Here is a 71,270-nt window from a genome sequence, read left to right as displayed (position 1 = left end):
TCATTTGGTTAATTAGACTACAGATAGATGCCACAGCTAATGCTCAGAGATTTGGTTCATTGTAAGAGTTAACCTTAAAATGTAGGTGTTATCCTTGTCCCCTGGCACTGGTTTTATAACAGAGGTATATTAAATTTATTGCTTATAATGTTCTACTCTTATCAAAGCAGCTTTCCAAGTAATTTGCTTTGAGTGTTATTCAATGAAAATGGTTATAGCTCTCATAAAACTAAGTAAAGAAAAAACTACATAGTTCTGAGCTTATTTTAACACATATATAGGCTATATCATTTCATTCAACTTCAACCAAAAAAGTCACAGGGGAGAAACTGACCTTTGGAGATTATTAACTAATTCTGTTTTTTACTGTTTAAATAAGACTTCAGGAATCCTTTCCCCATAAAAGCTTATTTACCTACAGGTATTTACCTACAGGGGTGGATGGTGACTAGAGAGAGGCAAGCACAGGTCATAAGGAAATAAAAAATTATCTTTTATTCAATTTTACTCTTATTTTTTTAAGATTATGGGGTAATAAAATTGCATGCTTTGCATATTATAGAACTTAAAATTTTACTGGGTGAATGCAAACAATAATGTGGAATAGAACTGTTTCATTACTAGTACCAACTAAGAATGACAATTAGATTAAGTTTTGGAGATGGACTTCCCTGGTGGCTCAGACATTAAAGCATCTGTCTACAATGCAGGAGATTTGGGTTCAATCCCTGGGTCCAGAAGATTCCCTGGAAAAGGAAATGGCAACCCACTCCAGTACTCTTGCCTAGAAAATCCCACGGACAGAGGAGCCTGGTGCAGGCTACTGCCCATGCGGTCGCAAAGAGTCAGACATGACTGAGCAACTTCACTTTCACTTTGGAGGTGGAGAGGGAATAGTGGGGAGCTGGAACAAGAATGCAAAGGGACAAAGATGGGGTGGGTGAGTTTTCAAATGTTTTCCTCAATTTAAAAATAGGGAAATGAAGGGTTAAGGGAGGAATCTAAAGCACTGTGCTGGCTAATGGCAGAGCAAACAGGAGTCAAGTTGCCGTCATGCTCCTTCACTCCTGTCTATTTCTTTAATTCATTTATTTATTTGTTTTGGCAGTGTTGGTCTTTGTTGCTGTGTGGGCTTTCTCTAGTTGCAGCAAGCAGGAGCTACTCTTTGTTGTGTGTGAAGGCTCCTCATTGTTATGGCTTCTCTTGTTGCAGAGCATGAGCTCTAGGCAGGCAGGCTTTGGCAGTTGCAGCACCCAGGTTCTAGAGCTTCAGGGCTTCAGTAACCATGGCACATGGACCCAGGTGCTCCTTGGCATGTGGGATCTTCCCAGACCAGGGATCGAACCTGTGTCCCCTGCACCGGCAAGTATAATCTCAACCACTGGACCACCAGGGAAGTCTACTCCTGTCTATTTAAGAAAATGTGGAAAGATGCCAGGGATTATGCCTAGAAATATTTAAATCTTCAAGGTTAATAAGCAAGAAAACAGGGTTAGGCTGAAGGTACAGGGTTTTTTTTTTGTTTTAGTTTTGTGGGTATAGTATGAACACATGGGTTTAAATCCACAAATCACTGAACTGAGAGAGATAGAACTGAAACAGTATTAATGATGTTGAAGTAGTAAACTGAAATATAGCAGAGTTGAAAGAGTGATCTCATCAAAGGTATAGGATAAACGAGCTTCAGTGATTCTGAGGGAGTGAAAAACAGTTTGTTGGCTTATCTTTTACTCATTGCAAGAAAGTTTGCTTAAATGAGTGAGTTCTTTGAAAGAAACATGGTGCTTGCAACTGCTTGCTAGGAGCTCATCTCCTACCTAGTACACCTAGGCTTATCCAGGTGTACATTAGACAATAAGAAAGATGTGGTAAATGTGGGATGATACTGATTTAGAGACCCCAGTGATCATCAACAGAACAGAGCCATAGGAAAGGAGGTGACACTGAGCCTGAACAAATAATAAGGAATATAAATATATGAGAGCTGGGCCAGAGAGAATGAGGAACTGTGAAGTATTGGTCACTAGTGTTACCACATGAATAGTGACATCACTGATGATTTGATCAAAGATCACAAGAAGAGGAAAAAATTTTGAGCCAATTGTTCAATTATTTGGGAGAGGAAAGAGAAGTTTAGGAACTGAAGGTGACATAAGCTGCCCTGCAGCTTAGTCATGTCCGATTGTCAGCAACCTCCTGGATAGTGCACCAGACTCTTCTGTTCGTACAATTCTCCAGGCAAGAATACTGGAGTGGGTTGCTGTCCCCTTCTCCAGGGGATCTTCCCAACCCAGGGATCAAACCCAGCTCTCCTGCATTGCAGGCAGATTCTTTACCATCTGAGCCACCAGGGAAGCCCAAAGATGGATAAGCTGCCTGGGAGGTAATATAGGCAAGTATTACTATTATTATATTCATATGCTAGAATGGTTAGTTATGTAAATCTGTTCCTGATATTGAGGACAATATCCTTTTCCTTTTTACACTATTCTTTTGAGGGATAGTAAAAAGTTAAATTTCAATGGGAGAGAGAGAGATTTTTAGGAGATGAATTCATGTAGCCTATGTGCTGAGCAGATTGCTGTTATAGGTGCAATGTTGTCTGTTCCAAAAGTGCTTTTGCACCTGCATATTATTAGAAAGTCTACTAAAAATTATTTTGTTTGCTTTAGGTTTTGCCTTCTGCCATAATGTAATTATTTCAGAAGAATTGATCCCTGCCTATATCGTTTATTTAAAACAATTCAATTGCACTAATGGCAGATTTGTTCATATCAAACCAATCATCTTGCTGATAATATTTATAACCCTGGAAAAAAAATATAAATCACAACCCTTTGAAGGCACTGGAAACCAAGAAAAACAGGTGAAAACTGGAGGGGATATGATCCTTGAAAAAAGGAACACAGTCTAGGTGATATCCACATTTAACCAGCATTTCCCCCAGAAGGCATTTCCAGTTTGCTCAAACTATCTGGATAGGGCTCAAGCAGAGAGCAGCAGTCTTACTGAGCTGATAAACCAAAAGTAAGAGTTCTGGGTTGCTAAAGCAGTTGGCAACTGAGGGAGGAAATTCCAGAAAGGAAGCAACTCTAAGCACCTTGTGTTTCCACTGAAACTCTAGAAGGGCCACACAGTGGTAAGGATCACACGCACAGACTAAGAATTAGGCCCTAGAACCAAGGGCAAAACTAAAATAGATCTGTTCTGACCAAGTTTAAAACCAATACTCTATAGAATGAAGATTATATTCACCAACAATTCAATTATGCTAGAACATAACTCAGAGAAAAATGACATAACACAGTCTTTACAATTTACCATCCAGTATATAATAAAACATTAATATACACGGCAACAAGCAAGAAATGTGTTCTATAATTAATAAGAATAAAATTTTGTCAATAAAAGACAATCCAAAAATGATCCAGATTTGGAACTGGTAGATAATTAGTTTATAATAACACTATAAATAAGATAAATTGTAGGAAAAGATAGATATAAGTGATTAATTGAGGAAGAATTTCAGGAAAGATGTGAAAGTCTTTAAAAACAAACAAGTCAGAATCCTAAAATTGAAAAATGAAATGTATGGGAAAAGTCTGTAATGGATTAACAACAGTTTGGCACTACAGAAGAAAGGATCATATGACTTAAAGAAAGGAAATTAGAAAGCATCTAAACTGAAGCATTTCAGTAAAAAAGAAAAAAAACAACCAAATGACTTGTGTGACATTATCAGGTAGTCTAATGTACAAGTAAATAAGTACCAGAATTAGAGGGAGGGAAATAGACCATAAAATATTCAAAGAAATATGAAAATTTTCCAAATTTGATTCACACTACCAACCCAAGGTCTAACATGCTCAGTGAATCTAAAATTGGTATCTATATAAAGAAAATAACACCTACATATATTATAGGAAAGGCGACTACTCATCAGAAATAGTTGAGGCCAGAAAAAAACAAAATGATATCTTAGAGTGCTAAAAAATATCTGCCAATGAGGAGCTTTATATTGAGCAAAGATATATTTTAAAATCTAGGCAGCCAAAAATGTCAATAGTGCCATGATTGAGAAACCTGGCTTCATAGGGAGGAAGAGAAAGGCACCATTCATATGGATATTTGACACATGAATGTAAGAAAAGTGAAAAGTGGAAGTGAAAGTTGCTCAGTCCTGTCCAACTCTTTGCGAGTCCATGAACTGTACAGTCCATGGAATTCTCCAGGCCAGAATACTGGAGTGGAGAACCTTTCCCTTCTCCAGGGGATCCTCCCAACCCAGGGATTGAACCCAGGTCTCCCACACTGCTGGCAGATTCTTTACCAGCTGAGCCAAAGGGAAAAATGAGAGCAAAACTGAACCAGATCTAAATGAAATAGAAAAGACAAAATGAATAGAAGCAAATAGTTCAAATAAAGTGAAGACAGTCCATGTTAGAAGATTTAACTCATATGAGGCTGGTAGAAAATCTAGCTGATGAAAAATTAAAAAGGGAAATGGATATAAAGTTGGGTGGATGCTGCTTTATGTGCTAAGATCTGTGTTATTATCTGTGAATGTAAAATACAGGGAAACAAGGAATAGAAGCAGAGGGGAAGTCAGATAAATAGTGGGCTCTGAAGAAATGAGAATCCGATTTATTTGGTATGTATGGTATTTATTTGGTATGGTCCTATGTATCATAGGACTTTATTTTCTTGGACTCCAAAATCACTGTAGATGGTGACTGAAGCCTTGAAATTAAAAGATGCTTGCTTCTTGGAAGGAAAGCTATGACATATCTAGACAGAATATTAAAAAGTAGAGACATTACTTTGCCAACAAAGGTCCGTATAGTCAAAGCTATGTTTTTTCCAGTAGTAGTGTACGGATGTGGGGCTTCCCTTATGGTTCAGCTGATAAAGAATCCTCCTGCAATGCAGGAGTTCTGGGTTCAATCCCTGGGTTGGGAAGATCCCCTGGAGAAAGGAAAGGTTACCCATTCCAATATTTTGGCCTGGAGAATTCCATGGACTATACAGAATATATAGTTGGATCACAAAGAGTTGGACACTTGCAAAGAGTTGGACGCGGGTTCCATGGACTATACAGTCGGGTCGCAAAGAGTTGGACACAACTGAGTGACTTTCACTTTCACATATACGGATGTGAGAGTTGGACCATAAAGAAGGCTGAGCACCAAAGAATTGATGTTTTTAAACTGTGGTGTTGTAGAAGACTCTTAAGAGTCCCTTGTACTGCAAAGAGATTAAACCAGTCAATCCTAAAGGAAATCAATCCTGAATATCCATTGGAAGGACTGATGCTGACCCTGAAGCTCCAATAATTTGGCCACCTGATGCAAAGAGCCAACTTATTGGAAAAGACCCTGATGCTGAGAAAGATTGAAGGCAGGAGAAGAAGGGGAGGACAGAGGACAAGATGGTTGGATGGCATCACTGACTCAATGGACATGAGTTTGAGCAGGCTTTAGGAGATGGTGAAGGACAGGGAAGCCTGGCATTCTGCAGTCCATGGGCTCGCAAAGAGTCATACACGACTGAGCAACTGAACAACAAATCATAGGAAGTAGAAAAAGCACAGCTCAGGCACAAAGATAGAGACAAAATAAAATATGAAAGCTAGGGATACAGTTATAGAACACATGATGATAGACAGAGAAGTACTCAAAGGCACAGAAATATATGCTCATATGCATGGAGGTAATTAGAGCTTGTCCCCAAAGGTCAAAAGAGATGCCTCCCTCCATAAATTCCTTCTGCACTTAGACTATAAAGCTCTTATCAGCAAGATGATTCCATGGGTGGGTGGACAGCAACCCAGATGGGGGCCAATTTTATCTCCTCTCAGCTACAGGTTTCTGTGCTTAGTCGCTCAGTCGTGTCTGATTCTTTGTGACCCCATGGACTGTAACTCACTAGGTTCTCTAAGGCCACCTTTTCTTACATTCATGTGTCCATGGGGATTTTCCAGGCAGGAATACTGGAGTGGGTTTCCGTGCCCTCCTCCAGGGGACCTTTCCAACCCAGGGATCAAACACAGGTCTCCCGCATTGCAGACAGATTCTTTACCATCTGAGCCACTAGGAAGGCTGCTGCTAAGCTGCTGCTAAGTCACTTCAGTCGTGTCCGACTCTGTGCGACCCAATAGACCACAGCCCACCAGGCTCCCCACTCCCTGGGATTCTCCAAGCACTAACAAAAGGGTTGCCATTTCCTTCTCCAATGCATGAAAGTGAAAAGTGAAAGTGAAAAGTAAAATTGCAGTCGCTCTGTCGTGTCCGACCCTCAGCGACCCCATAGACTGCAGCCTTCCAGGCTCCTCCATCCATGGGATTTTCCAGGCAAGAGTACTGGAGTGGGGTGCCATTGCCTTCTCCAGGGAGGCTGCTAAGCCTTATCAAAAAGCTGCTTTCTGAGAACACTTGTCTCAAGGGCACAAGAAGGAGGAATTCATTCAGAACAATAGACAATAGCTTTCAACAGAAAGATATCCTGGCCTGTGGAACAGAAGCAACATAAGTTAGCAAACATTCAAAAGAACATTTATAAAACTGGCATAATCTTACTTCACACTAATATAGGAAAGAAGAAGCAAGAGCATGAAGATAAAAGAAAATGGAGAGTGTTAAATGGAAGAATGAAGAAAAATAGGTTAGAAATTAAGAATAGAGAAAACAGAACTATCAGTTCTATGCTAACATTTTAGGATTTCCTAATGATAGTATTTAGTCTAGTATTTTAGTTTTATATAGTAATTTAGTTCACTTATAAAAGTAATACATGCTATTATTAAAACTACAGATGTTTAAGATGTGATAAAATAGATAATAAATAAGCTTACTTATTAATTCTACTTCTTGCTATTATAAAGTATATTTTGAGGGACAAATTATATTATACTTGTACATATACTCTTGTACACCTGTATGAGTCTATTGGTAAATTCCTAGGATGGAATTGCTATGTTGAAAGATAAACACACTTAAACTATAATGCATATGTCCTTCCAAAACATTTGTACCAATTTTTCTGTCATCAATCATGTATGAATACCTTGCAGTCTTATTACCATTACTAAAGGATGTCATGAAGTAGGGGGTGGAAGCAGGAGTCATATTGAGGTGCTATATGGCAAACAGCTTAAAACTACCTATTAAACACACCAGTGTCCTACATACATATATTGGTCATTCTTACTTGACGCCATCTAATGCAAAGCCCCAGCTTTTTCATGTTGTTGACTTCTCTCCAATCTTCCCCTTCAAGGCTACAGGTTGGGTAAGTGGAATGAAGAAGAAGTGTAAAGATACTTTATTGAATAAATTCCATATGCCAAGAACTGTGCTGTGTTTTTTTAACTTTTCAATATTCAAAATACCAGTGTACCATAATTAATATCATTAAAAGTAGATTTTATGCAAGAGGTATTATTAGAGATAGAAAAGACATTTTGTGATGGTAATTATATAACAATCCTAAATTTGCCTACACCAAAACCATAGCTGTAAAATATACAAAGCAAAAGTTGATAGAACTGAATAGAAAGAAAAATAAATAGAAAAGTCCACAATTATAATTGGAGATTTTAACATAACTCTCAGTAAAAAGACAAAAATTGGTAACAAATGAGAAAATTTGGATAACATGATCAATTAACTTGGTTGAACATGTATAGAACACTGTAAGTTAATAACTACAGAGAAAATATTTTTCTCAAAAGCACATGAAATGTTTTACCAAATAGACCATAAGCTGAGGCAAAAAGTAAGACTCAACCAATATCAAATAATTTAAATCTTAGAGTATGCTTTCTGGCTCCAGTAGAATTAAACTAGAAATTAATAATAGATTATCTAGAGACTCCCCAAATGTCTGCAAATTAAGCAATAGCCTTCTTTTTATACAGCGCATATACTAATAAAAGAACCCAAAATAAAAGTTAGAAAATATTTGGAACTGAATAATAATAAAAATATGTCATAGCAAAACTTACACAATGAAGCTAAAACAATGGTCAGAGGGAAATTTAAAGAAGAAATAATATGTTTTAAACAAATAGTTTGTTTAAAACTATTCAAGAGAATAGAAAAATAGGAAACATTTTCCAACTTTTTTGAGACCAGATAGCCTTGATACTAATACCTGGCATGATCATTACAAGAAAGGAAAAGTTAACACCAATCTCTCTCATGAACATAGATGCAAAAAATCCTAACCAAATATAAGTACACCAAAAAGTATAGTCCATCATGATCAAGAATTTATTCTAAGAATGTAAGGGAGATTTAATATTGAAAACTCAAACCCATGTAAGCCCCCATAATACCAGCATAAAAAATGAAAGTCAATAGATGCCTAAAAAGCACTTGGGAAAATTAAAAACCTATTTATGATTTTTAAAAAGAAAACTGTTAGCAAACTAGGAATAGATGCAGACTTTCTTTGTCTGATGAAGATATCTACAAAATATCTCTAGGTAATATCATACTTAATGGTAAAATATAGGATGTTTTTTCATTTGGGATTGGGAACAAGAATAAAAGTATTCATTCTTTCCACTGGTATTCAATGCTGTACTGTGGAGAAATACAAGTGTAATAAGAGAAGGAAACAAAATAAAAATATTGTAATATAAGATTGAAAAGGAAGAATATTATTATTCATAGATGACATAAGCATACAAAATCTGAAAGAATCTATAAACTACTAGAAATAAATGTATTTAGTAAGTTCTGTGGAGGAAAAGTCAATACACAAAAATCTAATATATTTCTATATATCAGCAATAAACAATTAGAAAATGAAAATTTCTAAAAATACCATTTATAATAACACCCCCCCAATTTTAAAAAACCATGGAAATAACTTTAACCAAAGGTACATAAGACTTTTACCCTTAAAACTATAAAACATAATTGAGCTCAAATAAATAAAACTTAAAATGAAAAGATATTCCAGGACTGTGGATTGAAAGACTCAAAAACTCAATATTATAAAAATGTCAATTCTTTCCAAACTGATGTATAAATATGTATATACTTATTTATTTTAAGTAAGAAGTGGATTTATTTAGAGAGATACACATTCCATAGACAGAATGTGATCTGTCTCAAAAGGAAAAAAAGGCTTTGGGAGAAATACAGTCCACCCACAGAGTGTGGGCCATCTCGGAAGGTGAGAGTCCCTGAAATATGAGGTGGAGGATTTTTATAGGCTGGGTAATTTCACAAGCTAATGAGTGGTAGGATTATTCCAATCATTTTGGAGAAGGGGTGGAGATTTCCAGGAATTGGGTAGCCATCACGTTTTGACCTTCTATGGCTGACCTAAGAACGGTCATGGCACTGGTGGTTGTATCATTTAGCTAACATATTACGATGAGCATATAAATTTAATATGATCCTGTCAAATCCAGCAATTTTCTTCTGGTAGAATTCCCAAGCTGATACTTTTATAGTTAAATGCAAAGGACCAAAAATAGTCAACATAATTTTGAAGAAAAATAAAGCTAGTGTTTATACTACTAAATATTAAGACTTATAAACCAGCAGTAACTAAGACAAAACAGGACTGAGACAATAAGCCTAGTCATATAGAGTCTGGAAACAGATCTGCACACTTGCAGTCACCTCATTCATAAAAAAAGCTCAACTGCAACTCAGTGGGGGGAAAGGAATGCGTGCTCAGTTGCTCAGTCGTGTCGGACTCTTGGTGACCCCGTGGACTGTAGCACACCAGGCTCCTCTGTCCATGAGATTTTCCAGGCAAGAATACTGGAGTGGGTTCCCATTCCCTTCTCCAGAGAATCTTCCTGACCCAGGGATCAAACTCAAGTCTCCTGCGTCTCCTGCCTTGGCAAGTGGATTCTTTACCACTGAGACCCTTAGGAAGCCCTAGGGGGTAAAGGATGATCCTGTCAATAAATGATCTGCATGTACTGCTACCTAAAGAGCAAAACAAAACAAAAATCTTGACTCCTACCCCATACTATATATACAAAACATAATATGTGATAGATCACAGAACTAAATGTGAAAGATAAAATGACAAAGCTCTAGAATAGAATATTGTATAACATCTTCATGAACTTGGAAATGCTGTCTCCAACATGACCCCGAAAACATTATCCATAAAATAAAACATTAAATTGAATTCCATTAAAATTAAGAACCTCTGTTTATCCGCTAAGACAAGCCACAAACTGGGAAAAGATATTTGCAATGTATACATCCACAGCTCAATACCCAGAACATCAAAAGAATTCTTAAAAATCAACAAGAAAAAAACTAACCTGATAAAAACTGGGCAAAGACTTGTAAAGGCACTTCATAAGAGGACATCCAAATGACTAGCAATTAAATGGAAAGGTGTATAGTAACATCAGTCATCAGGAAACATGCAAATTAAAACCACAGTACATGATTATACCCCATCCACTGTGGATAAAATTGTAAAGACCAGTCGCACTGTGTACTCGTAGAAGTGTAGATCAATCAGTACACCATTTTGAAAAGTGTTTGGGAGATCGACTATGGCTAGACATACACATATTCTGTGTCTTAGCTATTCCACTCTTGGTACATACCCAACTGAAGTCAATGCTTATGTCTATGGCACTGTTCTTTAAAATAGCCCCAAGCAGGAAATAATCCAAACATTCATCAAAAGCAATCAGTAAGTAAATTGTGGCATATTTTTACAATGGAATACAAAGGAAAAAGAGCACGATTACTGCTACATAAAACAACATAGCTGAAATTCATGCTGAAAATATTAGGTGAAAGCAGCCAAACACAGGAAAGCATACTTAGATTTCTGTTTATATAAAATACACAAATAATCTGGGCTGCCTCTGACAAAGCCAGATCCCAGGTGCCATGGTGCGAGATGCTATGTGAGCCAAAGCCCCTGTGAGTCTGTTCAGGCTGCACCTGGGTACCAGAGAGGGTGGAGCTGCCACGACAGCCTGCCCAGTGGGTCCATGCTAACTCCGCCCTCTGCCCTGGGACACAAACAGCCTGTGGTGTTAGGAGATGAGGCAGCGTCAAGCACTCTCCACTGAACAAGCAGTCAAGGCCCAGCCAGCAGGGAAGGCCAAGCAAAATATAAGCAGGCACCTAAACTGCTCTGTCATGCCAGGCGACACCTGTCACCGGCATCTGCTCCAGCCATAACCTAACAAGGGCAGAGTGACCCAAGGCTCAGACGCCTCAGGAATGAAGGGCTGGGTCACTCCATCAGGCAAACAAATACCACAGAGCAGCCAAAATGCTGGCTAAAAATTAGGGAAACTGCTGATGAAGAAAGGAGATAATACATAGCTGTATTGGTCTTGAGACCAGCTGTAGCAGCAGGCATCACAACTTATTTCAACAGCTCTCTTGCTTTGGGTATTTTAGGAGATTGCCCATGACCAGCACTTCAGAGGAGATTCTATGAATGACTGGTCTTGAACCTTCTCTCAGTGAAAATGTGAACTAGCTCATGCCTCTACCCCCAATTCCAGCCTTACCTTGTAATAATGGAGCTAGATATGATGAAAGGACATGAGTGGGTCTGAGCAGTTCAAGAAGTAAATTGTATTGGACTCACCTTATTGAACCTCTTTAGGTTTGTTTGGCCCCAGCTGACCCAATGGGCACCTCAATCACTCCTTGTAGGCCCAAGTGGATCTACTGCCAGAGGTCAATCAGGCACCACTTGGAATCTTTGCCTGTTTATATACCATGAGGTATAGCAATTTTCTTTCTTTTTTTTTTTTTGCAATCAGCTGCTGAAGGTTTGGGTGACACAAGAAAGTTCAGGGGAAGTGATCACATGTAGTTGAGAAGGATCCAAACAAACATTTTCCCTTCCTCCGATTGCCCATTAGGAGCCATCCCAGATGGCAGGGCAGCTCAATCTGCAGGGTGGCCTGCTGATCTCTATGACACCACAGTGGTGTAATAAGCACTTGTATTGCCTCCCAGGCTTCCTTGGATTATTTCCCCTTTCTCTCACTCCCACTGTTCTGGAATTAGGCTTGCAAATCACTAGTACATAAGCTTGCCTAGGCTCTCTTTTCTAGGGAACCCAGGGGAAGACATGTATAATGTGTGTGTGTGGGGGGGTGTCTGACATATTTTAAAATATAAAACTTTTAATGATGTATGCATATTAAATGCATATATTTAGTCAATCAGTTCAATTCAGTTCAGTTGCTCAGTCGTCTCTGACTCTGTGTGACCCCATAGACGGCAGCCCAACAGGCTCCCCCATCCCTGGGATTCTCCAGGCAAGAACACTGGAGTGGGTTGCCATTTCCTTCTCCAATGCATGAAAGTGAAAAGTGAAAGTGAAGTCGCTTAGTCGTGTCCAACTCTTCACAACCCCATGGATGGCAGCCTACCAGGCTCCTCCACCCATGTGATTTTCCAGGCAAGAGTACTGGAGTGGGGTGCCATTGCCTTCTCTGCCAGGCCTCCCTATCCATCACCAACTCCTAGAGTTCACTCAGATTAGTCAATCAGATCAAATCAGATCAGTTGCTCAGTTGTGTCCGACTCTTTGTGACCCCATGAATCGCAGCACGCCAGGCCTCCCTGTCCATCACCAACTCCCGGAGTTCACTCAGACTCACGTCCATCGAGTCAGTGATACCATCCAGCCATCTCATCCTCTGTCGTCCCCTTCTCCTCTTGCCCCCAATCCCTTCCAGCATCAGAGTCTTTTTCAATGAGTCAACTCTTCGCATGAGGTGGCCAAAGTACTAGAGTTTCAGCTTTAGCATCATTCCTTCCAAAGAAATCCCAGGGCTGATCTCCTTCAGAATGGACTGGTTGGATCTCCTTGCAGTCCAAGGGACTCTCAAGAGCTTCTCCAACACCACAGTTCAAAAGCATCAATTCTTCAGCGCTCAGCCTTCTTCACAGTCCAACTCTCACATCCATACCTGACCACAGGAAAAACCATAGCCTTGACTAGACAAACCTTTGTTGGCAAAGTAATGTCTCTGCTTTTGAATATGCTATCTAGGTTGGTCATAACTTTCCTTCCAAGGAGTAAGTGTCTTTTAATTTCATGGCTGCAGTCACCATCTGCAGTGATTTGGGGGCCCAAAAAAATAAAGTCTGACACTGTTTCCACTGTTTCCCCATCTATTTCCCATGCAGTGATGGGACCAGATGCCATGATCTTTGTTTCCTGAATGTTGGGCTTTAAGCCAACTTTTTCACTCTCCACTTTCACACTCATCAAGAGGCTTTTTAGTTCCTCTTCACTTTCTGCCATAAGGGTGGTGTCATCTGCATATCTGAGGTTACTGATATTTCTCCCGGCAATCTTGATTCCAGCTTGTGCTTCTTCCAGCCCAGCATTTCTCATGATGTACTCTGCATAGAAGTTAAATAAGCAGGGTGACAATATACAGCCTTGACGTACTCCTTTTCCTATTTGGAACCAGTCTGTTGTTCCATGTCCAGTTCTAACTGTTGCTTCCCGATCTACATACAGGTTTCTGAAGAGGCAGGTCAGGTGGTCTGGTATTCCCATCTCTTTCAGAATTTTCCACAGTTTATTGTGATCCACACAGTCAAAGGCTTTGGCATAGTCAAGAAAGCAGAAATAGATGTTTTTCTGGAACTCTCTTGCTTTTTCCATGATCCAGCGGCTGTTGGCAATTTGATCTCTGGTTCCTCTGCCTTTTCTAAAACCAGCTTGAACATCAGGAAGTTCACGATTCACATTTTGCTGAAGCCTGGCTTGGAGAATTTTGAGCATTACTTTACTAGCGTGTGAGATGAGTGCAATTGTGCAGTAGTTTGAGCATTCTTTGGCATTGCCTTTCTTTGGGCAATAGGCACTGCATTTTTATGTAAAAGCATACTTAGATTATCTGGACAACTACTTTATAATCGGGTACTTCCACTCTATTCCAATGCCTCACTTTTGATTAATTACAGATTATATACTTAAGCAATAAGTACTAATTATTGGGGCTTCTTTTGTGGCTCAGCTGGTAAAGAATCTGACTACAACACGGGAGACCTGGGTTCAATCCCTGAGTTGGGAAGATCCCCTGAAGAAGGGAAAGGCTTTAGTGTTCTGGCCTGGAGAATTCCATGTACAGTCCATGGGTCGCAAAGTGTTAGACATGACCGAACGACTTTCACACACTAATTATTAGCAACAAGTACTAATTTAATTTTTATGAGTGAATGTCAAAGAAAAAGACAGACAAGATGAAACTGATGCTTACCACTATGCAAAGATCAAATGTTATTATAGGAAGGGATATTTCAAGTAATTTGAATACAGGAAAGTGGTGGACCAATATGAGTTTTCATCTGAGACTTGGCAAATTTAAAAGAATCTATATGGTAGCTGGCAATAATCTAAATGCCTCTCACCTAAGAGACATTTAATTTCAGTAAAATAATTTAATGCTAATTTGAATTTTATTGGACAATAGAAGCTATGGAATAATGAAATAGAGGTCTGATAAGGAAATGAGGGAGTTTGCCTTGCACAGTCAGATATAAATTTCATCTTTTCTAATGTTGCTTGCTAATGCTTTTGGTACAAGTAGATTGTCTAAGAGAGTAATAAAAGGTGCTGAGGTTATGTAAAGATCAAAGAGGATAAAAATAAAGACCATTATGAGGGATAACTAGAAATATGGTTTACACTTAATGAATGCTTATCAAATACACAGAACAATCAGGCTTCCACTGGGCAGGCAGGGGTTAGAGGGTGGTGTTGGGTGGGTCGATGTCCCTGACTGGGCAAACATTTGTAAGAAGTAAACATCTTTCAGTGGTAAAGCTGCTTGTCAGCTGTGAGTCCTTCCAGAGAACCGGATGTGGTTCCCCACCCTCTGTCCCAGCAACTGGCAAAGGTGAAGGCAAGGCTAACATTTCTCTCAAAATAAAATATTAAAAAGTACACAGAATTTGAGACCAAGATATAGTTATCATTCATCATAGTGAAGACAAATCCAATAGTGAAACAATTTGGGGTCAAGAGGTTAAAGTCCTACAATAAACCACCGCTGATAAATTGGAAAAATGTGTCTATATATTCATATATATAGGGGTAAGGAAAGATGCTTCCATAACCAGCATTTTCCAAAGAGAGAACTCAAAGGGAGATGTACAGCAATGGGGTCATTTAAGAATTCTGTTTTCATCTTGGTCCTTTACCTTCTGGAAGGGGCCCTGAGTGATTCACTCATTCAGCTGAATAATAATGGCTATGAAGGCATTGTCATTGCAATTGACCCTAATGTACCAGAAAATGAAACACTCATCCAACATATAAAGGTAAGTCTGAAATGGTAACTATTCATGCTGTTTTGAAAAATTAAGCATAATATATTGATAGAGCAAACATGAGTTCTCTAATTCCAGCTGCGTGACACTGGAAAGTTTTTTTTTTCATATCTGTGCTTGCATTTCTTGAGCTGTAAAATGGAAATAATAACACAACCATTATGATTCTTCCGAGGGATGAGATAATACATGCAATGCATATAATTCAGAGCTTGATATACTGTTGGCACTTATTAAATGATATCTCTACTTCTTGGTTGTAGATGACTTTATTGAAAATTATTTAGTTCTACACCAAGGCAGAGCCAACTATATTTGGCAGATATTATGAAATGTGCAGAGGGTAATTCTTTTGTCTGATTTTACCATTTGCACCTATCAGAGTCTCCTTTTATTCTCCTGATTAAACCCTCCCTTCCCTGTGATTCTAATATAGGAGTCCAAGATGCAAATCTTAATATCTGATTTAAGAATAAACCTTACCCTTCCAATGGGAGGAAACCCTGCATTTTACTAGGCCCAATGCAAGGCGTCTTCTCAGGGGTGCTGAGCAATCTTATTTCACTTGTTACTTCTTCTGTAGGGGAAGGAAAAATTAGGGAAGAGGACTCTTCCTGTCCACATAGAGGCATCTAATTGCTGTAAAATGGAGAGATTAGAGAGGTTTTGTATAACAGCAAACAGCAAAGAATAAGAAGGAAATGCCTTATAAAAGCCAATCCTGGAAAGTGACTGTAGCTCACCCAGAGGTAGTACTGTATAATGGGCAAAAGTACTGGTCTACAAAATGGGGAAAATAATAAATATCTTCCTCACAGGACTTTGTGAGGATTATCAATGCACACATATAAGGGAAGTTGAATGAGGGTATATGGGAACTTTACACATTTTATGCATGTCTCATCTGTAAGTCTAAAATTTTCTCAAAAACTTAAAAGACCTTTAAAAATGTATGCAGAATGCCTGGTACATATTAAGAGCTCAACAAATGGTAGGCAATTCATCAGTCCCCAGGCCTCCTTTTAATCTTAGATGGAAAGGGCTCATCATTTCTCACCAAGCCAAAAGCACTGAGACTTGTTTCTGGGAAAAGTTCCTCTGTGTAAACTCAGAAGTTAATAGTACAAGGGCCCCAAGGGTTGCCTCAAAAGGTTCCTTGCTCTGAACAGTTGCAAAGCCAGAAAGAGGAGTTAGGGGAGAGAACCATCTCAACCACCAGAGGAGTTTGGGGCTAGAGAAGTGCAATGGTCGAAGAGGAGGGGAAGTTCACCCTTTCAAACCAGAAGACCATCAGGTATTATTGCTATCAGTGAAAGGGAAATTCCTGTCTTTTGAAATCTCTAAACAATCAGAAACATTAGGTGAGTCTTTGATTACCTCTAGTAAGAAGATCAAACCAGTCAATCTTAAGGGAAATCAACCCTGAATACTTGCTGGAAGAACTGATGCTAAAGCTGAAGCTCCAGGGTTTTGTTCATCTGATGTGAACTGCTGACTCATTGGAAAAAGCCCCTGATGGTGGGAAAGATTGAGGGCAGAAGGAGAAGAGGGTGTCAGAGGAGGAGATGGCTGGATGCCATCATGTCCAATGTGATGGACATGAACTTGGGCAAACTTTGAGAGATACTGAGGGACAGTGAGGCATGGCGTGCTGCAGTCCATGGGGTCGCAAAGAGTCAGATATGACTGGTCGATTGAACAACAAACTTAGAAATAGCATTAGCAAAAATGAAGCAGCCACTGGAGCAACAGACAAGGAAAGTTGGGAGAAAAATGTGACCACCATGTTTCTGCCTCTGGCTGGACAGTGAGCAGGCCTCAGGAACAAGTGAAAAGGAGCCACAAATGCCTTTCTAATGACAATGGTAATTTGTATTTATACGGTGCTTTGGCCATCTGATGAGAACTGACTCATTCGAAAAGACCCTGATGCTGGGAAAGATTGAAGGCGAGAGGAGAAGGGGATGACAGAGGATGAGATGGTTGAATGGCATCACCAATTCAATGGGCATGAGTTTGAGTAAACTCCGGGAGTTGGTGATGGACAGGGAAGCCTGGTGTGTTGCAGTCCATGGGGTTGCAAAGAGTCAGACGCGACTGAGCAACTGAACTGAACTGAGAGAAAAAGCAAAAGGACATTCACCTCACTCTCTTTGGGGCTTCCTCCTGAGAAATATACTCCTCACTACTATTATTCAGTTGGTTTTCTGGTATGAGTCCTAAACGAGTTGGGTATGAGAGAAGTTGGTTTCCACAGTTACCTTGTCACAGGAATACTTTTAAGGACAATAGTGTGCTCAAGCGTCCCTGAGCAGTTAATAAAAATGAGCCCCTGTTTGATGTTTCAGATCTGCGGTCAAGGGACCTCATTGTGGGCTTTGCCACCTTCCTGATCATCCCTCAGTTCTCTGCTTTTTGGGGAGACTCTCCCCTTGGTGTCCTTGTGTGAGCAGAACCCTCTAAGTCAGTTCTTAAATACCTGCTTCAGCAGGGCCGTCCGAAAGGTACTGCACTTACAATACCAGCAGGTGGCGCTGCAGCAGTTCCCCCCACTCTCGTCTGTGCTGCGGAAGCCCTGCGAGCACATTTCATAAGGTGAAGGGATGAGAGTCAAGAAGCTCTCTCCCCCCTCGCGCCCCCTTAACACACGCACAGTGGGAGTAGTTGGGGGTCTCCTCAACGCATGGAAGCCCAAGCACCTCCTGTCTTGGCACTCCTGGACAGTTTGCCCCTCATCGTAACCTCTTCATTCACGCATCTGTTCGTTAATCCAATGAACATTTACAGAGCATTCACATTGTCAGGTACCAGGAATTCAGTTGTCAACAGGAGATTATCCCTGTTCTTAAGGAATTACCAGTGCATCATATAAATTTCCGGAGAAGGCAATGGCAACCTACTCCAGTACTCTTGCCTGGAAAATCCCATGGATGGAGGAGCCTGGAAGGCTGCAGTCCATGGGGTCGCTAAGAGCCAGACAAGACTGAGCGACTTCACTTTCACTTTTCCTTCCATGCATTGGAGAAGGAAATGGCAACCCACTCCAGTGTTCTTGCCTGGAGAATCCCAGGGACAGGGGAGCCTGGTGGGCTGCTGTCTATGGGGTCACACAGAGTCGGACAAGACTGAAACGACTTAGCAGCAGCAGCATATAAATTTCATCCTCAACGTTCTTCAAACCTCAAAAGCTCAACTGTTTATTTGGATATGAGGTCACTTTCTCAAAATATGAAACAGATGTCAAAGATTCCTTATTAATGTTTCTGATAAAACACAGAAGACAAGAAATTTCATGCTGCTTAGTTGTCTTCCTAGGAGACACTGAAAATTTACATTTTACAAGTTAAATTGTAATATAATATTCCAACATAGGAAGTTTTATACCTATTTTTCAACTTTTTAGTGATACTGACTCAATACTTTTATTTAAAAAGTGATACAGTATTAAATTTACCTAGTAGTTGTTCAAAATCTGGCTTTTTTGAGAGCTTTTCTTAAAACTAGCAAGGCAACTATTATAATTACCATTTGAAAAGACAGAAACTGAGGCTCAGAGAGATAAATTCCCCAAGTTTATCCCCAAGAAGTAGCAGAACAGTATTTACTCCTGCATCAATACACAAGTACTATTTTCCCATATAGTGATGAACTGTCTCTGCTTCTAAGGCCACCCCGTAGGATTAGATGTCTAGGCATCAATGTCTCATCTCTCTGGTCTGTTCCAGTAAGGACTTTCCTCCAGCAGTGATCCCTTTTTTTTTCCCTCTTGCATTATAAGCTTTGTTTTTTTTCCCCCACTAGCACATACATATGTTATAATAGTTCCCATTCAAAACAAAACAAACCTCCCTTGCCCAAAATCTTCCTTCAACTACTGCTTCATTTCTTGATTTCCTTTTAATTTGTAGAAACATTTCTTGACCTGCTGTTTTCATTGCCTCTGCTTCACCACCTCCCACCCTATTGAATTCACTCATATAGAGCTGTCATCTCAGGTTCCCAAATTCGTTGCTCAGTTCTTAGTCCTCATCTTCCTTGATTGCTCAGCAGCATTTAACTCTGATGGCCAATCTCTCCTTCTTGAAGTGCTCTCCCATGCCTTCCGATCTCCTTCCCCCTGCACCAGCTGCTCCTTCTGAGTCTCCTTTGCTGGCTCTTCCTCTTCCCACTTCTGAATGCTAAGGCCCCTGGAGCTCAGTCTTCTATCTCTTCCCTCTGTCTACACTCATATTTGCATTTTTCAGTGATTTTCAGCCCTAATAGTCCCAATTTCCCTTTCTATAATAAACATCTTGTAGTATCCCTTCTACTGTCTTGTCATGGTGCATTTCAGGGAAACTTTCAGGGAAACAGGCATTTATAACTGAACACTACAGCTCTTTTGCTTTAGAGAAATAAAGTTAGGCATAATTTGAAAAGAGATTATATACTTATGCCACTTTGTTGTATCTAATACTTAGTTTTATACTAAAAACCAACACTATCATAACATTTGGGCTCCCCTGGTAGCTCAGTGGTAAAGAATCTGCCTGTCAATGTAGGAGACTAGGATTTGATCCCTGGGTCGGGAAGATCCCCTGGAGAAGGAAATAGCAACCCACTCCAGTATTCTCGCCTGGAGAATAACATGGACAGAGGAGCCTGACCTTGCTTAAGTCCATAGGGTCAAAAAGAGTCAGATATGACTTAGCAACTAAACAACAACAACAAAATTATTACAGGAGGTGTTGAAGTTGTATTTATTTTAATTTGAGTTTCTTTTCACTACTACTTGGTGTGAGATGTTGAAACTAATACTCTCTAATTCTCAGTTTCTCCTTTAAAGTTTTGTTGATCTTTAAAGGATCGATGAAATGAAACTAAGAGCTAATATTTGATAAGCATTTGTGCTAAGTAAACATAGCTACAAATACTTTCTTGACTTCATTTGATCCTCACAACAACCTTATTGGCTGCTCTCTGTAATATTTTCCATCTTATAAATGGGGAAACTGAGGCTCAGGAGCAGTCAAGGACATTTCTTTTTTTTTTTTTGGCCACACCACGTGGCTTGTGGGATCCTAGTTCCCCAACCAGGGATAGGACCCTGTCCCCAGCAGTGAAAGTGCCGACTCCTAACCTTTGGATCAATCACCAGAGAATTCTCTCAAGGAAATTTCTGATGTCCCACCATAAGTGGCGAGCCAGGATTAGTGCCTGCTTCTGAAGTCTTCATTGTCAACCATTACACTGTGACACAGAGCATGCAATAAAAATCTCAAAAAAGGCTAGCTACTATTATTAACAAAATAATCTCCTTTTCTTAGCTTGATAAGTAGCCAGTCTCTGGAAATGTGAAATAGAAATATAAATTGGAATAATTGGTAATTTCATCTTTTTTTTCTGTCATTAAGCATGCTTCTTTATATTTATTCCCCACCCCCCACCCCCAGGATATGGTGACTGATGCATCTCCATATCTGTTTGAGGCTACAGAAAAAAGATTCTATTTCAAAAATGTTGCCATTTTGATTCCTGAAAATTGGAAAACAAAACCTGAATATGTGAAACCCAAACTTGAGACCTACAAAAATGTAAGAACATTCATTTCTTTTTTCAAATTTAGTTTTATTTTGTGACTTAGATTCTTTTATCAAAATATTCTAGAATCAAATAAAATTGTTTCAATATAGTCTGCTGTGAATAAGGTCAATTCATTAGCTGAAATTTTGTAATGATGAAAAATTTTTCTTAAATTTCAGGCTGATGTTCTGGTTGCTGAACCTAATCCAACAGGTAACGATGGACCTTATACTGAGCAGATGGGAGGCTGTGGAGAAAAGGGTGATAGAATTTATCTCACTCCTGACTTCCTAGCTGGAAAAAAGTTGCTTCAATATGGACCACAAGGTATGGGTAGAGATGAAATATTCTGCTATGTAATAATTCAATAATTTTATGTTGCAAATAGATTAACAATAGCATTATCTTTCTGAGTGAGAACATAAAAGCCAAATAGACTATTATAGCCTGTTTTTCTCACATAAAACAGATTCAGAATAGTGCATTTTTCAGTTTTCAGAATTTATTTCCTTCATATCCTGCAAATATATGTGTATAATTATAATATTTTTAATTTTCAGATACTCAGTTTTTATCAGATAATAACTCTGATTAGATAGTTTAATTAATGTGATGTTAGGTTCCTATGGTTCTGTGGAAAGACACCTGAACAAATTAAATCTCCTGTCTGCAATTCAGGTATGGCCAAAACATATGGCAGACACATAATGTTTTCAGACTTTAATGTGCATTTAGATTATAAATGGATTGTTAAAATGATTCTGATTCAGTAGGTGTGGGGTAGGACTCGAGGATCTGCATTTTAACAAGCTCCCAGGTGATGCTGATACTGCCTGACCTTGGGCCACACTTTGAGTACCAGACAGAATAGCCTTGATATTCAGCTCTGACAAATACCTGACTAAAGAAGAAGTCAACATTTCCTTCACAAAATATCGTTTATCATTTTCTTTTTTTTAATTTAATTTTATTTAACTTTACAATATTGTATTGGTTTTGCCATATATCAAAATGAATCTGCCACAGGTATACATGTGTTCCCCATCCTGAACCCTCCTCCCTCCTCCCTCCCCATACCATCCCTCTGGGTCGTCCCAGTGCACCAGCCCCAAGCATCCAGTATCGTGCATCGAACCTGGACTGGCAACTCGTTTCATATATGATATTATACATATTTCAGTGCCATTCTCCCAAGTCATCCCACCCTCTCCCTCTCCCACAGAGTCCAAAAGACTGTTCTATACATCAGTGTCTCTTTTGCTGTCTCATACACAGGGTTATTGTTACCATCTTTCTAAATTCCATATATATGCATTAGTATACTGTATTGGTGTTTTTATTTTTGGCTTTCATTTTCATATGAACCAAACAGAGCAATCTTTGGATAAAACATTAAAAGAAATCAGCAATGGCGTATATACAATATGTAGTTTTCAAGGATAATCAAGTGTGATTAGTATTAACTAATTAGGTTAACTAACAACTAGGTTTCTTTATTATCTTAAAAATATTAGAACCATTTTAATTTTTTTCGTTTAAATAGGCAAGGCAGAGAAAACAAGCAAACAAAACATGGTGCCTGCATGTCCCACCCCCAAATACACTAGAGCACTTTTACAGACCTCAACAGAGAGGAGTGTCTAACAAACATAACTCTTTGCTCTTCTTTTACAACATCTCCATAACGGGAACAGAAAATCCCCAGTGTATGGCTCAATAAATATGTGTTGAATTGATTTACTTACCAATTGATTGATTTACTTATCAACCTAAGCTGTTCCTTCCCACTCTGGAGCCCACTCCAGTCATCAAGATCACCATATACAATGCCATTCCTTTTTACTCTCTCCTTTTTGTATTCTGACTCCATGACTACTCCCTCACCATCTCCCCTATGTTTAAGAGGCCATCAGTTATTCCCCAGCACCTAAAGCAATCTAAAATCCTTAATGTGAGATATTAGGGCTTTCTTAACCTGCACCTCCTCACTTAATCCTCCAAATTCAGCCTACCTTGGAATTTACATTGCAGAAAAACTGACCAGTACATAAGTCACTAATATTCATCCAAATATAACAAATTTATTAGGACCTTTTAAGTTCTGGACAATATGGGCCAAGACATGACAATGAAGTCATGGTACCTGTTTTCATGGAGACAAGAGTCTATAGTGAGAGACTGGCAAATAAGCAATGGCACTATAACATGACAAATGCCATAATGGAATATAATGAAAGTGAAAAAGGAGGGGTACCTGAACTAGTTTGAAGATGTCAGAGAAGGCTTCTATCTGGATATAAGCTTAATTTTGAAAGAAGAGTAGGAGTTATCTCCCAGTCAGAGATAGGGAGACGGTATTCCAAGCAAAGGAAAAATATGTAAAAAAGATCAGAGATAAGCAAGTCATACTGTGTGACTCTAGAAACTAAAAGGGGTTCAGGAATCCATTGTCAATATGGAGTTTTCAAAGTGGGTGGAGAACAGCAAGAAATATGGCTGCAGAGAGGAACAGGGCCTGAATCATCAGGGACCTTGTACTCATGTTGAGAAGATGGACTTAACCCCGAGCACCAGGGGTAAGTCATTGAAGACTGGAGGCATGGAGCCAGCGGGTGAGTGTCACAGTGGTTCAGGAGTAAATGGCAATGAGACTGGAAGGGTAAGAATAGGTCAAAGCAAAAAGGCAGATGTGGAGTAGGCAGACCTTGAGATCTGTCCACATTTGGGTCATTATGAAGAAGGACCTTCTTGGCTGCCCTACAGGTCAGCCTGTGCTGACCTCCATCATTACACTTGCACCCTAAAGATTTTAGTTATCTAAAATGATGTGTGTCATCTGCTAGACCATGAGATGTGTGAGCACAGGGCACTAGTTCTACCTTTGAATAAATAGCTTCCTGGTACTTACTAAGTGCCTAATTAGCAGTTGACAATCCAAAATAAGTAGTCATATTTATAGAAATGTACAACTGTCATATCAAATTAAATCTTTAACTTAAAAAAGCAAAGCATAATAATTTTCAGAAGAATTACTTGCTCTGAATTTAAGAGGGTAATTTTGCCATTCTTATTGTAATTAGGTGTTTAAAACATTTTTCCACAGGAAGGGCATTTGTCCATGAATGGGCTCATCTACGATGGGGAGTATTTAATGAATATAATAATGACCAGAAATTCTACCTATCCAACAGAAGAAGAAAACCAGTAGTGTATGTATATTTTGATTAATTTTCCCAAACTGTTTTAAATTGCAACCAATTTTATCTTGAATATTTTTAAAATGCCAGTCTTTCATCATATTTTCCTCTTTCATTCTTAGTGTCTTCTCTTTCAGCTTTTCCCATAAAACTACTACTTTTATTCACTTTACAAGTGCCTTAGATGAATTCTCTACTCTGCAACTACAAACCATTTGCCTCTTTGTGTGTGTGTACAACTAGAAGAAACTCACAGGTTCTACATTCAGGATCTCCATCTTCCTGTCTCATAATCAGAGACATAAAGCTTCAGCTCCTTGTAGGTAGAACAGTTATCTGTGTGAACTGTATCAGAATGAATGGACCTGAGAGACACTGGGGGAACTTAGCTGAAAGACAGTCCAAACATTAAAACAAAACAAAATTTCTCCCAGTTTGAACAAAACCCTGTATGGTGTCAGTAGAATGCAAACTGAATACTTAGAAAGTACCCTGGCTGCCGTAATTTTACAAGTAAGTTCTTGGACTCAACAGTTTCAGGGAATAAACTGCTTTTGTACAAATATAAAAGATAGGGAGCTTCCCAATTCATTTTAGAGAGTTGGCATAATTCAGATACTAAAACCTGACAGATGACATGAAAAAGAATTGTGTAGATATAGCTTTCCAAAAAGATTACAAATAAAAGCATAGTAAATTACACCTGGACTAATATTATACAGAAATAACAAACACACCAAGGCCAAGAAGGATATCTTCCAGATATCAGAAAATGCTATGATAATAGGTAAGTAATTAATATAGTATATCGAGAAAAAAAGAAAATTATTCCAGCAGATTCGGAAGGAATTTGATAAGCTTGCACATTTATACCTCAGTTAAAAACAACAGCCTCTTTTAAAAGACTAGAGCTGGGGCAACACCCCTCTTCACTTTTGCTTCTAGTTCTACTCCCATGATGGCTCTTTAAGGAGATGCACTCAGCTTTGGTTTCTTTACTGTCTTTACTCAGCACAGTTTCCAAAGGAAGCTGAATGGAATTCAGAACTCTGTTTTGGCATTCCCTTTCTTCCATAGGAGCATCACTGCTTTCTGCTTTCCCTTTTCTTTATTACACTCAAATTCTGTCATTTGACATTTCTCTCCTCTTATGTCACTTTAGGTATAAAAAGACACTAAGTACCTCCCAGAGCTGTACACAGTCTACTCGATTCCTTTAGCTTGTTCCCTCCCCACACTATAGAATCCATTCCCCAGTGTCACTCTGTTGATGTGATCATGTTAGGTGAACCTCTCAAATCTCAGCCCACAGATGACATTCATCCCATCTGCCTTTCCCACTTCTTGCTATGCTTCCAGATGGAAACTGTATTCTCCTTGAGAAAAAAGCTGATTAGTATATATTCTTTCTAAGGGATATTCTAGAAATATCTATACATCATTTTCATCCTTCCACAGATAACATTTTGCAAAACTGACATAATTACCATGTCCTCTTAACAATAAATTTTGTTTTAACATACAAATAGTATTTATTATTTATCTACCAATTTTTTATTACTTATAAGGCTCAGAAACAACTACAAAGATGACAGTACTACCCATAATAGAAGGCTTCCTTAATATGAAGCAGAACATCAATTGAAAGCCAACTGCCTACATAATATTTAGTAGGGAATCACTAAACATTCCCAGGAATATGATAAGAATGGGAACTACTAGAAATTATCATTTTTAGAAAGTTGTAGCCAATGCAATAATGTGTTGGGAAGGTTAAAATAACAGGGGCTCCTAGAAAGAGAGAGAGAAAATTGTTTCTAGGCAGATGATAATGTGATCCATTTTGAAACCCTGAAGGGAAAAACAGAAATTAAAATTGACAAGGGAAGTCAATAAGGCAACCAGATATATTTGAAGAAAACTCTAAGAAATGTAAAAGTTACATCTGAAGAAAACCACAACACAAAATCCTTCTAAAGAATTTAAAAGAAAATTAAGATTAACAGATATTTTTAATTCATAGAATATGTAAATTCAACCCAAATTAATATATAGGTCTTATGAAACTTTAGTCAAAACATTTCTATTTTTACCTCATTTTAAAGACCCTGAGCTTATCCAGTAGATAGCAGCTGCAAACATTTTTGAAAAATTATAGTAATAAAGGAAAATTTTCTTGTTGAATTTTAAATATACAATAAAGCTACATTAATTAAAACAATGCAAATTAGCAGGCACACAATAATTTACTATTTGATATAGCTAGAATTATAAATCCACAAGGAAAGACAAGATTTCTTTAGATGTCAGGACAATTTTTAACTATTAATAGACTCTCTTTCAACTGGATAGACTTATTCAATATAAAAAAATAAAACCATGATGAAAACGAGAAGTATATTAATAAATATCATATTCCTAAATGGTGAATGTCTTTCTATGCATTCAAGAGTTGGAAAAAGACATAACTAAAAGAATGATAAATTTGACTACATATAAATTTAAAACTTTTTGCATATAAATCAAACATAAACTAAATTAAAAATAAAAAACAGAAAAAGATGTTTGCAAATATTTTAAAAACAGGCCTTTAAAAGCTTAGCATTATAACAGATAAAAGAAAACAATAACACCCTAATAGAAAAATAGACACAAGAGAAAATAATCTATATAAAAGAAGAAATAAAAATGGCCAGTAAAAATGTAAAAATGGTCAGACATTAGCAGTCAAAGAGGTGCAGATTTGACAAAGATGACAATCGTTTATTACCTAGTACTGTGCCTGTCGGTGGGATTGTTGCAGGAAGGGGGACCCCTTTCAGGGCCTGAAACTGGGCTCTTGTCTACACTTGGAAATGAGTTGTCTGAGGAGACACATGTGCTGACAAAGCAAGAGATTTTATTGGGAAAGGGCACCTGGGGAGAGCAGTAGGGTAAGGGAACCCAGGAGAACAGCTCTGCCACATGGCTTGCCACATGGCTTGGGTTTTACGGTGATGGGATTAGTTTCCTGGTTGTCTTTAGCCAATCATTCTGACTCAGAGTCCTTCCTGGTGGTGAACGCCTTGTTCAGCCAAGATGGATGCCAGAGAGAAGGATTCTGGGGGGTGGTCGGACCTGTGGTGTCTCCTTTTGACCTTTCCTGAACTCTTCTGATTGGTGGTGGCTTATTAGTAGTGTTCCTTACCAGGACCTCCTGTCATAAAACAACTCATGCAAATGGTTACTATGCTGTCTGGCCAGGGTGGGCAGTTTCAGTCAGTGTGATTCTCCTAACAGGATGAGTGTTCTCATAGATGGTTATCAGAGAAATAAACTAGAATAACCCTGGAAAGCAATTTGATGACACATATCAAATCTCTAGAAATCTTTCCTATTTCCTGATCTACTAATCTTACTTTTAACAATCCATTTTAAAGGAAATATTAGAATGAGCTCTATCAACAGGCTTTAAAATGTTCAAATTTCTGAATCTGACCATTTATTCTGGATGTCAGTCATAGCAAGCTTGGAAATAGAGTCAAAATGTGATGCACCAATTTCATTTATTCACAGAAGTTTTATTTTTAGCACCGAAAAATTCATGGAGGAAAAAAATTAAGTAAATTAGGCTAAATTCACGTTGTAATTTCAAAATGTGAAGTTATTAAAATCACATTTTGAAAGAATATTATGAATTATAATAATACATTACAATTTAAATGTACTAAAATAAGTTTTATAAGATCAGGCAGTAAAGCTATACATAGAATGTTATGCTGATACATAGAGAAGGAAATGCTTTAGTACATTAACAATAGTTTATCTGAGAGTGGGATATGATTTTTTTCTTCTCTTCTTTATACTCGTCCTATTTTCCAAATTTCCTATATTCATATATTTTTTATATACTCAAAAAATAAGATGTGGGGAAAAGTACTCCATTCACAATAGTGACAAACTCATAAGCATATAAATAAAAATCTAAAATATCTATATAAACACACAAGAACTATGCAAAAACTGTATGACATAAACTAGCTGGATCAAAACAAACAAACAAAGAAAAAATTGTCAGCAAAACTTTCTAGAGAAACCTCTCTTGATTTTCCAGGAATGAGAGGACCAGATTAGGAAGTGCCTTAGGACTTTGATCCTTATTAATTCTTAACAGTGGCTGTAAGACAGCCTTAGCTTTTCTGCTGCATAGAAACACATTCTGATATCATTTTGGGAATCCCTCAGATACTTTCTGGTAAACAAAATTACTCTGATGAGAATTTGATAATTTTAATATTTAAGGTGATCATTTATTTCTTAAATTATAAAGGGAAATTGTAAACAATGCTGTCTGTAGAAACTGACCAGAGTCCAACACTTTGAAATTATCATTTCACTTAAAAATCTAACCTGAATATATCTGCAGATGTTCAGAAGGTTTTACTGGTGAAACTGTAATACAGAAGTGTCAAGGAGGAAGCTGTGTCACTCAACCATGCAAACTTGACAGAAAAACAGGACTGTATGAAGAAGGATGTGAATTCATACCTCATAAGGGGGAGAAGGCTTCCATAATGTATTCACAAAGTATTGATACTGTAAGTGTCATGTCCTTTTTCTTCTTTTTTTCTTGACATGAATTTAGTGAGGTTTTTATCCCAGATGATGCAAGATAGGGTGAAATGTTAGGAAGTCAAGTTATCAGTATCAGTTCAGTTGCTCAGTCATGTCCGACTCTTTGCAACCCCATTAACTGCAGCATGCCAGGCCTCCCTGTTAATCATCAACTCCTAGAGTTTACCCAAACTCATGTCCATTGAGTCGGTGATGCCATCCAACCATCTCGTCCTCTGTCGTCCCCTTATTCTCCTGCCTTCAATCTTTCCCAGCATCAGGGTCTTTTCAAATGAGTGAGCTCTTCACATGAGGTGGCCAAAATACTGGAGTTTCAGCTTCAACATCAGTCCTTCCAAGGAACACCAGGACTGATTTCCCTTAGAATGGACTGGTTGGATCTCCTTGCAGTCCAAGGGACTCTCAAGAGTCTTCTCCAACACCACAGTTCAAAAGCATCAATTCTTCAGCACTCAGCGTTCTTCACAGTCCAACTCTCACATCCATACATGACTACTGGATAAACCATAGCCTGACTAGATGGACCTTTGTTGACAAAGTAATGTCTCGGCTTTTTAATATGATGTCTAGGTTGGTCATAACTTTCCTTCCAAGGAGTATGCATCTTTTAATTTCATGGCTGTAATCACCATCTGCAGTGATTTTGGAGGCCAAAAAAATAAAGTCAGCCACTGTTTCCCCATCTATTTGCCATGAAGTGATGGGACCGGATGCCATGATCTTAGTTTTCTGAATGTTGAGCTTTAAGCCAACATTCTCACTCTCCTCTTTCATCAAGAGGCTTTTTAGTTCCTCTTCACTTTCTGCCATAAGGGTGGTGTCATCTGCGTATCTGAGGTAATTGATATTTCTCCTGGAAATCTTGATTCCAGCTTGTGTTTCTTCCAGCCCAGCGTTTCTCATGAGGTACTCTGCATATAAGTTAAATAAACAGGGTGACAATATACAGCCTTGACGTACTCCTTTTCCTATTTGGAACCAGTCTGTTGTTCCATGTCCAGTTCTAACTGTTGTTTCATGAGCTGCAAACAGGTTTCTCAAGAGGCAGGTCAGGTGGTCTGGTATTCCCATCTCTTTCAGAATTTTCCACAGTTCATTGCGATCCACACAGTCAAAGGCTTTGGCATAGTCAATAAAGCAGAAATAGATGCTTTTCTGGAACTCTCTTGCTTTTTCCATGATCCAGCAGATGTTGGCAATTTGATCTCTGGTTCCTCTGCCTTTTCTAAAACCAGTTTGAACATCTGGAAGTTCACAGTTCACGTATTGCCTGGCTTGGAGAATTTTGAGCATTACTTTACTAGCGTGTGAGATGAGTGCAATTGTGGGATAGTTTGAGCATTCTTTGGCATTGCCTTTCTTTGGGATTGGAATGAAACTGACCTTTTCTAGTCCTGTGGCCACTGCTGAGTTTTCCAAATTTGCTGACATATTGAGTGAAGCACTTTCACAGCATCATCTTTTGGGATTTTAAATAGTTAAACAAGAATTCCATCAACTCCACTAGCTTTGTTCATAGTGTTGCTTTCTAAGGCCCACTTGACTTCACATTCCAGGATGTCTGGCTCTAGGTGAGGGATCACACCTTCGTGATTACCTGGGTCATGAAGATCTTTTTTGTATAGTTCTGTGTATTCTTGCTACCTCTTCTTAATATCTTCTGTTTCTGTTAGGTTCATACCATTTCTGTCCTTTATCGAGCCCATCTTTGCATGAAATGTTCCCTTGGTATCTCTGATTTTCTTGAAGACATCTCTAGTCTTTCCCATTCTGTTGTTCTCTTTCTTTCTTTGCATTGGTCGCTGAGGAAGGCTTTCTTATCTCTCCTTGCTATTCTTTGGAACTCTGCATTCAAATGGGTATATCTTTCCTTTTCTCCTTTGCTTTTCGCTTCTCTTCTTTTCACAGCTATCTGTAAGGCCTCCTCAGACAGCCATTTTGCCTTTTTTCATGTCTTTTTCTTGGGGATGGTCTTGATCCCTGCCTCCTGTACAATGTCACAAACCTCCATCCATAGTTCATCGGCACTCTGTCTATCAGATCTAGTCCCTTATATCTATTTCAAGTCAAGTCAAGTCAAGTCAAGAGTGAGCAGCTTTTCTCTATTGGACAAGACAGGAGAACATAATCAGGAATAAAGTCCTATCTTCCCCAGACCCCCCTTGCTTAGTTTTTTTGTTTGTTTGTTTAGTTGTTGTTTTTTTTTGTTTTGTTGTTGTTGTTTTTTTTTGCTTCTCCATCTTCTCTCTTCCACTAGCTTTTAGCTTAATGGCTTAGAACTACTTCAAATATCCTTAAAGACAGACAAGTGTTGGTTAAATAAGAAATTCATCCGGGGGATCAGGTACTTTTTTTGTGAGTAATAAGGACATGATCAGTAACCTTTAACTTTCAGAGATCTTTCAGCCTGCGTATTTGTTTTTGGTTGTTAACTAAAATTTTCTATCTTTTTAAGAATGTTGGTGCCATTAGGGAGTTTGTACATAATTTTAATAGCTTTAAGTAGTTTTAAAATACTGATCTTCCTCCATCCCATTGTAAGTTGAAGATGCATTTAATGTACCTCACCTACCGAATATCTTAACTTAGACCAGCCTGCCTCATGCATCCTCAGAACATTTACATTAGTTTCTGGGCAAAATCATCTACCATAAAATCTGTGGTATAATAAGGTGTTGAATGTGTCCTGTAATTTATTGAATATGGTACAGAAGTAAAAAGACAGAATGGCTGTAAGTACATTAGTTATTTAGCCTCACAATCATCTGGTTCACTAGAAGCTACATACAGCTCAATGCCACTAGCCATCATCACCAGAGAGTATCATACTGCATGCCACAACCCAGGAAAAGATCAAAATTCAAAATTTGAGGTACGGTTTCTACTGAACGTGTATTGCTTTTGCACCATAATAAAGTCCAAAAATTGTAAGTTGAACCATTGTAAGTCAGCGATCATCTGCATTTCTTATAATTTTTTAAATGACCAACTGCTCATAAAATAAACTTGACAAATTATCTTTATTAATGCCAAACATATACATCAGCAAATTTGCACAAACTAAGATAAATGCATCAGTTAAGTGACTTCAGTGCAGAATGTCTCTTATCTTCCCAGTCTTTTACACAAAATTATGTTTTCTTTTTGGATAAGAGTGTAGTAACTTGCAAGGGTCTATCTATAACAATAAAGCGAAAGTGAAGGTTGCTCAGTCATGTCCTGTTCTTTGTTATCCCATGGACTGTACAGTTCATGGAATTCTCCAGGCCAGAATACTGAAGTGGGAAACCTTTCCCTTCTCCAGGGGATCTTCCCAACCAGAGATCAAACCCAGGTCCCCACATTGCAGGTGGATTCTTTACCAGCTGAGCCACAAGGGAAGCCCTAACAAAGATAAGTTTTTAAAATGTGGTTCACTAAGGCCATCCTTCAGTCTGGCTTTGTAGTTTATTTCCAGGATAATTCAGCAACTTCCAAAGGGGGGACTAGATTGTTTTAAATTAGTCACAGTTAAAGTTGATGCACAGTCAGGTTTGGGAGCCTCTGCTTGCGGTTTACAAAAAAGTATTTTAGGTTCCCTTGCTAAAAAGTAGCTATAATGATAACACAGAAAGTGAAACTGGTAGTTGCTCAGTTGTGTCTGACTCTTTGTGCATCCATGGACTGTAGCCCACCAGCCTCTTCTGTCCATGGAATTCTCTAGTCAAGAATACTGGAGTGGTTTGCCATTTCCTACTCTAGGGATGATCATATGGAAACACTGCCAAAACAATCTGAAAAATACAAATAAAGAGAAAAATAAATGTTTTCCAGCTAATGATGACTTTTTACATTACTTGAATCCCAGATATTTAGGATTTTTAATTGAATATAATAATGTAAAGTCACTGAGAGGAAGAATTAGTTTATACCATTTTTGTGTACTAAGCCTCCTTTTTAAATCCCCCAAATAAGGAAATGGCAACCCACTCCAGTACTCTTGCCTGGAAGAAAGGGGAAGACGCTATCATTTATTGGCTGTGTTTGTATTGTCTATTGCATATGTTCTCCTATAGTTCTTGCCTAACAACTATTGCCATTGTGTAGATTTTAAAAAACCACTGACATACAGATTGGTAAATGTTATTAAAAATAACAACAACAACAAACTTACATCGAGCTTTTATTTTATATCAGATATAGAGCTAAGTTTTGAGGAAGCAAATTTAATGAGACAGGGTTCTGTCATAGATTAATTTTCATCCATTCAGTAAGTACACTATAATGTTAAAGGGGCCTTATTTAAATTTCTTATAGGGTACTTTGAGGTCACAAGGTTGAGTAGAAATTCTTTGCAGAAAGTGTATGAAATGAGAAAACATTTTGAAATTAACTTTTGGGGCTGAAACATGAGGGTAGAGTTCATGAGGCAGAAGACATAGGAAGAACTCCTCGACATAGTGGGAATGGTGAGCAGACACAGAGATATATAAACAGTCTGGCAACCTTGAGCACTTACAGGCTGCAATAGGGAAAATTAGAGCCTTGGGATGCACAGCCAGAGCGAGGATAGACAGTGAAGTGAAGTAGTCTGGATTGTAGTGTGTGAGCAATGATGAGCCGCAAAAAGATATTAAGTACAGGAATAAGAAGGACTATGTTCCTGGTAAGTGTGGAGTAGAGCAGTATGGAAAAGTCAGATAGGAGACTCCAGTAGTTGAGGGAGGGACCATGAGGGCTTGAATGATGGACATTCCATTGGAGAAGGAAAAAAGATGATATCCTGGAGAGAGAGTGAAGTGTATTGATGGTGTTATTTTACAGAGGGAAGAAGGAAGGAAAAGCGTTTCCTGATTTAGGTGACTGAATAGATAGTGGTGACATCAAGTTAGGAAGTGCTTGGTGATGAAGAGGAGCAGAGTCAAAGGAAAGGTGATGTGTTCAGTTATGAACCCCTGAGGTGGAGGATCCTGTGGACATCCAACTGGATTTTGGAGAGAGCTGGAATGTTGGGTATTGAAAGTTGAAACAAGGTATTTTTAAATCACTGGGAACTAAGAAAGTGAGCAGGAAGTGAAGGAATGGAGAGAGAAAATGGTACCAGGGGAAAAATGTTGAGATATATGTGGCTTGAGGATACTGGTGATTGCTTGCAATGGCAAATTTGAGAAATAGAAGGGAAGCTAAGAACAAGTAAATAGATTCTTGAGGAGCACAAAGGGTCCAATGAGGTCAAAGACATGTTTTGAGATAGAAGCTCTGAATTTTCACTGTGATTTTCCCCAAGGCAGACTGAGAAGGAGGTCATGTAAATGTAAATCTATACTTAAAATATTTTAGTCAAATTATTAAAGATTTTAACAAGTAGTTTACTGTTATCTGTATCATTTTATTGACAATTTTAGGTGGTTGAATTCTGTACAGATAAAAATCACAATAGAGAAGCCCCAAACGAGCAAAACAAAAAATGCAATCACCGAAGCACATGGGAAGTGATCCAAGATTCAGAGGATTTTAAGACAACAACTCCTATGACAACACAGCCACCCAGTCCCACCTTCTCATTGCTGCAGATCGGACAAAGAATTGTGTGTTTAGTCCTTGATAAGTCTGGAAGCATGACGGTAAGTTCAGTGGGTCTTGGTCTTCTGGATGCTCATCTCATATTTCTATATGATATGATCTAGACCACATCTTGGAACTGCCTGTGAATAAACACAACCCCAAAGGTCAGAACGGTTATAAGCAGAATATTTTCATCAAAAAAGGCCACCTTCACTTTATTCAACAAAAATTCAGCATCAAGTGTCTCATTTGCCAAATAGCTTTCAATTTGTGAGCAAAGATCTGATGAACTATATAAAATAAACCTTTTTTGTGTTTTCCTGACAATATGTACATTTATAAAACTATTTCTAGGACATTGAACTAATGAACTAAAGCCAAACCTGGATTTAGCTTTTAGAGTTATTTATACAAAAGCCCTGAAATTGTATTCAAATATACTACTAAATATAAAGGAGAAATTTTCCTCCATAGAAGGATATGCCTTGCGTAAACTTGTTGTTATTTACTCTGCGCCGAGGCAACTACTTCCAAATTCCCTCAGTTTTGTTGTCAGTCTGCCGGTCCAAACCTAACCTGACTGCTTTTCTTCTGCTTTTCCATTTAGATTGGTAAGCGCCTTAACCGACTGAATCAAGCAGGCAAACTCTTCCTTCTGCAGACGGTTGAGCAAGGGTCCTGGGTCGGGATGGTGACGTTTGACAGTGCTGCCTATGTACAAAGTGAACTTGTACAGATAAACAGTGCCACTGAAAGAGACACGCTTACCAAAAGCTTACCCACAATAGCCTCAGGAGGAACATCCATCTGCTCTGGGCTTCGATCAGCATTCACTGTGAGACAAGTTCCCCTATCATAGTTTGCCAATGTTTACAATTTATGTCTCCTAAGAAATTACCTTTTCCAGTATTTCTATGCATGCCTCATGTCTAGCTGAATTAGACAACCAAGGGCAGAGCAATGGTCCAAATGATGCAGTGACACAGACCCCAAAAACTGTTAACTAATTCATTCATGCTTTTGTGTTTTTCTGCACCTGTGCATTCATGCTTTTCTGCTTTCATCTGAAACATTCATGGTGTTACTTCTACATGCCAGGCATTGCAATGTGCCAGGCATTAAGAGTACCATGAGGGCCAAACATACCACACCTGCTGTCATGGAGCTTAAAATCTTACTAGGGGAAGATTCTTTAACCTCATAGTCACATAAATAAGTGTATAATCATACACTAATGCATGTTATGATGAAAGGTACACAGGGATATAAGAGAATATCTTCTCTGAAGAAAAAAGTAAACTTCGAGTTATGGTTAAATTTTGAAGTAGATTAACATTCCAAACTTTTGGGTATATAAGACCTCCTTTTGGGCAAGCAAATGGTTTAAGTTTGAAATAGGAGGGCTTAGGCACTGCGAGTCTAATTGTATTAGGGATGTATCCAAAGATCCCATCTGATCATCTAATCATGTCACCCCTCTACTTAGGTCTCAATCTGTCCCCATTTTCAACAAAGCTAAATAAAATTTCTCAATCTAATATTTAATTTATTTTATAATATAGCCGCTACCTACCTTTCCAGGCTTAATTACCTGGGACTCTCCTCCAGATATTTATGCTTAAGCAAATTAGATTACCTGTCCTTTGCCAGCAGTTTCCACACTTTTGCCCAGCCAGCTCCCTATTTAATTTTTCATCACTCCTTTGTGTCTCTAATCATACTCTTCCTCCACATATCCATCACAGACACTATTTCTTGATGTCTTTCCTGATCCTTTCAACTGTATAGAGTTTCTCTTTCTGAATGCTATGAACTTGTTTTCTACTTTTAAAACTATCTCAAGAGTTTTAGCTCTTCTGTCTTCTTTCCTGTCATGTCCTTTGCTCAAACAAAACTTGTTCTGAGATATGAATTATCTTTTAACTTCTGGTACAATATCTTTTATATAGGAGGTTCTCAATAAATAAAATTAAATTGAGCTATTTGATTATATCAGATGCTTAAATGATCCAAACATAAACTATGATATTCTATATTTATTAGGGGCTATTTAGTCCCATGAAATAAATAGTAGGAGGCTGAGAGAAGCTGGCTGGTCTAAGGTCTCAGAATCTCTGCAGTGTCTTGGGAAAGTCTACCTTCTGCCTGCTTGGGGCACAACACATCAATGGGGCTATTCCCGATTTCCAAGCAGCAGCAGGAATATTTAGTTTTCAGCTCACATGTTTCATGTTGACAGTGGACTCAAGCATTCCCTCATATGCAGTCTGACCCTCTGGCCCTTTTATTCCACTTTGAAGATCAGTTCCCTAGAAGTGGATTTTATTGCATACACAGTCAGCTTCAAAACCCTTCTCCAGATGCCTTTGTGCACCTGGGCTCTCTTGCCTCTGCCACTCACCCACACATTTTGATTAAAGAAGCAAGTAAGGGAGGGAAACTGACACTGAAATCACTAACATGTCTACAGAACTCATGGTATACAAAACTCAAGGGGAAATGATTAATACCAAATGGCCTGACGGTGAAGAGGGAACTTCTGGTTCTGCATTTCCCACTTCAGTGGGTGAGAGAGTATGTGAGGCACACAATTGGAATTTAGCTGCTCCTCCTGCCCTACAGAGCCCAGGTATGGGGTGGGAGGAGCTTGTGTGTGACCACGGGGTGATGAGGCAAAGGGCCTTGGATCCTGCCCTGTCTCAAGTTCCCTGCTGGCCCCTGGTGAGGACCCTGCTCAAGTATGGCAGTGGTGTGTGTTGAGCTGGGGCCACTGGACTTTACTTGTTTTCTTAGCTTGTTCAGTGCCCATTGGTTTTCCACCAGCTGACTCACCACACTCTGGCTCTCAATGCTGGAGCACAGCCCTGAGCACCCCATGTCCTGCATCTAGCCCTTGGGAGGTTGCACACCCCTTAGCTTCTAGGACAAGATAAATTGCCCTCTTGCCTGCCAGTTCTCAAGTCAGCTGATTTCCATTTCCCCTATGGATACTTGCGGACTTCTGCATGTTTTCCATGACACACAGCAATGATGGGGAGTGGGACAAGGGAATCCAAATTGAGCCCTTCCTCTAGCCTCTCAGGGGCTTCTCTGGTGGCTCAGATAGTAAGGAATCTGCCTGCAATGCAGGAGACCTGGGTTCAATCCCTGGGTTGTAAAGATCCCTAGGAGAAGGAAATGGCAACCCACTTCAGTATACTTGCCTGGAGAATCCCAAGGACAGAGCAGCCTGGTGGGCTACAGTCCATAGAGTCACAAAGAGTCAGACATGAGCCCTGCAGCTTGGTTAGACTGAGGTCTCAACCACAGCTGACAGGCTCCTGGGCTTCTGGGCTCCAGGCTTCCTCACATGACAGCAATCAGAGTTCTGCCTTCATCCTTTGTGGAGCAGCCCCCTCTAAAAAGGAGTGGGGCAGAAGTCTCCTCTGCTTTCAGCTCTTTTAACCTACATCAAGTTTCTTCCCTTCCTGAGAGTCTGGTCCAGAGATTGGAGTTACTTAGAATTACTTGTTTCCTCTACGTCTGAGTCTCCCTTCCTCTTTTAAAGGGAAGGTGAACTCTTGCCTTCCTCTTCATAAACATTATGATTTTTATCTGATTTTCCTTCTTATCCAATATTGGCACAAGGTATAACTTCTCTATACCACATAAAAAACATAATCTGTGTCTACCAGGAATAGTTGAGACATAGGTGTCATAAGACAACTAGGAACTAGGGATTAATAAGAACAAAATGTTTTGCTTTCATCAGAGGGGATATTAAAAATTTTAATAATTCATGTGAACTGCTGCTGCTGCTGCTGCTAAGTTGCTTCAGTTGTGTCCGACTCTGTGCAACCCCATAGATGGCAGCCCACCAGGCTCCCCCGTCCCTGGGATGCTCCAGCCAAGAACACTGGAGTGGGTTGCCATTTCCTTCTCCAATGCATGCAAGTGAAAAGTGAAAGTGAAGTCGCTCAGTCGTGTCCGACTCTTCACGACCCCATGGACTGCAGCCTACCAGGCTCTTCCGTCCATGGGATTTTCCAGGCAAGAGTATTGGAGTGGGGTGCCATTGCCTTCTCCATATGTGACCTGAGAACTGACCAATCAGAACCAAGGCCAGCCATGAACAGCTGGAATGGTAAGACTGATGAATACCAGGCAAGCTAAAATCTGCCATGAGTCTAATATAATAATAGTAATATATTAGTCCCCATTATTATCCCTATTAAATGAGAATGGTTTCTGAAGTCATCTGGGAACCTCTGAAAGCCTGTCAAGGAGACATCATGTGAAGGAAAGTAGAAAACCCTTCTTTTCTCCGTCCCTAGAGCTGTCCATCCCTAGGACTGCCCTGTATCCCACCTTACTGAGCCTTCTCTGCAACAGGCTAACCGAGGAAAAAAATCACTGTCAAGTTCCATGAATCTTGTTGATTTATAATCGTATCACTGCAAGACAGAGAGATATTTGACCATTCCCAGACACTTTTGTTTATTCCCTCTAGAATTTCTCTTCTCGTTCTCTTTAATTGCAATTTTCCCAATACTTTGGCTACCCTGAGTGTGACAACTCATGCCTGAATTATGTCCTTAGGTGATTAAGAAGAAATATCCAACAGATGGAGCTGAAATCGTCTTACTGACCGATGGGGAGGACAACACGATAAGTGCATGCTTTGACGAGGTGAAGCAAAGCGGAGCCATCATCCACACAGTCGCCCTGGGGCCGTCTGCAGCACAGGAACTAGAGGAGATGTCAAAAATGACAGGTGAAGGGTGACCTGCTGAGTCCCACTGTGTTTTCTCTTCCACTGGACTTTGAGCTCCAGTGCACTGGGGAGTAGGGGAAGGGTAGGGCGAGGAGATATGGGGTTATCTTACTGACCAATCAGCTGCCCTTACCCCCAAATGACTTTAGAACCAGCTCCACTCATTTATTCTAATGCCTTGTTTCTAGGATTAGGGCAGTCTGGAGAAGATGGGACCAGCACACCACTTGGGACTCTCTTCCCAGACATGTTATAAAGATTGGAAAGAATCTAATAGGTTAATTAGGAGCTATTCACTTCCAGTTGGCAGCTGACCAAGAGACCCCGGGGAGACAGAGGACAAGCCACTAACTATATAATACCATGATACAAGTGTTCTGTTAGTAATAGAGGGTACAGTGAGCACAGAAGGGAGCCTAGACTTCATCTGGAGAAGCATACAGGAAGGTGACATCTGAACTGGGACGTGAACAAGAAGTGCAGGGGAAAAACAAAGTGCCTGCTGAACCACACAGAAGGCCACTCTGAAAATATAGAATGTAATGCAGTTTCTTTGTAAAACATTCATACATTATGTTTCACCTTCCATATGCACATGTTTAAAATAGATCCCACCTGAACTATTCTTCAGCAGAGTGGGTTTTTATTACTTTAAATTTGTTTAACCTAGGGCCAGAATTATGGATATCAATTGCTGAGTTGTCCTCTGAGTCAGCTAAAACAACAGACTGTTTGCTCCTAACAGTATTTGTCTTATGCTGGGATTCCTAGAAGCAGAGCCTGAGAAAGGGATTTGGGTGCATGTGATTTACAGAGGGAGAGCTCTCAGGTGAAAGGGGCAGTAGAGACTAAGATCAGGCAGGGGAAGCTAAGCACAGATGTGAATTAGGAGGCCAGCTGAAGCCTGCCCTCAAGGAGGCTCTGGATCTAGAACTGCAAAACAGATTTGGTCCAGTCTTCAAAGACAGACCACTGTACCACTGTGTCCATCAGTCAGTGGTTAAAAAATGTCAGGGCAGGGCAGGGGTGAGTGGGGCATGCTGTTCTTTAGCTAGGGTGGCCCCATTTTGTAAGGCAATTTTCTGTAAAGGAGGCAGCTATATGCTGTTTGGCTAACACTCAGAGCTGCTGGAGAGAGATGCATTAGTCTAGATAAGGGGATCTGGGTGAGACACCAACAGGATGACCAAAACACTCTCCTCAGATTTTAGATGTCACTAAGAGTTTAAAAGTGCCTTAACATCAACTACCTTAGTTACACCTGTTCTAAATAGGTGTAGATTACATGGCTGGTATATCATCTCATGTTTACTACATATAATACTTTTCTATAACCATCACTTGTCAGTTATTTCTTGCTGCTGTAACATACACATTTTTTCTGATTTAAGAGAAAACTTGAAAGTCAAGCTTGCTAAGATTATGTGTAAAATAAGAATAAATCAATACACTTGCAGTGAGGCTTAATGGCTCATATGAAAGTGCGTGACCTTTAAAACACAAGATTTATATTACTAGTTGTGGTCTATGGGGGATTCTTATCTGCTTTGCAGAGGGCTGAAGTAGCCAAATGACGATGTTACTGAAGGATTTGTTTAGTAGGATTAAAATATTATTAATAGTATCAGGTTCTGAGTTAATCTGGACACCTATTTAATGTTAATCTATTAATATTAATGTTTAATAGCACAAGAGTAAGTATTTTGTGTATTTTATCTTAACAATTGCTAAAATGTTGCAAATATTTGTTTTCTAGAAAATAACTTCTGATAACATAATTGCATTCTAGGAGGTTTGCAGACATATGCTTCAGATCAGGTTCAGAATAATGGCCTCGTGGATGCTTTCGCGGCCCTTTCATCAGCAAACAAAGCTGTCTCCCAGCGCTCCATTCAGGTCAGAGTTCCTCCTCAGTTTTTCATGTTTATTAAAAACCATAGCCAAGATAGGGAGTTTCATGGTTATGAGTTTTAAGTCCACATTCCTCTAGTAATGAATTAAAATAGAAGCTTTAGCCTGATATTAGCCATTATTTCTAAAATGCAACACTATTCCTTTAAACAATGCAATCAGTGCTTCTAATTTGGAAACAATACTAAGTGACTTCCTCTTAGAAACCATCAACATAAAATGTAATGGGTCCAAGAATTCTTTTTTAACATATGTTAACAAGCATCCATAGCAATATAATTGGCCCAGAATTTTCTTCAGAGTAGATTATCTCAATATAAATTATCTAGAACAATTTTTCAGGGATTACTTGGTCTTTTTTTCCATTACCTCAAATTCCTGATATTTGTCAAGATTTTCCTATAAAGAGTGGAAAGTGATTTGTACTGTAAAAAGCCCACGTGGTCAGTCCAGTCACCCGGATCCTGTTCCTGGGTCTGTCATTAACTGTGACCATGGGCAAAGAACTTCACCTCTCTGGACTTAAGTTCTCAGCCAGACATGAACCACAAAACTGCGGTCCCTTATGGTTCTAGAATTTCAAGAAAACAGAATTTTCTTTCAACAGTCTTGGGACAATAAAAAATGGACAAATATATTAAGTGCTCTTTCCTAATGGCTGTAAAAATCTTTAAACCAGAGAGAGTGAATAATCAGCACCACACCTGTGTGAGTTGTAACTTTTATTGTGAATGAAAGTAAAAATAATGTAAATGAAAGCCAAATAATGACCTACTCTATAGCACAGGGAATTCTAATCAATACTCTGTAATGGCCTATATGGGAAAAGAATCTATATGCGCTTCTCTGGTGGCTCAGGGGTAAAGAATCTGTCTGTAACGCAGGAAACATGAATTCAATCCCTGGGTTAATAAGAACCCCTGGAGAAGTAAATGGCAACCCACTCTAGTATTCTTACCTGGAAAATGCCATGGACAGAGGAGCCTGGTGGGTTATAGTCCATGGGGTCACAACAGAGTCGGACAAGACTTAGCAACTAAACACAACATATGTATATGTATAACTGATTCACTTTGCTGTACTCCTGAAACTAACACAACACTGTAAATCAACTATACTCCAATAAAATTTTTTTAAAGCCAAATAATGTCAGATTTCAAAACAATAGGCTTTTTAGTCTATCAGTGTAGCATTTATTCAGTCAAAGAATATAGCAGTTACACTCATTTACGAATATTAAACCCAAGAGCCTGATTTGAACACAGGAGGAACATGTCTTAGAAAAGTAATTAAACTGATTAATGGGCAAGTTCACAGTCAGGCAGTTTCTGCCCAGTATTTTTATATTTAAGAAACCTAAAAGGGAGGGAGATTGAGACATGAGTAGGACTCATTTCCCCACCTGTCATAAGAACAAGATCTAAGGGCCCCTTGCTTTCTTCACATCTTAGATAATAATCTATTTTCAAAACTAGAAAGTTGGGTTTGATGACCAAAACATCCTATCTTCTGACAGATACTCGTTTAAAGACCATAAATAATTAACTAGGAGATAATCCTGAAAAATTATACTTTCTACAAAGTCTGGTTAGCCCTTCCCTACTTCAACCCCTGCTCTACAGCTCCTTCATTCTTCTCCAGATAACAAATCAGCCTTGGGCAGTGACTTATTTCATTTACCTCCACAGGGACTGCAATAATAAACTAATACAATTATGTAAAGTTTAAAAATAAAATAAAATTAAAAAAAAATTGACCTAGGACTTTGTTATTTGCAAGTCAAACAATCCAGATGTGGGTCAAAGTAAGTCGTAGTTAGTCCCCTTAAGGGTTTAAGTCCAGTAATAAGATGAGATGTACAGTATGCTGGTAGGTATCAGGCAAAACACACTGTGAGGACGTCAAAGGATTGATAGAAACAAGATCCACCCACAGACTTAGGGAATGAAATTAGGGCTTCTGGGGGAAGGATGGGAGGAAGGGATCGACATGTACACACTGCTATATTTAAAATGGACCTACTGTATGGCACATGGAACTCTGTTCAATGTTATGTGGCAACCTGGGTGGGAGGGGAGTTTGGGGGAGAATGGCTACATGTTTATGTATGGCTGAGTCCCTTCACTGTCCACCTGAAACTATCACACCATTGTTCGTTAATTGGCTATACCCCAATACAAAATTGAAAGTTTAAAAAAAAAAAAACATACTGTGGGAGATCAGAGGGAGAGATTATTCTTGCTGGTGAAATAGACATCAAGTGACGTTCAAATTGAATTTTGAAGGGTAGGTAAGCCTTAGACAAATGGAGATGAATGTATAGATTTCCAGGAAAAGCAGAGATTGTGGTAGTCAGAGTGTCAGAGATTCATGAAGATCATAAGAGGAAGTGGTCTTGTTTGGGTGTCAGAATCAACATTATGGAAGCTAAGGCTGGAAAAGTCATTTATGATTGGATCATTAAAAAAAAGAAGAATTGGATTATAATAGGTACTAAACATCAAGCCAAGTTCTTTGGTACCACTGAAGTCTTTTTAATGGGGCGACTAATAGTTGGAGGCAAAATGGAAGCTATTATGTGATGGGAGCTGTATTCTCCAGAAAGTAAAGAATTGTATACTTACTTTACAGCTTGAGAGTAGGGGATTAACCCTCCAGAACAGTCAGTGGATGAATGGCACAGTGACTGTGGACAGCACTGTGGGGAAAGACACTTTGTTTCTCATCACCTGGACAACTGATCTTCCCCAAATCCTTCTCTGGGATCCCAGTGGAAACAAACAAGATGGCTTTGTAGTGGATAAAAACACCAAAATGGCCTACCTCCAAATCCCAGACATTGCCAAGGTATGGGCTCATCTTTTTTCCTTCTCACAGTTTGATAAGATAAAATAAAATTTTTACAGAATAATCACAGCTTTTAAAATGACAGTGGTTGCTTAAAAAAAAAAAAAAAGAGTCAGTGTTGAATGAAAGAGAACAAGGAAAAAACTCCATTTGGTGGAAATTACTCAGTGTGACAGCAAATCTCTTCAGTCACTCAGTTGTGTCCGACTCTTTGAAACTCCATGGACAGCAGCATTCCCTGTCCATCACCAACCCCTGGAGCTTACTCAAACTCATGTCTATCAAGTCAGTGATGCCATCCAGCCATCTCATCCTCTGTCATCCCCTTCTCCTCCTGCCTTCAATCTTTCCCAGCATCAGGGTCTTTTCCAATGAGTCAGTTCTTCACATCAGGTGGACAAATTATTGGAGTTTCAGCCTCAGCATCAGTCTTTCCAATGAATATTCAGGACTAATTTCCTTTAGAATGGACTGATTGGATCTCCTTGTAGACCTAGGGACTCTCAAGAGTCTTCTCCAACACCACAGTTCAAAAGTATCAATTCTTTGGTGTGCAGCTTTCTTTATAGTCCAACTTTAACACCCATACATGACTACTGGAAAAACCATAGCTTTGACTAGTTGGACCTTTGTTGGCAAAGTAATGCCTCTGCTTTTTAATATGCTGTCTAGGTTGGTCATAGCTTTAGTCAAGAAAAAGGAGATCGGTGATATTTTCTCCAGGTATTAAAAGGAGAACCTTCAAATTACACAGCAGCTGATGCTTTGGCATAATGAAAACTATTTCCTCTATTGATCCTGCTCTTGAGAAACCAATGCTATGATAAGGACACAACTTTCAAACCTCATTTTTCCCAACTAGAATTTTCTTGGCAGTAAGAACCATGTCATTAGTCCAAACATACCAAAGTTTCCCTTGACTAAGAGAGTATAAAACACCTTCTTAGATCTACTTTTAATGTATATATATCAGATGAGCTCTTCCTATAGTTGGCATTGAAGTCAGGTCTGTCACTTAAATTTATTAACTGGAAATGTCTCTTTTTTTTTTTTTTTGGCTAGGTTGGCATTTGGAAATACAGCCTACAAGCAAGCTCCCAAACCCTAACTTTGACTGTCACCTCCCGTGCATCAAGTACTACTTTGCCTCCAGTTACAGTGACCTCTAAAATGAACAAAGACACAGGCAAATTCCCTAGCCCTATGGTAGTTTATGTAAAGATCCACCAAGGAACCAAGCCAATTCTCAGGTCCAAGGTCACAGCACTAATAGAATCAGTGGATGGGAAAACAGTTACCTTGGAATTATTGGACAATGGAGCAGGTAACCACCCCAGGAACTGGACACATTTTTCTTTTCCAGGAAACAACCAAGCAACAGCAGGAGGCATATTGTGGTGAGGAGTCCAGCACTGGGGTTGTGCTTGGGAGAGCTCTCTGCCTCCCTACAACTCCTATATTTCAAAATGTTGGGAAACATGAGAAGAGCTTGCCTTTAGCTTCTATAAAGTGCAAAAAAGTTGTCAGTGAGCATTCCAACCCTCTCAGAAAAGGAAAGGAGGAAAATTAATAGCTATTTTGTGTTAGGAGTTTGTGATGGATGGATAGATAGATAGATCTTCATTTCTTATCTTCACCACACACTTTTGAAGTATTATGATCCCTACATTACAGATGAAGAAAGAGGCTTTAACATTTGGAAAGCAGCAGAGATGATTCAAGTATTGTTATATGTGACTCCCCTATCTATGTGAATTCTATATTATCTTGCCCAAAGTGAAAAGTCTATTATTTTTATATTTAAGAAGTCTAACAGGGTGAGAAAAAGAAAATTCTACATTTATTTTAGAAGGAACTTGACTATTTACTATAAAACAAGTAACTTTATTAAAACAAATTCTGTAAATGAATTTTCTACCTAAACCTATCCTCGGTAAAAGTCATAAATTTTAAGGAAATAATCATACAACACTTTTTGTCACCAGTAACATACAGTAATTCAATTCAGTTCAACAGATAATTATTGAGTAGTTACTTTGTGCTATGTTGGATGTAACAGAGACACATGACTTGATCACTGATTTCAAAAAGAAAGACAATTCAGGAGGACAAGATGCATGCATTTGAAATTACACACACACAAAGTGGTGAAAGAAGTGTACCTCATCCTTAACACAGTCAAATCCTAATGCCTTCATTAATTCCTTCATTTCTCTGTCAAGGTGCTGATGCTACTAAGGATGATGGTATCTATTCAAGGTATTTTACAGCTTATGATACAAATGGTAGATACAGTGTAAAAGTGTGGGCTCTGGGAGGAGTCAACACAGCCTCTCAGAAGGTATCACCCCAGCGAAATGGAGCCATGTACATACCTGGCTGGATTGAGAATGGTGAGTAATCTATAGCAACATCCTTGGCTTGAGTAAAAGGCTTGGAATCAAGGGAAAACCAAAACCTGAGGATAAAATGGTGCAGAATTAAATCAGTTTCTCAACCTTACCATTACTGACATTTTGGTCACATAATTCTTTATTGTGGAGGGCTGTCCTGTGCATTGTGAGATGTTTAGCAACACTTCTGGCCTCTATTTACTAGACATCAGAAGCAGCCCTCACAGTCATGACAATCAAACATATGTCCAGACATCATTCACTGTTCTCTAGGTAACAACATAGCACCTATTAAGCCATCAGATTGAGTATAGATTTTGACTGCCTTGGTTCAATTCCAGCCTTCTACCAGATAAAGTATTTTAGGTACTCTCTTGTGCTTTGTCTGCCTCACTTGTAAAATAGGTAATAATAGTAACTACCTCATGGAATGGTTATGATGAATAAATAAGAAAATGCATCTAAATAAGCTATTGCTGGTAAACAAGAACACCACTGATTGAACAGGTCAGGGGTTTTTAGAATTTCAGGATGACTTTTATACAAATTTTCAGCAAGAATGTGAAGCAAATTGGAATTGCTACATTAACTAGATTTCCATGCATTCACTGAGGAAATCAAGTCTTTCAAAAGCACACAATTTTAGAACCCCTAACATAAAACATTTTGTGAGAAACTACAGTCTAATAAAAAAGATAAAACACAAATATGGAGAGAAAGAGAAAAATTCAAAGACTAAATAATCAAGGCAATTCTTGAATCCCAGCTAAATGATTAAGAAATAAATAGGAAAGAAAAGAAAACCCACAGTATTACCTAGGTAGAAGAGATTGCTTGAAGAAGTCTGAGAAGGTTTAAAGCAGAGGTAGTATTTAAACTGATGTTGTGGCCAGTTAAGATTAGGATAAGGTAGTAGGATAGCAAAAACAGAGGATAGGGTGGGAGGTGGAAGGGAGGTTCAAGAGGGAAGGGATTTCTGTATAGCTATGGCTGATTCATGTTGGCATACAGCAGAAGCCAACACAATATTGTAAAGCAATTATCCTCCAATTTAAAATTTAAAAAACACACACACACACAAAATCAATTCCAGGACAGGTGTATTTATAAAAAACAAATTGTGGAAGCTATGTCACTAAATATCCAGGAAATAAATATATGTGAGATAAAGAACTATGATTCTCTTTGCTTTCCCCCCTCTGATGTGACCTGATTTAGGAGCTTTACAACAAATAAAGTAAGTTTTGTGTGTGGCAAGAAAGAAGGGAAGTGTAAGAAGAGGGCAACTCAATGACAAAACAGAGGGAAGTATAGCCATTTCATGGTGTTATCTGTCTTAACTGAGGGATTTTTTAACGCAGGTGAAGTAAAATGGAATCCACCAAAACCTGAAATTAACAAGGATCAAGGCAAGCAAGTATGTTTCAGCAGAACGTCCTCAGGAGGTTCATTTGTGGCCACTGATGTTCCAAAGGCCCCCATACCTGATCTCTTTCCACCATGTAAAATTACTGACCTGAAGGCAAAAATCGAAGGGGACAATCTCATTAATCTGACTTGGACGGCTCCCGGGGATGATTATGATCATGGAAGAGGTAAGCTGAATGTGGTATGGACCCTGTAAAGGAGGTTAGCAGCCAAGCAGAGGGGCAGAGGGTGGGAGGCAGGCAGGTGTGCTGTGATGCATGTTGAGGGCAGAAGGAAGGAGGGACCTGGGATGTCCTCTGAAATGACAGTTTAAGACTTTTAAACATGAGAAGTTTGGAATCTGAACAACTGGCCTATATAGGTGTAAGATATTTAAACCAGGAATAGGCAATCCTCAGTTTTTTTTCTGAAATCTTGCCAAGCTGTGCTTTAATAGACCTCATTTTCAGTAATGTCTCTTGGAGAGAACTGGGAATAGAGCATAGATACTGTGGAGCAGAGCTGTCCTTTGGAAGAAACCTCAGATTTTTTCTCTCAAAGTATGGTCTGTGGATTGCAGCATGGGTATCACATGAATGCTAGTTAGAAGTGTAGAACTGGGTCTACTGAACCAGAATCTGCATTTTAAGATCCCTGGATGATGTGTGTATACATTCAAGTTTGAGAAGCACAAATAATAAAATAATAAGCAGTAATTATCTCCTCTCTCAGTCAGATGCTATGGCCAGAAATAATTACCTAAGCTTTAAGTCAAGCCTGATCCAGTTTTACATTTATTACTCTGTCAGAATACAAAAGGGTACAGGATATAAAAATTAAAATGTAAAAAAAAAGATACTAGTGCTTATAAAAATGGACCATCAATTTATTTATTCATTGGTATTTTATAATGATATTGTTTCTAATAGATTTTTAAAAACTTTGACTTGCGGATTACAAATCACATCCTTTTTTTAAATTATGTTTTAGCTGACAAGTACATCATTAGAATAAGCACAAATATTCTTGAGCTCAGAGACAAGTTCAATGAATCGCTTCAAGTGAACACTACTGATCTCATCCCAAATGAGGCCAACTCAGAGGAAGTCTTTGTGTTTAAACCAGAAACCATCACTTTTACAAATGGCACGGATCTCTTCATTGCTATACAGGCTGTTGATGAGGTCAGCCTGAAGTCAGAAATCTCCAACATTGCACAAGTATCTTTGTTTATTCCCCCAGAGATTCCTCCAGAAAAACCAAGTCCTTCTCTTCCTTGTCCTGATATTAGTATCAACAGCACCATTCCTGGTATTCATATTTTAAAAATTATGTGGAAGTGGCTAGGAGAATTACAAATTTCCTTGGGCTGAGTTTTCCTGAGATAAATCATTCATCCTTCTTTTGATTATAAAGATTTATAGAATGTATTTTAGATTTCCTGTATGAGGCAATTTAATGAAATAAAATACTAAAAACTGGGTACACATGCATAAAAAGTATGTATTCAAATCCAAAAATTTAATCATTGTTCACTTATTATTTGAGTACAGAAAGAAGGGGTGCTTGCATCAATAAATGGAACTATGTTTAATTTGATTTGAGGAACTTTGACAGTTATAAAAGAACATGTAATTACATTGAAATATGCCAGAAATGCCCAACTAGGTCAAACTATTTAAATATAAAAGGCATGTTCAATATTATATAGCAACATAAATGGGAAAAGAATTTGAAAATGAATAGGTACATGAATATGTATAACTGAATTACTTTGCTTTACATCTGAAACTAACACATTGCTAATCATCTATACTCCAAAACAAAATAAAAAGTTAAAAATAAATAAATAATATAAAATTCATGCCTTGTTATAGAAGAGATTTAGACCAACATTACCAGGATTATATATTCTTTTTCTCTAGATTTGGGCAAAGATGATGTATCTAAGAAAGAGATTGCATTGTAGCTTCCCTGGTGGTTCATCTGGTAAAGAATCCTCCCGCAACATGGGAGACCTGAGTTCAATCCCTGGGTTTGGAACATCCCCTGGAGAAGGGAATGGCTACCCACTCCAGTATTCTGACCTGGAGAATTCCATGGACTGTATAGTCCATGGGGTCGCAAAGAGTTGGACACGTGAGCGACTTTCACTTTCACTTTGCATTGTGGAATGAAATAACAGCATGGTAAAGGCTCCAAAGGCACAGAAATGTATGCAATGTGCATGCAGTTATGAGTCAAAGATGCCTAAATCCACAGTGGTGGCACATGCAGTAGACAAGTAGGTTCAGGCCAAGTGTGAAGGAAAGTGATTGAGAAACATTTACTGTATACTTTGTGCCAAGTGTTCTATTAATGCCTTATATGCATTATCTTATGTAATGCAATTCAGTTCATTCAACAAATATTCATTAGCTGACTACTATATTCCAGGCTTATGCTAGGTCCTGAATACAAACAGATGAGTAAGATTTGGCTTTTTTCTTACAGGCAATAAGGAACATGGGAGGATAAATCAGGAGTACTATCTATGACTGAGTAGTGTGGGGAGGGAAGTTTTGGGGACTACATGAAGGACTAAACAAAATTGGAAGAGGTTATGGTCATGACAGATGAAAGGGGAAGGGGAAGAAAAGGGAAGAAGGACAAATAGACTTAGCAATATGACAGTTCCCATCAAGGACTAATCAAACATTCCAGTGCCTCCAAGGGCAAGTATTCTTGTAAAGTGGTTTAAAATTCCCAGTTTATTAGCACAATGAGTTTAATGTTCAAGTGACTCTCTGAAAACAAAACATCTAGAAGATTGTTTCTACATAGACTTTAGACTTTATTTATAGATACTCTTAAAAGGAAGATTCAAAAATTTTAAAATAGGACTTGAGGCACCTTAAAGATACATACAATAAGTATGTTTAAAAATTAAGAAAATAAAGAAATGGAAAAAAGTGAAAGTGTTAGTCACTCAGTTGTGTCTGACTCTTTGAGACCCCATAGACTGTAGCCCACCAGGCTTCTCTGTCTGTGGGATTCCCCAGGCAAGAATACTGGAGTGGGTTACCATTCCCTTCTCTAGGGGATTTTCCTGATCCAGGGATCAAACCCAAACCTCCTGCATTGCAGGTGGGATTCTCAATGATCTGAGCCACCAGGGAAGCCCGGAAGAAAGTAAATATATGATAAAAACTAGAGGAAACTTTAGCATATCCAAAGTCAAATATAATGTTCTGTGCAATTGCTGTCCCCAGGTCACGCATTTATGTTGAGCATCCAAGCAGGCAGAACAAAGATTAACAGGCTACAGTGAAAAAAAAAAACAAAAACAAAAACATAGGTTCAAGAAGAGCATGACTTTCTCTGTTTGAGACCCAAGTGAAGTTTCATCTACAGGTCCTCAGTGAATTAGGGTACTGTGATGTTAAGGACAGCAGCTTCAGAAACATTCATATAATAATCACAACAAGTTTAATATATTTGGCAAAACCAATACAATATTGTAAAGTTTAAAAATAAAATAAAATTAAAAAAAAATAATAATATAGCACTGATCAAAGCATCCTTCACGTAATCATTCTTCACTGTGGGGTTACAACACACTTCAGCATTGTACAGGAAAGACTGTTATACAGGGGCCCAAGCAATGCAAAACTAGCAAATAGTTCTTGGGTTTGCTCCAAAGACAAAATCTGAAATGAATGGATTGTATGTCCTTTAGTCTAAGAAAGACTAGTTTTTCTTATGTATCAGTTCAGTTCAGTCGCTCAGTCGTGTCCGACTCTTTGCGACCCCATGAATCGCAGCATGCCAGGCCTCCCTGTCCATCACCAACTCCCGGAGTTCACTCAGACTCACGTCCATCGAGTCAGTGATGCCATCCAGCCATCTCATCCTCTATCGTCCCCTTCTCCTTCTGCCCCCAACCCCTCCCAGCATCAGAGTCTTTTCCAATGAGTCAACTCTTCGCATGTGGTGGCCAAAGTACTGGAGTTTCAGCTTTAGCATCATTCCTTCCAAAGAAATCCCAGGGCTGATCTCCTTCAGAATGGACTGGTTGGATCTCCTTGCAGTCCAAGGGACTCTCAAGAGTCTTCTCCAACACCACAGTTCAAAAGCATCAATTCTTCGGTGCTCAGCTTTCTTCACAGTCCAACTCTCACATCCATACATGACCACTGGAAAAACCATAGCCTTGACTAAATGGACCTTTGTTGGCAAAGTAATGTCTCTGCTTTTCAATATGCTATCTAGGTTGGTCATACCTTTTCTTCCAAGGAGTAAGTGTATTTTAATTTCATGCTACAGTCACCATCTGCAGTGATTTTGGAGCCCAAAAATATAAAGTCTGACACTGTTTCCACTGTTTCCCCATCTATTTCCCATGAAGTGATGGCACCAGATGCCATGATCTTCGTTTTCTGAATGTTGAGTTTTAAGCCAACTTTTTCACTCTCCTCTTTCACCTTCATCAAGAGGCTTTTTAGTTCCTCTTCACTTTCTGCCATAAGGGTGGTGTCATCTGCATATCTGAGGTTATTAATTTTTCTCCCAGCAATCTTGATTCCAGCTTGTGCTTCTTCTAGCCCAGCGTTTCTCATGATGTACTCTGCATAGAAGTTAAATAAGCAGGGTGACAATATACAGCCTTGACAGACTCCTTTTCCTCTTTGGAACCAGTCTGTTGTTCCATGTCCAGTTCTAACTGTTGCTTCCTGACCTGCATACAAATTTCTCAAGAGGCAGATCAGGTGGTCTGGTATTCCCATCTCTTTAAGAATTAGAACAGCAGAGAGTTCTGAGGCTAGAAAAACAGTGATATCCTAAAATTCATTACTGTTTAGTACTAAAATTCAGTACTGTTTATTGAGTACACATCCAGGTACTTTCCCAACCAACTAGACAGAAGATCAGATTGTAGTCTTTTTCTGAAAGTTATGAAACCAAACTAGGTTGCTTCCATGTCCTAGCTATTATAAACAGTGCTGCAATGAACATGGGGGTACATGTGTCTCTTTCAATTCTGGTTTCCTCAGTGTGTACACCCAGCAGTGGGATTGCTGGGTTGTATGTCAGCCTATTTCCAGTTTTTTTAAGGAATCTCCACACTGCTCTCCATAGTGGCTGTACTACTTTGCATTCCCAACAACAGTGTAAGAGGGTCCCCTTTTGCCACACCCTCTCCAGCATTTATTGTTTGTAGACTTTTTGATGGCAGCCATTCTAACCAACATGAGATTGTACCTCATTGTGGTTTTGATTTGCATTTCTCTGATCAGCAGATGAATGGATAAGGAGGTTGTGGTACATATACACAATGGAATATTACTCAGCTATAAAAAAGAACACATTTGAGTCAGTTCTAACGAGGCAGATGAAACTGGAGCCTATTATACAGAGTGAAGCCACAAAGAGAAATACCAATACAGTATATTAACACATATAGATGGAATTTAGAAAGATGGTAACAATGACCCTATATGCAAGACAGCAAAAGAGACACAGATATAAAGAACAGACTTTTGGACTATGTGGGAGAAGGCGAAGGTGGGATGATATGAGAGAATAGCATTGAAACATGTATATTACCATATGTAAAATAGATGACCAGTGCAAATGTAATGCATGAGGCAGGGCACCCAAAGCTGGTGCTCTGGGATGACCCAGAGGCATGGGGTAGGGAGGGAGGCAGGAGGGGGGTTCAGGATGGTGGGACACATGTACACCCATGGCTGCTTCATGTTAATATATGGCAAAACCCACCACAATATCATAAAGTAATTAGTAATTAGGCTATTTGATTAGCCTTAAATAAATTAATTTAAAAAAAACTAGGGCACATGCTTGGCTAGAGGACCTGCCCCATATGGACAAATGGGTGGGTCTGAGGCCCCAATTCAGCCCCATAAAATATGGCTGCCATGGGTTTAGCCAGGAGAATTTCTAGGATGTCACTCATTGAGACTGCAATTTCCCATTTGGGTGAATTTAATGGGATGTACCTTGGGATACAGTGAGGAACTGCATAGAAATGCATGATGTTAGTTCAGGGAAAGGAGGTAAATATCAGCATGTAGATAAGACAAAGTAGAGAACAGCAGAGAAAAACATTCTTATGTACTCTGGATTATAAAGCAGATCATTGCAAAATGGATCTGGATTGTCATATGTGATTAAAAAAACAAACAAAAACAAAATCTTGCTTTATGCCATCATAACCCCACAATGATCTTAGTTTTGTTTTTAGTTTCTGATAGGTCAATTAAGTGGGTGGGTAAATCTGATAAATATATTCTAGGCATTGGTCACCTTGGATTTTCAAATAAAGGCTGTGTCCTACCTAGACTTTCTCATTTAGAACCATGGTTTTATCTTGCTTCCTCTCCTTCCTTCACTTAACTGAGCCTAAACTCTTATTGGAAGACTTCCTTTTTTCTAGAAGAGGCTGCAACTTCTCCCAATATCCAAGTATCAAGGTTTGGCTGAGAGAAGTATTTTCTGAGCTCCCATCTGCAACTTCTGAACTAGGTCATTACGCCTATGGTATCATTTTTAAGTCTCCATCCTTCACCATTGATCTATGCCATCATTTATCCCTTATTTTCGCTGTTATCTACCAATCTCACCCAAGACACTCTTGCTCCCTTACCCCTTAAAATCATTCTGCCTGGTATCAGAATCTGTATGAAACAGTCAATCAATATCTTAGCTTCAAAATTCCTTGATCTTCACCCCTTCTCCACTAATGTTACCAAACTATTGGATTGGATCATAAATAAAAAAGGGAGAATATTGCAATTCCATATGGTTTGACCTAATACTTCCAAGGCCACAATCTAGACAATATTAAGCATATTATGTGCCTGAGGCATTCATTTATCCACTTGACATGTATTTTAAAGTACCTACACTGTATCTGAATCACTCTGTTAGATGACAAGTATAAATGGATAAGCAACCCAGGTACGGTTTTTATTCTCAAGAATATTACAGCCAGTCAGCATGTAAACAAGCAAGTAGACAATTAACATACACAGTATATAGGCACTACTTTAGGGAAAACATCTATTTTAAGAATCCATGGTTTGGTAACTAATCCACACGTAGTATCTGACAGAGGGAGCGATGCTTCCACTTTCATAATGTCTGGTTATAAGTATAAAATAAAGAGGGAAAACCAACAAAAGAAAAGGAAAAAAAATAATCCTAATCAAATTTCTGTTTCTGCTGATATTACTACATATTACATGTTGGGACCTAATTCTTTTCATTTGCTCATTGATAGTTTTTGAGATCAATGCCAGCAAGAGAATTAGAGACAGGGAATATAAACACTATGTTTTTAAAAATTATACTTAAAAAAACTACCTGACATATGGCCTCAATGGATTCCACCTGCCCCAACAATTTTACAGTTTAGACTTTTGAAGAAATGCCAAAATGTTTCCAAAGAACAAGCTTTCCAAAGTGTGTTTGTTAGAATGATTCATTAAAACAAATAAAGACTAATTAACAAAACAGTTCAACGAGGCTTATAGGAAAATGTCACAGAAAAAAAGATGACAATCCAGGAAAGAACTTAATAATGAGAACAGGAAATTCATTGAATTAGAAAGCCTAAGCAATGCACAATTATCATAATTGAGAAAAATCAAAATTTTACCTAGTTCCTGACATCCAGTGCAAAAAGGGAAACATTAAAAGGTTCTTCTTAGTGTATTTTAACTATCATAGAGATAAATATCGTCCTAAATTTTAAAGTAATTCCAAATTCATTAGGAAAAAAGACAAAAAGCATATGAACTGCAGAATGAACAGCACAATTCAAACTGCAGAGGACACACCAAGCTCATGCATAATTCTGACAGTCACTCAACCTCAGCTAATCTGACTCACAGGGCATGGCTGTGGGACCCAAGGCAGCACTTTAGGGATCCAGGCAATCAGTCTATTTAGAGCAAGGCCTTAGTATCTGGCGATTGGAAAGCAGAATACCACCACTGTCACTATCGCTCTTCCTACCAGGGGGTTAAAGAAGAGATAGAGGTGTAGGGCAGGCGGGGGTAAGCAGGGCCTTGTCCAGGAAGAGAACGGTGCTACCTTAACATCATTGTGGTGCTAGTGGCAAAGAACTTGCCTGCCAATGCATGAGACAGGAATTTGATTCCTAGAACCAGAAGATCCCCTGGAGAAGGGCATGGCAACCCACTGCAGTATTCCTGCCTGGAGAATACCATGGACGGAGTAGCCTGGTGGGCTACAGCCCATAGAGTCATGAAGAGTCGGACATGATTAAAGCGGCTGAGCACACACTGGGCTTTTACTAAGTTTCAGGCACTAAGTGCTTTACATATTCACATCCAGAACCTCCCCTAATATTTAAGAGGCCTGAGGCAAAATTAAAAGTGGAGATCAACATATATAAATCAGGCTAACAAGCTATTAAATGTGTTTATCTCCTGTCTAGACAAATAACACTTTCAAAATGACTTGAAAGCCCAGATTCAAATTTGCAATTATTAGACCATTCTCAATGTCATGCTGATACATGGCTGCTCAAGAACAGACAGGCCATAGGGCACCCATTTATCTTCTTACTGTCCCCAACTCCAGTCCTCACTTGAGGGACCTCATGTACATGTGTGTGGCCTCCCTCAACCCACACAACACATCAATAGCTGTCCTTTGTACTCTCAAGCCTAGAAATGCACACACCCTGATTTCATGCAACCTGTCTTGGGGAGACCTGACCCTGGCACCCCAGTTAGTTCAAGCCAACGCAGACTGTGGAAGGAGGATCAGTTATTTATCAGGAGATTTCAGGTCCAGGCACGTGTAGTGTGTTCTAGAAGAAGGGGAGGGGGCCACTCACTGGATGGGCACAATCTCTTGGCCTTGTGGACTCCTTACACCATAGGATGGACCAACTACATAATTTGGAGAACTAAGTACAAAATGAAAATGCAGGATCCCTTGTTTAAGCAGAAGTAAAAAGTAATATTATTAAAGCTACTAAAATATAAAGCTTTTTTCTTTTTTCCATAGCCTTTCTTTACTTGTCATGGTAATTTTATTTGTAATCTAAAGTTGTTCTAAATTTGAAAAATTACAATTATAAAGTATTCATGTGACATTTACTATTCATCTTTACATCATGCAATGCTAGTTCTAAATGCACATATAAGAACATTTAACTTGTATGTAGAATATACAACTCATATTTTATAACTCATCATGCATATGTATTTCATTCTTGCCAAAATACTGAAAACAATGCACAAAACTAACTTTTAAGTGTTTTTACTTCACATCTTGCCTGCCAGACACTCTCCACCTTTGGCTCACTGGTAAGTAAGGAAGGACTGAAAGGAAAAGGAACTATGAGTTGTTCTATTTTTCCTTTTCCTTCTCTATCATCATTATCAATATAAGTAGTTGACTAACAAAGGAAAATGGAGAAGGAAATGGCAATCCACTCCAGTATTCTTGCCTGGAGAATGCCATGGACAGAGGAGCCTGGTGGATATAGTCCATGGGGTCACAAAGAGTTGGACAGGACTGAGTGACTAAGAAGCAACAAAGGGAAATAACATGAATAAGAAAGGATATGATAGTTTCGTGGTTGCTTGTGTTTCTTGGAGTGTCATTGCCTTCCTTCTGCATCCAAAGTTCTGGATTAAACTGAAAGCACAGCCTTTCCAGGCTGTTAGGGCACTGTCTACTTAGATAAAACAGTGGAAACAGTGTCAGACTTTATTTTTCTGGGCTCCAAAATCACTGCAGATGGTGACTGCAGCCATGAAAGTAAAAGATGCTTACTCCTTGGAAGGAAAGTTATGACCAACATAGATAGCATAGTCAAAAGCAGAGACATTACTTTGCCAACAAAGGTCCGTCTAATCAAGGCTATGGTTTTTCCTGTGGTCATGTATGGATGTGAGAGTTGGACTGTGAAGAAGGCTGAGCGCCGAAGAATTGATGCTTTTGAACTGTGGTGTTGGAGAACTCTTGAGAGTCCCTTGGACTGCAAGGAGATCCAACCAGTCCATTCTGAAGGAGATCAGCCCTGGGATTTCTTTGGAAGGAATGATGCTAAAGCTGAAACTCCAGTACTTTGGCCACCTATGAGAAGAGTTGACTCATTGGAAAAGACTCTGATGCTGGGAGGGATTGGGGGCAGGAGGAGAAGGGGACGACAGAGAATGAGATGGCTGGATGGCATCACTGACTCGATGGACGTGAGTCTGAGTGAACTCCGGTAGTTGGTGACGGAGGCCTGGCGTGCTGCGATTCATGGGGTCGCAAAGAGTCGGACATGACTGAGCGACTGAACTGAACTGAACTACTTAGATAAAATATGTTTATCCTGTATTCACTTTGAGTCTCACTGAAATCCAACACTTTGTGAGCTCACCTGAATTTGTGCTCATGGATCTCATGAATGCTATATGTAAAGGAAGTGGCAAGAAATGGTGGGCACACATCCATCTTCCCATCAGACTCTACTTATAAAAGATAAGTTCAAAGGAAAAAATGACTAAGAATTTTAGGACAACTACAGCAGAGCACTGAGTCAAGTGTATGAGTTTTCTGAATCCAGGGCCATATGTGATGACTACACAAGTCTCACACCCATGAAGCTAGCCTGGGGGAGGCACAGCCAGCAAAGGGCAAGTGCAGGGACCTCTAAAGAGAAAGGATGTCATATCAAAGTTGGTACAGACAGGCAACTAGGGCTTAAGAGTTCAGGAATCTGCCTGTAGTCTCAGTTGATAAGTGATTTAAGTAATATTTAAGCCATCAGATCAGATCAGTCGCTCAGTCGTGTCCGACTCTTTGCAACCCCATGAATTGCAGCACTCCAGGCCTCCCTGTCCATCACCAACTCCCGGAGTTCACTCAGACTCACGTCCATCGAGTCAGTGATGCCATCCAGCCATCTCATCCTCTGTCGTCCCCTTCTCCTCCTGCCCCCAATCCCTCCCAGCATCAAAGTCTTTTCCAACGAGTCAACTCTTCACATGAGGTGGCCAAAGTACTGGACAGTAATCTCTTAAATAAATTTACTGCACTTCCTCCTGAAAAAGAAGACCAGTTGCATAAACTGGGCCAATAGTGTACAAGCCTGATTTTCAGGTATTCTTTCTCCCATGGCCAAGAAGCATTTCTGGGTGAGTTCTTTGGCAGGCTGATTCTAGAAACATAACTGCATTTATAATAATACTATTCATAAAACATTAGCTTGATGAAAAGAGAAGATGCAAGCAATTTTTCTTAGTAGTAATAATTAGAATACATAGAATAATAAGCATAACAAGAAAAATGATTATTATGTAATACTAACAAAAAGAATAGCTAACATATATTTGTGTGTGTATGATAAAGTCGCTAGTGGTGTCCAACTCTTTGTGACCCCTTGGACTGTAACCTACCAGGCTCCTCTGTCCATGGAATTCTCCAAGCAAGAATACTGGAGTCGGTTGGCATTCCCTTCTCCAGGGTATCTTCCTACCCAGGGATCAAACCCAAGTCTCCTGCATTGTAGACAAATTCTTTACTGACTAGGCTACCAGGGATAACACTTACTAAGTATCAGGTACTGCTCTGAGAGCTTCTGTTATATTATCCCATTTTTATTTCACAGAAACCCCTTGAGTTTGGTAATATTATTATTCACATTTACAAATTAAAAAACTGAGGTAAAGAGGTTCCAACAAGTTTAGTAAGGTCACACAGCTGATTAGAGATAAGAGTCAGCAGTTTGAACCCAGAATTGTTTGTTTGTTTCCTGTGTTTTTTGATCATAAAATAGGGAAAATATAAAGTTTATTAATATTCAAACTGACTACATTAATATAGTGTGCCTTTTATTGAAGCGTGGTTAATTTATGTTGTATTAGTTTCGGGTGTATAGCAAAGTGGATCAATTATATATATATATATATATATATATATATATATATATATATATAATGGGCTGGCTAAAAAGTTTGGTTTTAAACAAAAATAAAAGACACATTTTCCATTTTCACCAAGAACTGTATTGAACAACATATTCACTAACTGAAAAAACTTTCTGGCCAAAACAATATTTAAACAAAACACACACACACACACACACACAGCACACAAATATATATGCATTCTTTTTCAGATTCTTTCCTCAGTTCAGTTCAGTTCAGTCGCTGAGTCATGTCCAACTCTGCAACCCCATGAACTATATCACGCCAGGCTTCCCTGTCCATCACCAACTCCAGGCGTCCACCCAAACTCATGTCCATTGTATCGGTGATGCCATCCAACCATCTCATCCTCTGTTGTCCCCTTCCCCTCCTGCCCCAAACACTCCCAGCATCAGAGGCTTTTCAAATGAGTCAGCTCTTTGCATCAGGTGGCCAAAGTATTGGAGTTTAAGCTTCAACGTCAGTCCTTCCAATGAACACCCAGGACTGATCTCCTTGAGGATGGACTGGTTGGATCTCCTTGCAGTCCAAGGGACTCTCAAGAGTCTTCTCCAACACCACAGTTCAAAAGCATCAATTCTTTGGTGCTCAGCTTTCTTTATACTCCAACTCTCACATCCATACTTGACTACTGGAAAAACCATAGCCTTGACTAGATGGACCTTTGTTGGCAAAGTAATGTTCCTGCTTTTCAATATGCTGTCTAGGTTGGTCATAACTTTCCTTCCAAGGAGTAAGTGTCTTTTAATTTCATGGCTGCAATCACCATCTGCAGTGATTTTGGAGCCCCCCAAAATAAAGTCAGCCACTGTTTCCACTCTTTCTCCATCTAGTAGCCATGAAGTGATGGGACTGGATGCCATGGTCTTAATTTTCTGAATGTGGGGCTTTAAGCCAACTTTTCTGTTACAGGTTATTACAAGATATTGAAATAGTTCATTGTATTGAATACAGCAGGTTCATTGTTTCTATTTTTCATATATGAGTGTGTATATGTTAATTTAAAATTCCTAATTTACCTCCTCTCCTTTGCTAACCATAAATTAGCTATGTCTGTGAGTCTATTTTGGATTTGTAAATAAGTTCATTTAAATAATTTTTTTAGATTCCACACAAACGCGATATCATATGATACTTATCTTTGTCTCATTTGTTTCACTTAATATGATAATCTCTAGATCCATCCAAATGGCATTATTTTATTCTTTTTATGGCTGAGTAATATTCCAGTTCAGTTCAGTTCAGTTCAGTCGCTCAGTCATGTCTGACTCTTTGTGACCCCATGAATCACAGCACGCCAGGCCTCCCTGTCCATCACCAACTCCCTGAGTTTACTCAAACTCATGTCCATCAAGTCAGTGATGCCATCCAGCCATCTCATTCTCTGTCATCCCCTTCTCCTCCTGCCCCCAATCCCTCCCAGCATCAGAGTCTTTTCAAATGAGCCAACTCTTCGCATGAGGTTGCCAAAGTACTGGAGTTTCACCTTCAGCATCAGTCCTTTCAATGAACACCCAGGACTGATCTTCTTCAGAATGGATTGGTTGGAACTCCTTGCAGTCCAAGGGACTCTCAAGAGTTTTCTCCAACACCACAACTCAAAAGCATAAATTCTTCAGTGCTCAGCTTTCATCACAGTCCAACTCTCACATACATGACCACTGGAAAAACCATAGCTTTGACTAAATGGACCTTTGTTGGCAAAGTAATGTCTCTGCTTTTCAATATGCTGTCTAGGCTGGTCATAACTTTCCTTCTGAGGAGTGAGCGTCTTTTAATTTCATGGCTGCAGTCACCATCTGCAGTGATTTTGGAGCCGCAAAAAATAAAGTCTGACACTGTTTCCACTGTTTCCCATCTATTTCCCATGAAGTGATGGGACCAGATGCCATGATCTTTGTTTTCTGAATGTTGAGCTTTAAGCTAACTTCTTCACTCTCCTCTTTTACTTTCATCAAGAGGCTTTTTAGTTCCTCTTCACTTTCTGCCATAAGGGTGGTGTCATCTGCATATCTGAGGTTATTGATATTTCTCCCAGCAATCTTGGTCCAGCTTGTGATTCTTCCAGCCCAACGTTTCTCATGAGGTACTCTGCATAGAAGTTAAATAAGCAGGGTGACAATATACAGCCTTGACGTATTCCTTTTCCTATTTGGAACCAGTCTGTTGTTCCATGTCCAGTTCTAACTGTTGCTTCCTGACTTGCATATAGGTTTCTCAAGAGGCAGGTCAGGTGGTCTTGTATTCCTATCTCTTTCAGAATTTTCCACAGTTTATTGTGATCCACACAGTCAAAGGCTTTGGCATAGTCAATAAAGCAGATATAGATGTTTTTCTGGACCTCTCTTGTTTTTTCCATGATCCACCGGATGTTGGCAATTTGCTCTCTGGTTCCTCTGCCTTTTCTAAAACCAGCTTGAACATCTGGAAGTTCATGGTTCATGTATTGCTGAAGCCTGGCATGGAGAATTTTGAGCATTACTTTGCTAGCATGTGAGATGAGTGCAATTGTGCAGTAGTTTGAGCATTCTTTGGCATTGCCTTTCTTTGGGATTGGAATGAAAACTGACCTTTTCCAGTCCTGTGGCCCCTGCTGAGTTTTCCAAATTTGCTGACATATTGAATGCAGCACTTTCACAGCATCATCTTTTAGGATTTGAAATAGCTCAACTGGAATTCCATCACCTCCACTAGCTTTGTTCGTGATGCTTTCTAAGATCCACTTAACTTCACATTCCAGGATTTCTGGCTCTAGGTGAGTTATCACACCATCGTGATTATCTTGGTCGTGAAGATCTTTTTTGTATAGTTCTTCTGTGTATTCTTGCCACCTCTTCTTAATATCTTCTGCTTCTGTTAGGACCATACCATTTCTGTCCTTTATCAAGCCCATCTTTGCATGAAATGTTCCCTTGGTATCTCTAATTTTCTTGAAGAGATCTCTAGTCTTTCCTATTCTATTCTTTTCCTCTATTTCTTTGCATTGATCGCTGAGGAGGGCTTTCTTATCTCTCCTTGCTATTCTTTGGAACTCTGCATTCAGATGCTTATACCTTTCCTTTTTTCTTTTGCTTTTGGCTTCTCTTCTTTTCACAGTTATTTGTAAGGCCTCCCCAGACAGCCATTTTGCTTTTTTGCATTTCGTTTTCTTGGGGGTGGTCTTGATCCCTGTCTCCTGTACAATGATGAACCTCCATCCAGAGTTCATCAGGCACTCTATAAGATCTAGTCCCTTAAATCTATTTTTCACTTCCACTGTATAGTCATAAGGATTTGATTTAGGTCATACCTGAATGGTCTAGAGGTTTTCCCTACTTTCTTCAATTTAAGTCTGAATTTGGCAATAAGGAGTTCATGATCTGAGCCATAGTCAGCTCCTGGTCTTCTTTTTGCTGACTGTATAGAGCTTGTCCATCTTTGGCTGCAAAGAATATAATCAATCTGATTTCGGTGTTGACCATCTGGTGATGTCCATGTGTAGAGTCTTCTCTTGTGTTGTTGGAAGAGGGTGTTTGCTATGACCAGCTTGAACTCTTGGCAAAACTCTATTAGCCTTTGCCCTGCTTCATTCCATATTCCAAGGCCAAATTTGCCTGTTACCCCAGGTGTTTCTTGACTTCCTACTTTTGCATTCCAGTCCCCTTTAATGAAAAGGACATCTTTTTTGGGTGTTAGTTCTAGAAGGCCTTGTAGATCTTCATAGAACTATTCAACTTCAGCTTCTTCAGCACTACTGGTTGGGGCATAGGCTTGGATTACCATGATATTGAATGGTTTGCCTTGGAAACGAACAGAGATCATTCTGTCGTTTTTGAGACTGCATCCAAGTACTGCATTTCGGACTCTTTTGTTGACCACAATGGCTACTCCATTTCTTCTAAGGGATTCCTTCCCACAGTAGTAGTTATAATGGTCATCTGAGTTAAATTCACCCATTCCAGTCCATTTGAGTTTGCTGATTCCTAGAATGTTGACGTTCACTCTTGCCATCTCCTGTTTGACCACTTCCAACTTGCCTTGATTCATGGACCTAACATTCCTGGTTCCTATGCAATATTGCTCTTTATAGCATTGGACCTTGCTTCTATCACCAGTCACATCCACAACTGGGTATTGTTTTTGCTTTGGCTCCATCCCTTCATTCTTTCTGCAGTTATTTCTCCACTGATCACCAGTAGCATGTTGGGTACCTACCGACCTGGGGAGTTCCTCCTTCAGTATCTTATCATTTTGCTTTTTCATACTGTTTATGGGGTTCTCAAGGCAAGAATACAAAGTGGTTTGCCATTCCCTTCTCCAGTGGAACACTTTCTGTCACACCTCTCCACCATGACCTGCCCATTTTGGGTGGCCCCACATGGCATGGCTTAGTTTCATTGAGTTAGACAGTCTGTGGTCCATGTGATCAGATTGACTAGTTTTCTGTGAGTATGGTTTCAGTGTGTCTGCCCTCTGATGCCATCTTGCAACACCTACCGTCTTACTTGGGTTTCTCTTACCTTTGACGTGGGGTATCTCTTCACAGCTGCTCCAGCAAAGCACAGCCACTGCTCCTTACCTTGGACAAGGGGTATCTCCTCATGGCCACCCCTCCTGACCTTGAACGTGGAGTAGCTCCTCTTGGACCTCCTGCACCCACCCCCATTGCATATATATACCGTATCTTCTTTATCCAGTCTTTTCTCAGTGGACATTTATGTGCCTTCCATGTCTTGGCTATTGTAAACAGCGCTGCTATGAGCATTGAGGTGCAAGTATCTTTTTGAATTATGCTTTCCTCCAGATATATGCACAGGAGTGGGACTGCAGGATCATATGGTAAGGCTATTTTTAGTTTCTTAAGGAACCTCCATACTGTTCTCCATAGTGACTGTACCAATTTACATTCCTACCAACAGTATAATAGGGTTTCTTTTTCTCCATACTTTCTCCAGTATTTACTGTTTGTAGACGTTGATAGTGATTCTCTCTCTCTTTCTCGCTCTCTCTCTATATATATACACACACACACAGACGCACACATATCCATCCCTATATTAGTGAAGTCTACTTGCAGACAGGTAGAACTAAGCCAACTGACCCAGACAAGGTGATCATTAAATATTTTTAGAATAACAGTACAGGGAATGTTAATAGCATTTTCATTTATCAGACATAACTAAAATCCTACATTAACTATTTTTCCTTTTTACTTTTCAGAAAGATTTTTTTTTAAGTTTCCATTTTAGATCTAGTATTTTTCATCATGTAGGCAAGGTTTCATATTCAGGAAACATTTCATATTTAATTCAATTTCCTATATACCTTCCTTATCTACACTGACAGTAAAGCCAGGAACCAGGAAATAAGAGGAAAATCCTGATGACTCACAAAATTGTTAGGAGGTACTATTCTCAACATGGCTATTAACTTCAGAATTGAGCATCAATCAAATTTGCTATCAATGTACAGAGTTTATTGCCTAGCTTCCTTGTTTGTTTTAGTTTTTTTGTTTTAATGATGAAAAGTATGTGGAGAAGGAAATGGCAACCCACTCCAGTGTTGTTGCCTGGAGAATCCCAGGGATGGGGGAGCCTGGTGGGCTGCTGTCTACGGGGTCACACAGAGTCAGACGCGACTAAAGTGACTTAGCAGCAGCAGCAGCAGTATGTGGATCAAATTTGCTAATATAGCATGACCTAGTTGTCTAGTTAGCTTTCTGTTTTGTTATGAGATAGTATAGTATCTATGTGGAAACAGGTATCAGATATGCATACCTGATAGTGAATCAGCAGTCCTGATTAATAAACAGTGACAAAGGTAACCAAGAGTAATGAACAGAAGCCACTAAGTACTAGGTTCACTCAATTTCCTCATCTGAGAATGAGGTTAGAGAAGTGCTGTGAGCAACCCCATTGCTTAGCAACAACAAAAATAATAAAATAATTGTTACCAAATTAAATATATATATATAGTATTTATATATATATTATTTGTAAAGTGTAATGATGTGTATACACTGATATACCATTTCATGAACTATAAATAGGCACTGACTTTCTAGAAAGCAATTGGCAATGTCAAAAGCCATAAAAATCTCCACTTGACACATTAGTTTACAAACAGTATCTATCATAATGAAATAAATAAATTCACCAACAAAGTTATTCACAGCAGCATTCTCTGAAAGATACCAAAATTGGAAATAATATCAATGTAATAGTAAATTTTATTGTATTCATGTGATGAAATTTTATTCATTTTGGTTTATGAAATATTGATATAAAAATGCTTTAAAAATACATATCCTCTGACTAGTAACCAAACATTGGCCAAGTTATCTCTCTGTACAAAAGCTTTTTTATATGTGGTATAAAATGAAAACATCATAGGACTTATGTGAAGATTAACTGAATGAGTATAAGATGAGTGGTTAGAACAGGGTCCAGCACAGAAGAATCACTAAGTCAATATTCGTTATCTCATCAGCTACATCGTCATCTTCATTCTCTTTCCAAAACAGTCTTTTGGTAGAATGCTCATAATATGTCTATTTTTTAAAGGTTTATGACCTAGAGGGATGGTGTGGGGAGGGAGGAGGGAGGAGGGTTCAGGATGGGGAGCACATGTATACCTGTGGCGGATTCGTTTTGATGTTTGGCAAAACTAATACAGTGTTTGAGGTTTAAAAATAAAATAAAATTAAAAAAAAAAAAGAAACACCTGGAGTAAAAAAAAAAAAAAAGAAAGAAACTGCAGGACAAGAGCTAACAAATAAATAGCTGTTGGGGTGGGATACCATAATCACTGATTTGAAACATAAATTATTTTCAGGTTGGTTATCATTCTCCAAGCTATGCTTTATGTAACTATTCATGAAATGATCATGATGTATCTGCAAATTAAGAATTGTTTTTTTGAACTTTTTCACTCAAAATATATGATAATTTGAATTGAAAAAAAAAAATAAAGGTTTACAAAATTGAAAACATATATATATGAAATGAGGAAAATGGAGAATATACAGTTCTGCTGTATATGGACAACATCTTAGCAGTGCTTTCACTTCTGGCCACTGCACACAATTCTACAGAGATTAGCAAATTTCCAAGAACCTTGTATTGGTCTCCAGAGTGGTGCCCAAAGTTGATCTACAGAATGATGGTCCTGAGTGTGCAACTAAACTAATTCTGATATGACATAGGAGATGTCACAGAAAGGTAAGCTCAAACACACTCAAAGAGGACAAGCAAATGAGCTTTCTTCTATCCCTGGTGGCTCAGACGGTAAAGAATCCGCTTGCAGTGTGGGGTGGGTTCTATCCCTGGGTTGGGAAGATCCCCTGGAGGAGGGCATGGCAACCCACTCCAGTATTCTTGCCTGGAGAATCCCCATGGACAGAGGAGCCTGGTGGGCTACAGTCCATGGGGTGGCACAGAGTCAGACATGACTGAGTGACTAAGCACACACACAGCAAATGGGCTTTCTTCTCTCTCTTTTCCCATAACAGATTACCATATTAATTTATCTGAAATTGATTTCTAAAAAAATTTTAAATCTGGCACTTCCCTTCTGTGGAAGTATTTGTGTGCCTCAATAAAAATTTGTCCTGTGGATAAACACTGGCATATATGAACCTGGTATCCACTGGAATACATTCATTAAAGACTCCTGGAGACCTGCACTCACTCTTGTGCCCCATTACATTACCCAAGTTATCTTCAATATATTCTATTCAATATATTCTCTTTTAGAAAGAAAGGCCTGAAAAGAGTTAAAATTAAGTTTTCAAACTAAATGAATTAGGCTCTGGTTATCTGGGAAGTTCGATGACAGTATGTATTCCTGATTGATGCCGGATACTCAAGGTTTTCAGACACCCATATCAAGTAGTATCACAGAACACAGATGAACTGAGCCTAGTTCTTCCAGAATAGCCTATATAGCAGCCTAATGCATTGGCCAACCAGGATTTTTTCACCTTGGGACCATCTCAGACTTTAGGAAATCATCCCCCAGATATTTTCAGAATCTGACCTAGGTATACAAAGTTGTCAGCAAAACTAATTCTGTATTGGTTCCTGGATAATGTACAATGGGGCTGGTTTTGAGTTCTCTTCGGGCTACTCCTTTGTAGTGCTATTTGAGATGTACCCAATATCCTTCAAATGAACAAACATATAAATTGATTTAACTAACTTATGTGAGTTGGTTTTCTATCACATGCAACCATAGAGTCCTGTTAAAAATACTCATACAATATAATTAACACTTCAGAACATAATCTTTTTAGAGCTAAAAAAAAAAAATTCATTGTAACCTTTGTACAAGAACCTACTTACTAAATTTTTGTTTCTTAACTATTGCTCTAACAATGTCTAAAATCTAGAACATAATATTTGTTGACTTGAATTCATTTATTCATTGAGCACAATTTGTACTGTATAATAGTCACTGTGCTTTAGTCTGGAACTACATGGTCCCTGCTGTTCCAGAGGTTTATGATTTGGTTAAGGAGACAAAGCAATTTCAGGTGATGTGATACAGTATCACGTAACTATAGGAGTATAAAGGAGAAAACGTAAACATTTCTGTGTATTCTAAGCTGGAAGAGGAGAGGGCAAGAAATTGAGGACTAAGAAGGTAATGAAAAAGTAGCTGAGTCACAGAGGAAGGCTTTGAATAAAATGCCAAAGATCTTGGACTTTAACCTATAGCCAATGGGGAAATGATGAGAGAAAAAAACAACAACTGCAGGCGGATATGATCATGTTTTATTGAGAAAGACTGTGTGCAGAATACATTGGGAGGAATTAGTGTAAAGACAAGGGGTTCTGTTAGGACAGAGATTGCGTCTCTGAACTAGAAAATTATTGTACAAAGTTATAATGAGGTAAAATAAAATCATTCAGGGCCAACTGATTTTGTCTTTTTCATTACTTGTTACAAATTTCCTACCTTTCTTACATTTTCTTTTACATGTAAATAATTTTGGAATAGTTATAAAAATATATTGAGAAATTGAGGTACAGAAGGATCAAGGAGTTTAACCAAATTCATTCACATAATGGTAAAGCTAGGGTTTAAACTCGAACAGTACAGTTCCACACTCTTATATTCTTAACTGCTTTGCTTATGGCTGCCCCACGAGATAAGAGCTCTAGTATCTATAGCTTGGAAAAGGAATATATATGCATATGGATTTGAATACCCATCTCATTAAACTTGAGTCCCTTTGGAGTCTTAATCCACAGGTTAGAAATCACTCTCCTTTGATTTGGAAATCACTCTCCTTTACCTAGCATGGCCATTAATATGTTCAAGTTCACATCTCCATATTAGAAACATTTGAAATCTCAGAGTCCCACTTTTATATAGCTATGAATATAAGTGATAACTGCTTGAAAGTGAATATTCTAAGTATAAAATACTTCTGAGTCCTTTTGAAGAGAATCTATCAATCAGAGGGAAGCACTACTATTCTTTCCACCAGAGCAAGTAAATGAAGTCTAGCTAGGTCTTTGTATTAGATTTCTAATAAGAATCACAGATACAGGCCATTTTCTACCTCTGTGATCCTGGCCTCTATTTCAAACACAGTTCTGGTATTTGTCTTCCATTGTAAAATAATAAAGTACAATTAAAATGAGATAAAATAAAACACTAAAATCTTGCCCATTCTTTATGACTCATGAGTCATTCCCTAACTTCATCTCTAGGATAAATTGTAGATTCCTTAAGAGTAAGCACTTTTTTTTATCTTCTGAGCTTATCAGAAAGCAAATACTCCACAAATATTCAAGGCACTAGTCTAAAGACTATATGAAGTGTCATATAATATGTTTTGCCCGGATAAGATTTCTCTCTCTCCCCAGTCACAGAAATGTAGATCTTCTGGATTAGGAGAAGAAAACTATAAAATATATGATAATTTGTGTTTTACACTAGAATTTATATCATTTGTTTTTGTATTCTCCCACAGATGGAGGGGCTGACTATGAGTTGGCTTCCTTACCAGGGGAAATTATGTATCCTTGAGGAGTACAACATAGGGGTTATGAATATGCCTTGGGAATCAGACCAGGGTTTCAGCTTGGTTCTGACACATACTGGCTGCGTGACCCTGAGGATCATATTAAGGCTCAGCTTTCTCATTTGTAAAACGAGAAATGGTATCTACTCATGGGGTTCTTGTGAGGATTCAATGAGTTAATAGATATAAAGAATATCACATAGTGCTTGGCATATAGGAAGTGCTTAATAAATAATATTTGAGAAATTAAGATATGATACTCTATCTTAGAATGGATTCACCAAAATTAAACCCTGAGACAAGACTTTACATACAAGCAATTTATTAAGGAAGTTCTCAAAGAAAACAATGGCAAAGGAGGAAAGAAAACAAAACAAGGAAAGATTAAGCCAAGTAGGATGTTGGTTACAGTCCTGTGGAGATTTTTTAAGGTTGTTTCCACAGGGAGCTCTAATATCTAAGTTACATCTTAGAACTTGTCCCAACTTGAAACAAAGGCGCTAAGATTTCACATCCCCTGCACTTGTCAGTCACTGGCTAAGGACCACCTGGGAGGATGGAAGCTACCACTGGCTCTCTGCATAAACAGATTAAGCAGCTCCCGAGGCCTGAGGACCGTCCTCCAGAGAAGAGCTGCCAGTGTGAGCCACTGAGAGAAAAGTCCCCTGACACAGAGAGAAGAGGTATACAGGAACAGTAAAAAGGCAAGAGGAGATGGGGCAGAGCACTAACAGTGTCCACCACCATAGTCCAATGTGTAACCAAACAGGCAAAATATAGCTACCCATAACATGATGTAGAGACAAGAGATATAAGTTCAAATCCCATGTTCTTCCTTCTATGGGCTTATTATTCAGAAAATTTACTTAACATCTCTGGTCTCTGTTTCACCATTTGTAGAAGGAGGAAGATAATAGGATGCCTGTCTCATGACTCAATTTGCTATACAGCAGAAACTAACACAACATTTTAAATCAACTATACTACAACAACATATTTTTTAAAAAATAAAAATTTAAAGTTAGTGATTATGAAAACTAAATGAGTTAATGTAAAGTAACAATAAGAGTATCTGACATGGATGCTCAATAAATATTAGTTCTCCCTGATCCTTACAGGATCCCATATATATAAAAGAATGGATTATAGAGATCACTATGAATAGATGAATCTGTGAGTACTTGCTCCTGGCATAAAATTCTTTGGACAAACTTTCTGTTTAAAGCAATTTTGCTCAAAGGATTTTTTTTTTTCTCCTTGTGGCTGGTCCAATTCTGATTACACAATGAGAAAGTCTTTAACTTAGGAATCATATGTTACAAAATTTCTGTAGCATCTGTTAACTTTACAACTCCTAAAAAGAAACAGGTACCTTGAGTTCAGGGTACAGCTGGTGTAACAAATAGCGATAGCAGCAGCAGCCAGGGGTAATAAGGAGGGACTGGCTCAGTGCTGGGAGCAAGAAGCCATGAGAAGAGGTCACACTGGGCAAAAGTCAGATGTTCTGGTTGGAGTTTTGCTACTAAGTCACTAATCTTCCTAGGACATGTGTTGTCATCCATAATATCAGTGGTTTAACTAGATGGTCTCTCAGATCTCAGGTCTTCCAGCACTAAAATTGTATTATGAAGCTATTCAAAACCTCAACCCCTAAATCCTGAAATTGAGAGGATTATCTGTGTAGAAAACCCGTGTTATTAATCAAAGGGTACAGAAATTCAGAGAAGGGAAATGACAGGAGGCATTGGTCAGG

General features: G+C 38.8%; 1 protein-coding gene across 1 annotated transcript; it reads left to right on the top strand.

The window, feature by feature from the left end:
• Positions 1 to 15,146: 15,146 nt before the first annotated feature.
• CLCA1 (chloride channel accessory 1) lies at positions 15,147 to 49,301 on the top strand. Its single transcript, XM_055586908.1, has 14 exons — positions 15,147 to 15,308; positions 20,750 to 20,890; positions 21,059 to 21,206; positions 23,983 to 24,088; positions 28,482 to 28,653; positions 34,075 to 34,293; positions 34,842 to 35,069; positions 38,813 to 38,987; positions 40,777 to 40,883; positions 43,530 to 43,745; positions 44,808 to 45,069; positions 45,968 to 46,138; positions 47,500 to 47,733; positions 48,536 to 49,301. Exons 1-14 carry the CDS (start codon positions 15,147 to 15,149, stop codon positions 48,916 to 48,918), a joined length of 2,724 nt encoding a protein of 907 aa, XP_055442883.1. The 3' UTR covers positions 48,919 to 49,301.
• Positions 49,302 to 71,270: the final 21,969 nt, after the last annotated feature.

This window comes from Bubalus kerabau, chromosome 6 (genome assembly GCF_029407905.1).
Source record: "Bubalus kerabau isolate K-KA32 ecotype Philippines breed swamp buffalo chromosome 6, PCC_UOA_SB_1v2, whole genome shotgun sequence".
In the NCBI taxonomy this organism is placed as follows: domain Eukaryota; kingdom Metazoa; phylum Chordata; class Mammalia; order Artiodactyla; family Bovidae; genus Bubalus; species Bubalus kerabau.
This window is presented reverse-complemented; position numbering and strand designations above follow the sequence as displayed.

Coding starts and splice junctions, on each gene's coding strand:
- CLCA1 (XM_055586908.1), top strand. CDS start 15,147: ATGGGGTCATTTAAGAATTCTGTTTTCATCTTGGTCCTTTACCTTCTG. Junction 15,309..20,749: donor CACTCATCCAACATATAAAG/GTAAGTCTGAAA, acceptor CCCCACCCCCAG/GATATGGTGACTGATGCATC. Junction 21,207..23,982: donor GCTTCAATATGGACCACAAG/GTATGGGTAGAG, acceptor ATTTTTCCACAG/GAAGGGCATTTGTCCATGAA.